We start from the raw sequence: 64287 nt of genomic DNA, 5'->3' as shown, positions 1-64287 counted from the left end.
CCACTCTGCACTCATCCTGCTCATCTTGGTTTCCCTTCATTGTTGATGACACGCTGTCCATGTGGGGAATGTCTCCCTCCCTGGCAGCATGCCCTAACCACAGCATCCACGACATGCTGGCTCCTGCCTTCCCCCTGCACTGAGTCACCTTCTGCTCCTCAAGCCATTTCTTCCCCTACCTGCATTTGCTCTTTGCCTTGCTCTAACACTTCCCTGCTACATAGCTGGGCATGTGCTGGGGCTTCAGCAGAGCTCCTGACAATGATTCCATTCTTCTTGTGGCACAGTGGTGACTCTTCATCCACAGCTGTGTGACTTGGCTCTGCCTTGGCACACAGCACTCAACACACAATTGCTGGAGAAGAAAGCTCCAAGGCAAGCTAAGGAATTGAACAGCACTGACCAACACCCCCCAGCTGTGTCTGGCAACCAGCTTGAGGTGAAGATGGTCTGCAGAAGCCAGGGATGCACAGGGAGGGTTGATGGAAACTAGCTCAGGAGCCCAACCTGGCAGACCTGAGGCCAAACTCTGCTGTGAATCACACCAGGGCATCACAGGAAGAACTGAGACGAAGACACAAAGCTGGCAGAGCAACAGCTGCTCACAGGTACACCCAGACAGAAATGCAAAGGTGGCTAAGAGTTCTCCACAACATGGAAGGCTCTTAGCTGCCAGCAGGAGCTGGGGGGACAAAGAGTCACCCCACAGACATGTGCAGAGCTCTGCTACGTGGCTGGGCCCAGCACCACATGCACTGGGTGCAGCTGGGTCCTGTGGCCACAGTGGACTGGACCAGGGCATGCAGGGTGTGTGGGGGAGATTTGTTCATCCCTGGTCCCCAGGGAAGTGTCATTTCCCCACTTCCTCCTCTTCTACCCTGTCTGCAGACTTGGACCTGTGCTGCCCAGAGGTTGTGGGAGCTGCTGGCTCCATGCTGGGAAGCCCAGGGCTGCTCTAGGACCTCTTTCTGCTCAAACAAGCACAAGCAGAAAGGACACCTCACAGACCGAGGTGAGACACCTCACAGAATGAGCCCTCAGCCTGTCTGGAGCAGAGAGCCTGCAAACACCCAAAGCTGAATTGCTGCTACCTGCAGGGCAGGCAGGAGCCAAGCACAGCCTCCTGGGCACCAGGCTGTGACCATCAGCCCCTGAAGAGTCACAAAAACAACCTCTGGTTGCTTCTTCCCACCAAACCCATCAGCTCCCACAGCCAGAGGCTGCCTTAGGGAAGAGGGAACCCTTCCCACCACATCCCTTGGGGCGCTGCAAGGACTTCACCTGGCATGGCCCAGGCCTTAATCTTTGTGGAGCTTTGAACCCAGCTGGGGTTGCAGCTCCTGGGGTGGGCAGAACCAGCTGCCAGGCTGGCTGCCAACGTGCTGCTGAAAACCTGAGCACCCTGCTGAGGCCCTGCTGCACTTGCAGGGAAACAGCTTGGCCACCAGAGCGATGTGACAGAGGGAAGCCAGGCTCCCAGTGCTAAATCCTGAGGACAGGAGGTGGAACATCTCATCCTGCTGCTGAGGGGGTCTGGAGCCAGGCCAAGGGGGAATGGTTTGAAGCTGAGGCAGAGCAAGGTTAGAGCTGAGGGAGAAATTCTTCAGTATGTGGGTGGGGAGACTCTGGCACAGGCTGCCCAGGGAGGCTGTGGCTGCCTCCTTGAGGGGGTGCTCAAGGTCAGATTGGATGAAGACTTGGGCAGCCAAGCATAGTTAAGAGGCTTCCCTGCCCACGGCAGGGGGTTGGAGTAGATGATCCCTGAGGTCCCTTCCAACCTGAGCCATTCTAGGAAAGCAGAGACATTTCCAGGTGCCCTCCCAGTGAGTGGGAAAGCAAGGCTGGCAGTGGGCAGCACACTGCAGGCCAGCCCTGGATGTATGGGTTGGGAAGGAGATGTGGTGGACAAAGCAGCACGTGTGATGTGCAAAGACCATGCCTCTGCCCAGCACCAGCAGAGAAGGCAGCCAGTGCTGCACCTCAGCCTCCAGGTCATCTCGAAACAAGAGGAACCTGATGGCTCTGCAGCATTTCTTCAAACTCAGTTCTCCTCCCCAGGCCTGGAGCCCTTAGAACAAGCAAAGGGAAGTTTCCTTCAAACTCTACCCAGTGCCTTGTACTGGAGAGTCTGCAGAAGTGTTGGCAGAGGTCCTCCTGCTGTCATCACTGCACAGGGGGAGTACCACGAGTAGAAGGCAGAATTTCTGTACAGCTGAATGCCCTGTCCTGGAACGCTGAGGCAGTTGGCACTTCCTGCTCTCACTTTCTTTTTTGCCTCCTGCATTCATCTCCAGGCCAGGGCAGGACCTGCCAGCTGCCAGTGCTCAGCTGTCGTCCCTGCTGGGTCTGGGCAGGCACATGCCAGGACAGCCAGGCAGCCCCAGGAGGCTGGCTGGCAGGAGTGGTCTTCCCCCCAGCACAATGCAGCCGGTGAGTCCTGCAGGTGCTCTGCTGATAGAGGCTCTGCTGCTATGAGCAGGATCTGGCAGGCAGGTCCAGAGGGATGAGCTCAGGGTCAGCCATAAGCCAGGCAGCTGGCAGACACAGGAGAAAGAGCAAGGTCCAGGACAGTACCACAGGCTGGTCCTTGAACTCTAAGCTGCAACCCTGGGGGATATCAAACAGCCTTTGCCTTGGGGGCAGGTGGTCATCCTCCAGCTTGTGGCACTGGCTGGGGGGGGGTGGGGGGGGGGGGTGGCAATTCTGGGCTGCTCTCTTGGCCCTTCTGCTTCCCAGACTGCAGCCAGGGATCACCAATGCAAACTGCAGCCCAAGGCTGCACCACAGAATGTTGGAAGGGACTTCTGGAGAGCATCAGAGCATCCAGTCCAGCCTGCTCCAGCAGCGCACCCACAGCGGCTTGCCCAGGGTCACAATGGCCGGGGGGGGGGCAGAAGCTCTCCGAAGAAGGAGACTCCCCAGCCTCCAGTTCTTGCCTGTCTGTCAGGGAAACAGGGCAATGCCTCCTTCCTCACTGTGCTCATTCCTCAGGTCAGACTCTTCTCATCATGTTTTCCTTCATGGGAAGATTTGAACACGTCAGTGTCTCCTGTAAACTCCTTAGAGGCACTGAAAGAGGCTGCCTGAAATGTTTGGATGAAGTACCAAAGTTGGACCTGGTGCTGGAAGGGAGGAGGAGAAATCCCTTGTTGTTTGAGTTACTGTTTTAAAAGACAAAGCAAAAGCCTCTCCCCCACCCAGGACTGCTGACTGCCTTTGTTCCTTTCAGTTGCAAAGCACTCAGAGCTCTCCCAAGACAGCAAACAGCTGCTGGGCCAGCAAGAGTCCCTCCAAGGTAGCTGCTGACAGCAGCCCGATGCTGATTCAGCACAAGCACAAGCTCTGCTAATCCTATGAACTGCTGTTTAGATCTGCCCACGAAAGAAAAAACAATGAGAGGCCTCTGAAATGAGGAATGGGCACAGTGAGGAAGCAGATACTGATCTGCAAGGGGCATCTTCCAGTGAGGGAAAAACTGGAGCAGGCTGCACAGAGAGGTGCTGGAGTCTCCTTCTCTGGAGAGCTTCCAACCCCGCCTGGACACTGTGGTCCCGAGCAACCTGCTGTAGGTGGCCCTGCTCCAGCAGCAGGCTTGGACTGGATGATCTCCAGAGGCCCCTTCCAAGCCCTGCCAACATTCTGTGATTCTGTGACAGCCTTGGGCTGCTGTTTGCATCGGTGATCCCTGGCCACCATGTGGGAAGCAGATGGGCCAGGAGAGCAGGCCAGCATCGCCATCCCCTCCAAGAGTGCCTCAAGCTCCAGGAACGCCACCTGCCCCCAAGGCACAGGCTGTTTTATATCCCTCAGGGCTACCCAGAGCAGCCAGAGTATGGCTGGCAAGAGATGGGACGTGCTCAAGCCACAGTGGTGTAAACACACACACACACACACACACCCCCACACATGGAAATCTGGGGTTCAGCCCCCAGCTCCAGCTCTGAGCAGTGCACCCCACGTTATTTGAGAACACAAACATCAATACCAGCGAGGGGAGAAAAGAGAGAGCTGGGAAAACCAAGTTTCCATGGAAATGCTGGAATGGAGAGATCCTTACTCTGCTTTACACCTGAGCCACGTGGACTTTCAAGAGCATACACAACAAAATCAAACCATGACATAGAGCAGGCAAATTCTTCCACCCCCCTCCTCCCTTTAGCTTAAGAACGGCAGAGAGAGTTGCTGAGGCTGACCTCCGGTCGGGGCTTACCACAAGGAGCTGAGTTTTTCCTCGGGGGCTTACCATAAGGAGCTGTGCTTCTCGTCGGAGCCAGGTAACTGTGCCAGACGCAAACGTTCCCCAGCGGCTGTCTTGAGCGGGGGGGGGAGGAAGAGAAAAAAAGAAAGAAAAAAGAAAATCAAAACCGAAAAGAAAGCAGAAACGCAGCAGAGCGCCAGAGAGCCGTGCCGGGGATCGCCCTGCCCTTAGAGAGCAAGCTTCGAGCAGCCGCCTCGGCAGAGCCAGCCGAGAGCGGGCTGTGTGTGCGAGGCACGGGAGGAGCGATGCCGACTGCCCGCCGCAGGCATCCGGCTCCTCATCCTCTCCCGGCCAGCAGGGCGAGCACAGCGCAGGGGGAGCACAGCGCAGGGGGCGCGCAGCGCAGGGGGAGCACAGCGCAGGGGGCGCACAGCGCAGGGGGAGCACAGCGCAGGGGGAGCGCAGCGCAGGGGGAGCGCAGCGCAGGGGGAGCACAGCGCAGGGGGAGCGCAGCGCAGGGGGAGCACAGCGCAGGGGGAGCGCAGCGCAGGGCGAGCACAGCGCAGGGGGAGCACAGCGCAGGGGGAGCGCAGCGCAGGGGGAGCGCAGCGCAGGGGGCGCACAGCGCAGGGGGAGCACAGCGCAGGGTGAGCACAGCGCAGGGTGAGCACAGCGCAGGGTGAGCACAGCGCAGGGGGCGCACAGCGCAGGGGGAGCACAGCGCAGGGGGAGCACAGCGCAGGGGGAGCACAGCGCAGGGGGAGCGCAGCGCAGGGGGAGCACAGCGCAGGGGGAGCACAGCGCAGGGGGCGCGCAGCGCAGGGGGCGCACAGCGCAGGGGGAGCACAGCGCAGGGGGCGCACAGCGCAGGGGGAGCACAGCGCAGGGGGAGCACAGCGCAGGGGGAGCGCAGCGCAGGGGGAGCACAGCGCAGGGGGAGCACAGCGCAGGAGGCGCACAGCGCAGGGGGAGCACAGCGCAGGGGGAGCACAGCGCAGGGGGCGCGCAGCGCAGGGGGCGCACAGCGCAGGGTGAGCACAGCGCAGGGGGCGCACAGCGCAGGGGGAGCACAGCGCAGGGGGAGCACAGCGCAGGGCAAGCACAGCGCAGGGGGAGCACAGCGCAGGGGGAGCACAGCGCAGGGCAAGCACAGCGCAGGGGGAGCACAGCGCAGGGGGAGCACAGCGCAGGGGGAGCACAGCGCAGGGCGAGCACAGCGCAGGGGGCGCACAGCGCAGGGGGAGCGCAGCGCAGGGGGAGCGCAGCGCAGGGGGAGCACAGCGCAGGGGGAGCACATCTCGGGGTCAGCACATCTCGGGGTCAGCACATCTCGGGGTGAGCACATCTTGGGGTCAGCACATCTCGGGGTCAGCACATCTCGGGGTCAGCACATCTCAGGGTGAGCACATTTCAGGGTGAGCACATCTCAGGGTGAGCACATCTCGGGGTGAGCACATTTCAGGGTGAGCACATCTCGGGGTGAGCACATCTCAGGGTGAGCACATCTCGGGGTGAGCACATCTTGGGGTCAGCACATCTCAGGGTGAGCACATCTCAGGGTGAGCACATCTCGGGGTGAGCACATCTTGGGGTCAGCACATCTCGGGGTGAGCACATCTCGGGGTCAGCACATCTCGGGGTCAGCACATCTCAGGGTGAGCACATTTCAGGGTGAGCACATCTCAGGGTGAGCACATCTCAGGGTCAGCACATCTCAGGGTGAGCACATCTCGGGGTGAGCACATTTCAGGGTGAGCACATCTCAGGGTGAGCACATCTTGGGGTGAGCACATTTCAGGGTGAGCACATCTCAGGGTGAGCACATCTCAGGGTCAGCACATCTCAGGGTGAGCACATCTCGGGGTGAGCACATTTCAGGGTGAGCACATCTCAGGGTGAGCACATCTTGGGGTGAGCACATTTCAGGGTGAGCACATCTCGGGGTGAGCACATCTCAGGGTGAGCACATCTCGGGGTGAGCACATCTCGGGGTGAGCACATCTTGGGGTCAGCACATCTCAGGGTGAGCACATCTCAGGGTGAGCACATCTCGGGGTGAGCACATCTTGGGGTCAGCACATCTCGGGGTGAGCACATCTCGGGGTCAGCACATCTCGGGGTCAGCACATCTCGGGGTCAGCACATCTCAGGGTGAGCACAGCACAAGGTCAGCACATCTCAGGGTGAGCAGCAGCTGTCTCCTCACCAGCCCCGGTGCAGGGGGTCAGGGGCAGGGTCGGGGCTGCCTGCCACTCGATGCAAGCTGATCCTCACCCCCGGCCCCATCAGTGTGGTCTGCCAGCACCCCCTGTGGCAGCGCACCGCTTCCAGCCAAGCGTTGGCAGGTTCCAGAGAGACGAGTCTGCTGGGGGCACAGGGATCCCAGCGTGGGGATGATGAAGGGGAAACATCAAATCCTCTACTGGGGAAGGGACCTCTCAGTTTCTAACCCTATTCCAGAGACCCATCCTTGATCAGAGGGGGCAATGGGGGTGCATTGTACTGCACAAGGCCAGACACAGGTGCTCCATCCAAGGGGTCCCCCTGGCCAATAGTTAAACCTTTATCCATAAGGGTCAAGGTTTGCATCCTATTGACAACAGCCTCCAAAAAAATAAAAGGCAGACAATGGAGATAAGAGGAAGTGGGACAGACTGAGCAGAGGTGAAAAATACGCCGTGAGGAAGCCTTTGCTTCCCCCCTGACGACCACCGGAGGGCGGAACGGGGGCGGGGAGGGGCAGGACGCCGATGTTAGTGGGTTCCTGGAAGTGATTCCCCCTATCTGTGCCTGGTCTCGGAACTCTAAAGGCTGTGTAGGTCTTTATCACATGAACACCTGCGTGACCTGCCACAGGGGGCAGGGGTTTGGAGGAAAGATCCCCCCTGTCCCCAGCGCTGTCAGAAAGCTGCCTGCTTCAGAACCCTCTGGAGTTGTGGGGTTCACTGCTGCAGACCAGGGACAGGGTGACAGCAAACCCTCAGCCACCAGGCTATGGGCTCCAAGGGCTGGGCCAGCGGGGGAGCAGAGGGGAAAAGCTTGCAGGTCCTATGTGGTAGCTTCAGGATGTGCCTGGAAAGTTTCCCACAGAACTTGAACAGGAAGTAACAGAATGTAAATAAATCACTGTTGGCTGTAAAAAGGGAAAGAATGGTGAGGTCTAAACAATCCTTTGGCAGATAACTGCCAGAAAACTTAGAGAGGCAAACTAACTTTCTCTCTTCTTCCTCTGCTCTGGCTGGGCTTCTCCTGGCCGCTCTCCATCATTCTCCTCCAGCCCTGGCTCACTGGAGAGGTCCCAGGTGACTGACACTGGCCAAGGTGGTCCCCATCCACAAGCAGGGTCGGATGGAGGAACCTGGAAACTCCAGGCCTGGCAGCCTGACCTCAGTGCCAGGGAAAGTGATGGAGCAGATTATCCTGGGGGCAATAACTGCACCTGAAGGATGGCCAAGGGCTCAGGCCCAGCCAGCATGGATTTAGGAAGGGCAGGTCCTGCCTCTCCAACCTGATCTCCTTCCATGCCCAGGTGACTGCCTGGGGGCTGTGGGGCAGGCTGTGGATGTGGTCTGCCTGAACCTCAGCAAGGCCTTTGACACCATCCCCCACAGGAAACTGCTGGCCAAGCTGTCAGCCCCTGGCTTGGACAGCAGCTCTCTGAGCTGGGTTAGGAACTGGCTGGAGGCTGAGCCCAGAGAGTGGTGGTGAATGGTGCCACAGCCAGCTGGCAGCCAGGCACCAGTGGTGTGCCCCAGGGATCAGTGCTGGGCCCCATGCTCTTTAACACCTTCATTGATGATCTGGATGAGGGGGTTGAGTCAGTCAGCAGCAAGTTTGCAGATGACACCAAGCTGGGAGCAGATGTTGGTCAGTTAGAGGCCAGAAGGGCTCTGCAGAGGGACCTTGACCGACTGGACAGCTGGGCAGAGGCCAACAGGATGGCATTCAACAAGTCCAAGTGCCAGGGGCTGCACTTTGGCCACGGCAACCCCATGCAGAGCTACAGGCTGGGGTCAGAGTGGCTGAGAGCTGCCAAACAGAGAGGGACCTGGGGGTGATGATTGACAGCTGCCTGAACATGAGCCAGCAGTGTGCCCAGGTGGCCAAGAGGGCCAAAGGCATCCTGGCCTGCATCAGGAACAGTGTGGCCAGCAGGAGCAGGGAGGTCATTGTGCCCTGTACTCTGCATTGGTTAGGCCACACCTTGAGTCCTGTGTCCAGTTCTGGGCCCCTCAGTTTAAGAAGGACATTGAGAGACTTGAAGGTGTCCAGAGAAGGGCAACAAGGCTGGGGAGAGGCCTTGAGCACAGCCCTGTGAGGAGAGGCTGAGGGAGCTGGGGTTGCTTAGCCTGGAGAAGAGAAGGATCAGAGGTGACCTCATTGCCCTCTACAACTACCTGAAAGGTGGTTGTAGCCAGGAAGGGGTTGGTCTCTTCTCCCAGGCAGGCAGCACCAGAACAAGAGGACACAGTCTCAAGCTGTGCCAGGGGAGGTTTAGGCTGGAGGTGAGGAGAAAGTTCTTCACTGAGCGAGTCGTTCGTCATTGGGATGTGCTGCCCAGGGAGGTGGTGGAGTCACCATCCCTGGAGGTGTTCAAGAGGGGACTGGATGTGGCACTTGGAGCCATGGTCTGGTCATGAGGTCTGTGGTGACAGGTTGGACTGGATGATCCTTGGGGTCTCTTTTAACCTTAGTTATCCTGTGAGACTGTGACATGTGATACTGTGATACTGGCTTTCCTGACCTTGGCTGCATTGCTTTGTTGTGGCCAGGCCCTCACAAGCTCTGCTCTTCCCTCTGCTCTGGCACGTCTCTCGCACACATTCGTTGCATGCCATTGCAGGTCGTAGTTTTGCTTGCGAACGCAGCCTGATGTGCTTCCAGCTGAGCCACTCTGGCAGTTTCACCTTTGTGCAGCCCACCACAATCCTGGCTGGTCTCAGGGGTCTCCCAATTCCTATCACCCGTGCTGTGGTGCCTGCTGCAGCTCTGAGCCTCCTGAGCCTGCACTCGGCAGCGCCCCAGCGTGGGGCAGCGGTGCCTGCAGGCAGGGGACAGCTGCACCTCTCCGTTTGTGGGGGCTAAAACAAAAACAAACAGCCGGGTTTGGTCTTCAGAGCTCCTCAGCCCTCAAGGAACAGCTTCACTCCGGTGTTGTTTGCCATGAAAAGTGTTGTGGCTCAGGCTCCTGATCAGCTGAGTGCTGCTGTCACACAGGAACCAAACAGATGGGAGCCTTCTGCCCTAAGCAGGGGCAGGCAGAAGCGACGCCGGTGGGCTGGAGCGGATTCACTGAGAGAGCAGATCCCAGGGATGATGCTGGAAGGCCTCAGCTACAGACTCCAGTGCTGAAGGAGGAACTGCTGGCAGGTTGCTCACCAGGTAAGTTGGTCTTCCCCAGCACCAGTCAGGATTGGTGCAATCAGGAGGAAGCTAGGTCTCACCAGTGTGATTTGGGGGGTGGATGCTCTAACACAGGCTGGTTCTGCAGCTGGCAAGCTGGTTAGGGAAAACAAGGGCAGTGAGGAAATCCCTGCACATCCCCAGCAGCAGGCACATGGTGGGTTAGGTAACAGTGAAAAGCAAAGCAGAGGAACACTTAATCCAGAGCAGAGCCAGGAGCTGCTCCCCATGGAGCACTGCCATAGAAGACACCTTCCTCCAGCTGCTGCAGGGCTGTGGGCTGCTGAGGACACCCAGGACACAACACACACAGCCTCACAGGATCAGAGGATGTGTCAGGGGTTGGAAGGGACCTCTGGACATCTTCCAGTCCAACCCCCTGCCAGAGCAGGAGCATAGACTCCAGCACAGGCCACACAGGATAATGCAGCTCAGCTGTGCCTGGAAAGGCAGAGCCCTGCTTTGCAAGTGTCCTCTGCCACTCTGGTAGGGGAACAGAGTGAGTCTGGCCAGAGGTGGCCCTGGGATGCTGGGGACAGAAGGGTTTGCAAGGTAGTGTATCAACACTTCATAGTACTGACAAAGAAGTTCACCTGCAGCACTGCCTCCAGCTCTGGGCCCCCAGCACAAGGACCTGGAGCTGCTGGAGAGGCTCCAGAGGAGGCCACCAAGATGAGCAGAGGCTGCAGAACCTCCCCTGTGGGGCCAGGCTGGGAGAGTTGGGGCTGTTCAGCCTGGAGAAGAGAAAGCTCCAGGGAGACCTCAGAGCAGCCTGCCAGGACCTGAAGGGCTCCAGGAGAGCTGGGGAGGGACTTGTGACAAGGGCTGAGAGTGCCAGGCTGAGGAACAATGGCTTTGAGCTGGGAGAGGGGAGACTGAGCCTGGAGATGAGGAAGGAATTGTTGAGAGTGAGGCTGGGGAGACTCTGGCACAGGCTGCCCAGGGAGGCTGTGGCTGCCTCCTGCCTGGAGGTGCTCAGGGCCAGGCTGGATGAGGCCTTGAGCAGCCTGTGCTGGTGGGAGGGGTCCCTGCCCATGGCAGGGGGCTGGAACTGGATGGTCTCTGAGGTCCCTTCCAACCCAACCCCTTCTATGAGTCTATGATTCCTGTAACCAGACCTGAGTGTAACATTGCTCAAACACCTACAGTAAATCTGCAGAGCCAGAGCCCTGGGTGGGCCATTCCCATGCAAATTTCTTCATGATGCTTTGCAATAGCAGCTGTGTTGGGTTTGCCCTTTGGGAGAAGCTCAGAGAGCAGCATTTGCAGCAGCCAAGGACTCAGGGCACAGTAATCTGCAGGAAATACATCCATGGCATAGGTCAAGAGAGCTGGGTTTCCCCTGGGTAAAGCTGAATACATTGCCAGAGCCAAAACCCTGATGGCATGGACAATGTGCAGTCAGCAGCCCAGGGAACAGAGGACCTGAGGCACTACTGATGAGCTGCAAAGCAATGTTGTGTTGACTCACAGCATCACAGGCTCACAGGAGGTCAGGGGTTGGAAGGGACCTCTGGAGATCATCCAGTCCAACCCCCCTGCCAGAGCAGGAGCAGAGAATCCAGCACAGGTCACACAGGAACACATCCAGATGGGGCTGGGAAGGCTCCAAGGAAGAAGACTCCACAACCTCTCTGGGCAGCCTGCTCCAGGGCTCTGGGACCCTCCCAGTGCAGAAGTTCCTCCTCATGTTGAGGTGGAACCTGCTGTGCTGCAGTTTCCATCCATTGCCCCTTGAGTCTGTCCTTGCAACGTCACTGCTGCAAAGCCCTGTGAGCAAACAACTGCCTGAGATCCCCCTCAGCAGCTGCTGAGTCTGCAGAGCTCCTAGCATCCCACAAGCCTCCTCTCCCAAGGACTCCTGCAGCTGGTGGTTAGGAGTGTGCAGCACCCATGGTGTGCTTAGATGGGTGCAGTTTGTGTCCTCAGGCACACCCTTGTCTGGTGGCAGTTCCTCAACTCCCTGCTGGGCAATTTCAGGCCACAAGGGTGCTGCAAACCAGAGCTTTGGCAAGCTCCACCAGCCCCTTCTAGCTCTTGGGAGGAGAGCACAAGACGACACCTGGCCAGCACAGCCCTGCCGGGCCGTGCAGCAGCTTACCCTCAGTGAGGCAGGTGGTCACCCTGCTGTGATAAAGGTTATGCCCACATGCAAAGTGGGGAGAAACCTTGGTTCTTCACCACCACAAGCCCCTTCTCCTGCTGCATTTCCCACTCTTGGGGGCACTGTCAGTTCCCAGAATAAGCCCAGGCCGCACAGGAGCAGCTCAGTTACTGGTAGGAAGGAACTAGAAATGCCCCAGATTCACCTTGCAGGCAGCTCTCAACCTGTTCAAAGGCTGCTTGGGCACGTTGCACACCAGCTGTGGGCTAACACCTACCAACTGAAGTGCCATGCTTGAGACATGCCAACCTCCTGAGGGTGCAGCACTGCTGGGTGTGTAGGACTCAGCCCCAAACCCCATCATGCTATTTCCTACCTGCTCCCTTCTCCAGCTTTCACTGCTGCTGTGCTCCACAGCTGGGGCTTGCCCTGCACTGCTAAGAGCTGACTTTGTACATCTGAGTAACAGTGGAAAGAATTAGAGCAGGGGAAAAACGTTTCAACAGCTTTGAAGAAAGACAAAAAGGATCCTAATGCATCCTTCATCAACATCTTAATCTACTGGCACTTACAAGAGGGATTCCAGATGGAGGAGGAAAGAATGGTTTGGGTTGGAAGGACCTCCAAAGCTCATCCAGCCCAACCCCCTGCAGGCAGCAGGGACATCCTCCACTGGAGCAGGCTGCCCAGAGCCCTGCCCAGCCTCACCTGGAATAGCTCCAGGCATGGAGCCTCAACCACCTCCCTGGGCAGCCTGCTGCAGTGTTCCAGCAGCCTCCTGGGGCAGAACTTGTTCCTCACATCCAATCTCAATCTGCTCTGCTCTCCTTTCAAACCATTGCCCCTGGGGCTGTCCCTGCAGGCCTTTGGGAGCAGTCCCTCTGCAGCCTTCTTGGAGCCCCTGCAGGTCCTGGCAGGCTGCTCTGAGGTCTCCCCAGAGTCTTCTTTTCTCCAGGCTGAAGACCCCCAGCTCCCTCAGTCTGTCCCCAGAGCAGAGGCTCTCCAGCCCTCTGAGCATCTTCATGGCTCTCCTCTGGACTCTCTCCATCAGCTCCAGGTGCTTGCTGCACCAGGGGCTCCAGAGCTGGGCCCAGCACTGCAGGTGAGGTCTCCCCAGAGCATGCAGTATCTAAGAATGAGGGAGGGACAGCCTGCACTCCTGACTTGAGATTCACAGAATAGTCAGGTACTGGCGGGCAGCTCTGAGGTCTGCCTGGAGCCATCTCTTCTCCAGGCTGAACAAAAGATCTATTAAATGTGGAAAGATAAATATTTCTTTTACTGCAAGGATCTCAGCAGGTTGCCAGCTCTTGTAGAAGGCATTCCTCAAACTCATTGGTGCAGCAATCTGCACTCTTGTGACTGGAAGTTAGCTCCAGGCTCCTAAATTCCTCCCCAGCTGACTGGGGAGGGGCTTTACAACACACTTCTAATCCAACTATAACCCTGAACCTTGAAGAGTTGCCTTCTTCTGAGAATCTCCCATCCTGCCTCCAGCTGTATCTTCAGAAAGCCTCTGGGGAGATGCTGGGGCAGCAGAGTCAGGCTCTGATGCTTTCTTAGTGAAACCACACTTCCCACTAAGTCACCTGAGACATGGAGCCCCTTGGGCCCTGCTTTAGCTTGGCCCAAACCATCTCATGCTATGGACCAGAGGATCACAGAATGGCTTAGGTTGGAAGGGACCTCAGAGATCATCTACCCCAAGCCCCTGCCATGGGCAGGACACCTCTCAACTACATTTGGCTGCCCAAGGCCTCATCCAGCCTGGCCTTCAACACCTGCAGGCAGGAGGCAGCCACAGCCTCCCTGGGCAGCCTGTGCCAGAGTCTCCCCAGCCTGGCACTTTCAAGAACTTCTTCCTCAGCTCCACTCTAACCCTGCTCTGCCTCAGCTCCAAACCCTTCCCCCTTGGCCTGGCTCCAGACCCCCTCAGCAAAAGTCTCTCTGCAGCTTCCTACAGGATCCCTTCAGGTCCTGGCAGGCAGCTCTGAGGTGCCCCTGGAGCCTTCTCCTCTGCAGGCTGCACAGCCCCAGCCCCCTCAGCCTGTGGTCACCATTGTAAGCCAATTTCCTCTGAATAAACAGGCTTTGAAGAAAAGCCAGGTATGGTCAGGATGAGCAGAAAAGGTCTTCACAGCCATTCAGCCACTGACATCACAGACTCACAGAACTGTCTGGTCAGAAAAGCCCTTTCAGGTCACCCAGTCCAACCCTTCTCTACCTCTGTCGAGTCTGGGGCTGACCCACGGCCCTCAGCACCACAGCACTGTGCCAAATGGCCATGTCACAGAGGCACAGAATCAACCAGGCTGGAGGAGATCTCCAAGATCACCAAGTCCAGCCCTGTCTAATCAAGCAGACCATGGCACTGAGTGCCTCAGCCAGGCTATGCTTAAACACCTCCAGGGGCTCCACCACCTCCCTGGGCAGCACATTCCAAAGGCCAATCTCTCTTGCTGGGAAGAATTTCTTTCTAAGACTAAGCCTAAACTTCCCCCTGGCACATCTTGAGACTGTGTCCTCTTGTTCTGGTGCTGGGTGCCTGGGAGAAGAGCCCAACCCCCACCTGGCTACCACCTCCCTTCAGGGAGTTGGAGAGAGCAATGAGGTCTCCCCTGCTGGGACTGCAGGTAGCAACAGGCAGAGGTCATCACCATCTCTGTGGGGATAAGAGCTCCTGCTCAGCTTGGTGCCCACCCTGCCTGCCCTGGGTGGAGGAGTGGATGTGGGAAAGGGGAAAGCACTGGGGGTGGTTGTGGGCTGCTGCTGGAGAGGAGAAGGGGCTGGAGGAGAGGAGAAAAGAGGGCACTGCCCAGCACAAGGGGATTGCACCACAGGGTGCAGATGAGTCACAGCTCCCTTGGGGATCTGCCTTGGCTCATATTAAAACCTACAGCACTGCCCACCATGGGCTCCCTGTTTTCAGTCTGAGAATATCAAACATAACCCAAATCTTCCCCTACTTCCAGGTTTTCTGCCTGTGGCTGTTGAGCACAGCAAACAGTCAGCAGAGGTCAGCCATCCTCCCCAGCAGAGCACCAGCCAGGCACTGTCTTCTTCCTGCTGTGGAAAAGCACCAGCAGCAAACACGCTCCCACCCTCGCCCACTCTGGCAGCCCAGAGCCTGCTTTTGCTTGCAGCCACGTCAAGAAACCCTCTGGCTCACAGCAGCACTGTCTGTGGGTGCTGTTCATGGCACCACAACACATGAACCTGGCAGCTTCACACCCAGTGTGGTGTGGGGCAGGGCAGAAATGCCTTTGGATGCCCTCAGTCCATCCTAATCACAATGCACCTGGCAGCTTGGCCCCCAGCAGAGAGACAGCTCCCTGCCAGCCAGCTGCTCCCTGGGGACCTGTGTCAGAGCAAAGCTGCTTGTGAAGAACCAGAGCCACAAAATGGCTTGGGTTGGAAGGGACCCCAGAGATCATCCAGCTCCAGCCCCCTGCCATGGGCAGGGACCCCTCCCACCAGCACAGGCTGCTCAGGGCCTCATCCTGCCTGGCCTTCAACACCTCCAGGCAGGAGGCAGCCACAGCCTCCCTGGGCAGCCTGTGCCAGAGTCTCCCCAGCCTCACTCTCAACAATTTCTTCCTCATCTTCTTCCTTTGAGGTCTGCCTGGAGCCTTCTCTTCTCCAGGCTGAACAGCCCCAACTCTCCCAGCCTGGCCCCACAGGGGAGGTTCTGCAGCCTCTGTCCATCTCTGTGGCCTCCTCTGGAGCCTCTCCAGCAGCTCCAGGTCCTTCTTGTGCTGGGGGCCCAGAGCTGGAGGCAGTGCTGCAGGTGGGGGCTGAGCAGAGCAGAGCAGAGGGGCAGAATCCCCTCCCTGTGCTGCTGCTCTCCCTGCTCCGGCTGCAGCTCAGCACTCAGCTGGCTCTGGGCTGCCAGGGACCACTGCTGGCTCAGCCCCTGACATTCTGTGATCCTATGGGAAAGTCCAAATGACAGAAAAACAGCTAAGGGAGAGGTTTCTTTGTTCATCAGTACCTGTGGGAACAGAAGGTACCAGCTCTGCTGTGTTCTATAGATGCCTTCCAAGCACATTATGGCAACTTTGAGATTGCTTTTAGTGAAAACAGAATTTCCTGTGGGTTAATGGTAGCTGAGAGGCCAAATAATGCAACCAAATGAAATTCAAGGTACTGGGAAGTACTGGAGGAGTCCAGGGCTGTTCCCTGAATACAAGGTTTGTCATCGTGTTTTATGCATCCCACAGAACCGTTTCAGTTCTGGGCTCCCCAGCTGCAGAAGGACAAAGAACTACAGGAGAGAGTCCAGCACAGGGCCAGGGAGCTGCTGAGGGCACTGGAACAGCTCTCAGCTGAGGAGAGGCTGAGAGAGCTGGGGCTGCTTAGCCTGGGCAAGAGGAGGCTGAGGGGGATCTGAGCAATGCTTACAGATACCTGAGGGCTGGGGGTCAGGGAGATGGGGCCAGGCTCTGCTCAGTGGTGCCCTGGGACAGGACAGGAGGCCATGGGCACAGACTTGAACAGAGGAAGCTCTGAACATGAGGAGCAACTTCTTGAGTGTGAGGCTGCTGAGCCCTGGAGCAGGCTGCCCAGAGAGGCTGTGGAGTCTGCTCTGGAGCCTTTCCAACCCCCCTGGATGTGTTCTGAGTGCCCTGCCCTGGCTGACCCTGCTCTGGCAGGGGCTGGGACTGGATGATCTTCAGAGATCCCTTCCAACCCCTCCTGTTCTGTTCCTGTGATTCTGTGAGCAAGGTACTACTGCAAGCTCTCAGAGGGCACCTGTGGGAAGGCTCCTGTGAGATAAGGCTGCAGAGGGAGCTGCCAAAGACTCGAGGAAGGAGCAGTGATGTCATGCACAGGCAAGCGTGGGACTGCTCGCAGGAGGTCAAGTCCCAAGTGCTCGTGGTGGTCCAGGAGCCGCATTTGTGTCTACTACCTCTGCTCTTTTGCAATCCTGGTTTGCAAAGAGGAGCAGAAATTTCCCCACCACTTCAGCAGAAACCATCCAAGCAGCCTCTCACTGCCCTTCCTGGGAAAGAGAAGTTTACCTTGCTGGAGCCAAAACTCACAGAATTATCACTGCTGGCAGAAGCAGCTCAGTTTCATCACTGAAGGGACTTCCTGGAGAAAGGACAGAGTGAGCTCACCCAGCTCAGCACACAGCAGCATTCCCAAGCTGGGCACAGCACCCACTGAGCAGAGGGGAACTGCTTGGTCATGAACAGCATTCCTGGCCAAATGCAGAGCTGCTTACCCACTCCCACATCCCAGAGCTGAAAGTTCTCATCCTCCTCTCTTGCTGGAGTGTCTGAGGGGCTGCAGAGCACACAGAGTGCAGGATGGCTTGTCTCAGCAAGTCTTCCCCAGAGCTCATGCACTGGGAGGCATTGAGCTTGCTGCTGCTTTCCTCCTTTTTTCTTTTCTTCACAGCATCACAGAGCATTAGAGGGTGGAAGGGACCTCCTGAGACCATCCAGTCCAACCCCCTGCCAGAGCAGCATCACCCAGGGCAGTCTGCACAGGAACACATCCAGGAGGGTTTTGAATGTGTCCAGAGCAGGAGACTCCACAACCTCTCTGGGCAGCCTGCTCCAGGGTTCCAGAACCCTCACAGCAAAGAAGTTTCTCCTCATGTTGAGCTGAAATCTTCTTTGTTCAAGCTTGAACCTGTTGTTCCTTGTCTTATTCCTGTGCACCACCCACAAGAGCTTGGCCCCCTCCACTTGCCCCCCAGCCCTCAGCTATTGATAGGCATTGATCAGATCCCTCTCAGCCTTCTCCTCTCCAGACTCAACAGCCCCAGGGCTCTCAGTCTCTCTTCACAGGGCAGAGGCTCAAGTCCCCTAAGCATCCTCCTGGCTCTCCCTTGGACTCTCTCCAGCAGGTCTCTGTCTCTCTTGACCTGGGGAGCCCAGCACTGGACCCAGGATTGCAGCTGTGGTCTTGGCAGGACAGAGCAGAGGGGCAGCAGAACCTCCCCAGCCCTGCTGGCCACACTTCTCTTGCTGCCCCCCAGGACCCCATTGTCTCTCTTGGCCCCCAGGGCACACTGCTGTCCCATGCAGAACTTGCTGCCCACCGGCACTCCAAGGTCTTTCTCCAAGGAGCTGCTTTCCTGCAGGGCAGCCTCTAACCTCATTATTGGAGAGTCTGCAGATGAAGAGCAAGATGAAAGAGCAGCTCAGGGACTGCTGCCTGGCAGTGTCACACTCCAATTAACATGAATTTACATCGAGGTATCAGTGTTTCTCACTCAGGCTGTTAAGGGGTTTCAAGAAGCCACTGAGCCTGGAGCAGAACCCCACCTGTAAACACCTTAGGGAGACCACAAGGAGCCTCTCTGAAATGCTGAGGAGCAGGAAATGGAGTGTGGCTCTAGCAGGTTGAAAACTTGAGGAAGAGAACTGTAGTATGCCACCTGATGAGACACCACTGGCACCAGGGCCATCTCCTGGGAAAAGCCTCTGGGAGGCTTCTGCCTTAAACTCAGCAGAGCAGGGAGCCCCAGGACTTCCAACAAGCACCTTCACCAGAGTGTCTTCCACATAGAGGAAGGCAATGCCATGACCAAGTGGGATGGAAAGCAAGATGAAAAGGGAAGAGCTGGTAGCCTCCTGTGCTCCCCAGACTGCTATGAGCATGGGGGCTGTGTGCTAGGGGGGTGGCAACAGCATCTGGTCCCACAGAAGTGTGCTTAGGTAGGACCTTAGCTTGGCTTCCTCCTGTGGATATGGTAATAGAGGTGACTCTTTATCATGGACACTGCAACAGCACCAGGGGTGCAAGCTGGGCCCCTGCAGGAGCAGCTGTAAAGAGGCAGAGTTTATCATCTCTGCAATTTATGATTATTGCTTTGGAGAAGCTGGACAGGAGCCAGCAATGGGCACTGGCAGCACAGAAGGCCAAGGGCAGCCTGGGCTGCAGCCAAAGCAGTGTGCTCAGAAATGGAGAGAGGGATCCTGCCCCTCTGCTCTGCTCTGCTCTGGGGAGACCCAGCACAAGAGAGACATGGAGCTGATGACAGGGTCCAGAGGAGGCCCTGAAGATGATCAGAGGGCTGCAGAACCTCTGCTGTGGGGACAGGCTGGGAGAGTTGGGGCTGTGCATCCTGGAGAAGAGAAGGCTCCAGGGAGACCTCAGGGCTGCATTTCAATATCTGCAGGGCAGCTGCAGGCAGCTGGGGAGGGACTGCTCAGAAGGGGCTGTGGGGACAGGCCAAGGGACAATGGTTTGACAGTGGAGCAGGGCAGAGGTAGGTTGGACATCAGGAGGAAGCTCTGCACAGGGAGGCTGGGGAGACACTGGCACAGGCTGCCCAGGGAGGTGCTTGAGGCTCCATCCCTGGAGCCATCCAAGCTCAGCCTGGCTGTGTCCCTGTGCAGCCTGCTCTGGCTGGAGCTGTCCCTGCTGCCTGCAGGGCTTGGACAAGATGCCCTTGTCTGGGGCTGGGGCTGTGTTGGGGGCTAGGGCTGTGCTGGGGCTGGGACTGTGCTGGGGGCTGGGGCTGTGTTGGGGCTGGGGCTGTGCTGGGGGCTGTGTTGGGTGCCGGGGCTGTGTTGGGTGCCGGGGCAGTGTTGGGGCTGGGGCTGTGTTGGGGCTGGGGCTGTGTTGGGTGCCGGGGCCGTGTTGGGGCTGGGGCTGTGCTGGGGGCTGGGGCTGTGTTGGGGCTGGGGCTGTGTTGGGTGCCGGGGCTGTGTTGGGGCTGGGGCTGTGCTGGGGGCTGGGGGCTGTGTTGGGTGCCGGGGCTGTGTTGGGGCTGGGGCTGTGCTGGGGGCTGGGGCTGTGTTGGGTGCCAGGGCTGTGTTGGGGCTGGGGCTGTGTTGGGTGCCAGGGCTGTGTTGGGGCTGGGGCCGTGTTGGGTGCCGGGGCCGTGTTGGGTGCCGGGGCTGTGCTGGGGGCTGGGGATGTGCTGGGGGCTGGGGGCTGTGTTGGGTGCCGGGGCCGTGTTGGGTGCCGGGGCCGTGTTGGGGCTGGGGCTGTGCTGGGGGCTGGGGGCCGTGTTGGGTGCCGGGGCCGTGTTGGGTACCGGGGCTGTGTTGGGTGCCGGGGCCGTGTTGGGTGCCGGGGCTGTGTTGGGGCTGGGGGCTGTGTTGGGTGCCGGGGCTGTGTTGGGTGCCGGGGCCGTGTTGGGGCTGGGGCTGTGCTGGGGGCTGGGGCTGTGCTGGGGGCTGGGGGCCGTGTTGGGTGCCGGGGCCGTGTTGGGTGCCGGGGCTGTGTTGGGACTGGGGCTGTGCTGGGGCCGTGTTGGGTGCCGGGGCCGTGTTGGGGCTGGGGCTGTGCTGGGGGCTGGGGGCTGTGTTGGGTGTCGGGGCCGTGTTGGGTGCCGGGGCTGTGTTGGGGCTGGGGTCTGTGCTGGAGGCTGTGTTGGGCGCCGGGGCTGTGTTGGGTGCCGGGGCCGTGTTGGGTGCCGGGGCCGTGTTGGGGCTGGGGCTGTGCTGGGGGCTGGGGCCGTGTTGGGTGCCGGGGCCATGTTGGGGCTGGGGCTGTGCTGGAGGCTGTGTTGGGTGCCGGGGCCGTGTTGGGTGCCAGGGCCGTGTTGGGTGCCGGGGCCGTGTTGGGGGCTAGGGGCCGTGTTGGGTGCCGGAGCTGTGTTGGGTACCGGGGCTGTGTTGGGTGCCGGGGCTGTGTTGGGTGCCGGGGCCGTGTTGGGTGCCGGAGCTGTGTTGGGTACCGGGGCTGTGTTGGGTGCCGGGGCCGTGTTGGGTGCCGGGGCCGTGCTGGGGGCTGGGGGCCGTGTTGGGTGCCGGGGCTGTGTTGGGGCTGGGGGCTGTGCTGGGGGCTGGGGCTGTGCTGGGGGCTGGGGGCCGTGTTGGGGGCCGGGGCCGTGTTGGGTGCCGGGGCCGTGTTGGGGCTGGGGCTGTGCTGGGGACTGGGGCTGTGCTGGGGCTGTGTTGGGTGCCGGGGCTGTGTTGGGTGCCGGGGCCGTGTTGGGTGCCGGGGCTGTGTTGGGGCTGGGACTGTGCTGGGGGCTGTGTTGGGTGCCGGGGCTGTGTTGGGTGCCGGGGCTGTGTTGGGGCTGGGACTGTGCTGGGGGCTGTGTTGGGTGCCGGGGCTGTGTTGGGTGCCGGGGCTGTGTTGGGGCTGGGGCTGTGTTGGGTGCCGGGGCTGTGTTGGGTGCCGGGGCTGTGTTGGGGCTGGGGGCTGGGCTGGGGGCTGTGTTGGGTGCCGGGGCTGTGTTGGGTGCCAGGGCCGTGCTGGGGCTGGGGGCTGTGCTGGGGGCCGTGTTGGGTGCCGGGGCTGTGTTGGGGCTGGGGGCTGTGTTGGGTGCCGGGGCCGTGTTGGGGCTGGGGGCTGTGTTGGGTGCTGGGGCCGTGTTGGGTGCCGGGGCCGTGTTGGGGCTGGGGCTGTGCTGGGGACTGGGGCTGTGCTGGGGCTGTGTTGGGTGCCGGGGCTGTGTTGGGTGCCGGGGCCGTGTTGGGTGCCGGGGCCGTGTTGGGGCTGGGGCTGTGCTGGGGGCTGGGGGCTGTGTTGGGTGTCGGGGCCGTGTTGGGTGCCGGGGCCGTGTTGGGTGCCGGGGCTGTGTTGGGGCTGGGGTCTGTGCTGGAGGCTGTGTTGGGCGCCGGGGCTGTGTTGGGTGCCGGGGCCGTGTTGGGTGCCGGGGCCGTGTTGGGGCTGGGGCTGTGCTGGGGGCTGGGGCCGTGTTGGGTGCCGGGGCCATGTTGGGGCTGGGGCTGTGCTGGAGGCTGTGTTGGGTGCCGGGGCCGTGTTGGGTGCCAGGGCCGTGTTGGGTGCCGGGGCCGTGTTGGGGGCTGGGGGCCGTGTTGGGTGCCGGAGCTGTGTTGGGTACCGGGGCTGTGTTGGGTGCCGGGGCTGTGTTGGGTGCCGGGGCCGTGTTGGGTGCCGGAGCTGTGTTGGGTACCGGGGCTGTGTTGGGTGCCGGGGCCGTGTTGGGTGCCGGGGCCGTGCTGGGGGCTGGGGGCCGTGTTGGGTGCCGGGGCTGTGTTGGGGCTGGGGGCTGTGCTGGGGGCTGGGGCTGTGCTGGGGGCTGGGGGCCGTGTTGGGGGCCGGGGCCGTGTTGGGTGCCGGGGCCGTGTTGGGGCTGGGGCTGTGCTGGGGACTGGGGCTGTGCTGGGGCTGTGTTGGGTGCCGGGGCCGTGTTGGGTGCCGGGGCTGTGTTGGGTGCCGGGGCCGTGTTGGGTGCCGGGGCCGTGTTGGGTGCCGGGGCTGTGTTGGGGCTGGGACTGTGCTGGGGGCTGTGTTGGGTGCCGGGGCTGTGTTGGGTGCCGGGGCTGTGTTGGGGCTGGGGCTGTGTTGGGTGCCGGGGCTGTGTTGGGTGCCGGGGCTGTGTTGGGGCTGGGGGCTGGGCTGGGGGCTGTGTTGGGTGCCGGGGCTGTGTTGGGTGCCAGGGCCGTGCTGGGGCTGGGGGCTGTGCTGGGGGCCGTGTTGGGTGCCGGGGCTGTGTTGGGGCTGGGGGCTGTGTTGGGTGCCGGGGCCGTGTTGGGGCTGGGGGCTGTGTTGGGTGCTGGGGCCGTGTTGGGTGCCGGGGCCGTGTTGGGGCTGGGGCTGTGCTGGGGACTGGGGCTGTGCTGGGGCTGTGTTGGGTGCCGGGGCTGTGTTGGGTGCCGGGGCCATGTTGGGTGCCGGGGCTGTGTTGGGGCTGGGGCTGTGCTGGGGGCTGGGGCCGTGTTGGGTGCCGGGGCTGTGTTGGGGCTGGGGCTGTGCTGGGGGCTGGGGGCTGTGTTGGGTGCCGGGGCTGTGTTGGGTGCCGGGGCCGTGTTGGGTGCCGGGGCCGTTTTGGGTGCCGGGGCCGTGTTGGGGCTGGGGGCCGTGTTGGGTGCCGGGGCCGTGTTGGGGCTGGGGGCTGTGTTGGGTGCCGGGGCCGTGTTGGGGCTGGGGGCTGTGTTGGGTGCCGGGGCCGTGTTGGGTGCCGGGGCTGTGTTGGGTGCCGGGGCCGTGTTGGGTGCCGGGGCTGTGTTGGGTGCCGGGGCCGTGTTGGGTGCCGGGGCCGTGTTGGGTGCCGGGGCCATGTTGGGTGCCGGGGCCGTGTTGGGTGCCGGGGCCGTGTTGGGTGCCGGGGCCGTGTTGGGGCTGGGGGCCGTGTTGGGTGCCGGGGCCGTGTTGGGTGCCGGGGCCGTGTTGGGTGCCGGGGCCGTGTTGGGGCTGGGGGCCGTGTTGGGTGCCGGGGCCGCGTTGGGGCTGGGGGCCGTGTTGGGTGCCGGGGCCGTGTTGGGTGCCGGGGCTGTGTTGGGGCTGGGGGCCGTGTTGGGTGCCGGGGCCGTGTTGGGTGCCGGGGCTGTGTTGGGGCTGGGGGCCGTGTTGGGTGCCGGGGCCGTGTTGGGGCTGGGGGCTGTGTTGGGTGCCGGGGCCGTGTTGGGGCTGGGGGCTGTGTTGGGTGCCGGGGCCGTGTTGGGTGCCGGGGCTGTGTTGGGTGCCGGGGCCGTGTTGGGTGCCGGGGCTGTGTTGGGTGCCGGGGCCGTGTTGGGGCTGGGGGCTGTGTTGGGGCTGGGGGCTGTGTTGGGGCTGGGGGCTGTGTTGGGTGCCGGGGCTGTGTTGGGTGCCAGGGCCGTGTTGGGTGCCGGGGCCGTGTTGGGTGCCGGGGCCGTGTTGGGTGCCGGGGCCATGTTGGGTGCCGGCAGGCGCAGGGAGCGCACCGAGCCACCCCGGGGCGGTGTGTCCGCAGCCGCCAGCCTGCCCCCCGAGCACGGCCAGGGCTTTTCCTGCTCGCTGCTCTCTGCCCAGAGCCCGCAGCACCCCCGCAGTGCCTCAGGGCGCAGCCGATTGCTCCCTTGGGGCTGTTCCCTCCCAAGTGAAGGGCAGGCTGCTCCGGCCTTGCCGAGAGAGCGGCGGCACACAGCAGGGCTGCTTGGTACCTCAAGGCAGCCCAAACCTTTTCCATGCAGCAGAAGGAGCCCGGCGCTCAGCTGTGCCCCTGAGCGGCGGCCACGGGCAGCTGAACCGCACTGAGCTGGAAAGAGAGCTTGGCGCTCCCCTTGAGCTGCCTGCCGCCCCACAGCAGCCTGTGAGGCTGTGAGCTCGCACCCTGCTTCCCGCTGGATGGGCTCTGCTGACGAGACACTTACCAGAAAGCCACAACTACAACATCCCAGCGAGAGGTGGCTTCACTAGAAGCCATCTCAGGGTTGCCATAAAGTGCTTGGAAGGCACCTCTAAAACACAGCAGAGCTGCTAACTTCTCTTCCCACAGGTACAGGTGGAGAGAGAAACCTCTCCTTCAGCTGCCTTTTTTTTCCCTCACCTGGACTTTCCCATAGGATCTTAGAATGGCAGGGGCTGAGCCAGCAACCAGGGAACCACAGAACCACAGAATGAGAGAATCACTGAGCCACAGAATGAGAGAGGCAGCAAATCAGTCCCAGAATCACTGAGTCACAGAATGAGAGAGTCAGAGAACCAGAGGATCACAGTCCCAGAATCACTGAGTCACAGAATGAGAGAGTCAGAGAATCAGAGGATCACAGTCCCAGAATCACTGAGTCACAGAATGAGAGAGTCAGAGAACCAGAGGATCACAGTCCCAGAATCACTGAGTCACAGAATGAGAGAGTCAGAGAATCAGAGGATCACAGTCCCAGAATCACTGAGTCACAGAATGAGAGAGGCAGAGAATCAGAGGATCACAGTCCCAGAATCACTGAGTCACAGAATGAGAGAGTCAGAGAATCAGAGGATCACAGTCCCAGAATCACTGAGTCACAGAATGAGAGAGTCAGAGAACCAGAGGATCACAGTCCCAGAATCACTGAGTCACAGAATGAGAGAGTCAGAGAATCAGAGGATCACAGTCCCAGAATCACTGAGTCACAGAATGAGAGAGTCAGAGAACCAGAGGATCACAGTCCCAGAATCACTGAGTCACAGAATGAGAGAGTCAGAGAATCAGAGGATCACAGTCCCAGAATCACTGAGTCACAGAATGAGAGAGGCAGAGAATCAGAGGATCACAGTCCCAGAATCACTGAGTCACAGAATGAGAGAGTCAGAGAATCAGAGGATCACAGTCCCAGAATCACTGAGTCACAGAATGAGAGAGGCAGAGAATCAGAGGATCACAGTCCCAGAATCACTGAGTCACAGAATGAGAGAGGCAGCAAATCACAGTCCCAGAATCACTGAGTCACAGAATGAGAGTCACAGAGTCTGAGAATCAGAGAATCACAGAGTCACCACCATAGAAATGGAGGATCAGAGGATCTCAGGATCACAGAACCACAGACTCACAGACTGTTAGGTGGTTGGAAGGGACCTCCAGAGACCGTCCAGCCCACCCCCCCTGCCACAGCAGGGTCACCCAGGGCAGGTCACCCAGGGACACATGGTCTAGTAGGCAGGAGGTGTTGGGTTGGACTTGATGATCTTTGAGGTCTCTTCCAACCTTATTCCTCCTGTTGCCCTTCCTGGTAGCTGCTGTGCTGAGCTCTGCGCTGCAGGTAATGTGTTCCAGCAGCGAGAAGCATTTCTTTGGTGGGTGTTCAAATCTCCTCTGTGGCTACATAATCAGGGTATCATTAGCATGAGAGTTTCATTATTAGTGAGGCCTGACTAATTAAGGCCACAAATAATTCCATACACGCGCTTGCACACAGACTGAATCTGCTGAAGTCACTGCAACATTCAGCGCCAGCTCTTTCAAGCGGATACTGTTGGGAGGGTTTCTGACAGGCCCTGGAGTGGGGTTTGTAGCCTCTCAGAGTAACTTCTTTGAACACAGAGCCGGAAAGAGGAGAAATGTGCGAGACCAGGGCTGGGAGCTGAGTATTTCTTCATTATTTTAGGGCTTTTTTCAGCTCCTACAAAGCAAGAGTCTCAGGACAGCCATGCCAGCCTGGGGCTCTGCAGTCAGATCCATCCCTGAGGCAGACCTCTCTTACTCAGAGAGGCTGCAGTCGGAATAATGAATCTTAACCACTGCAAACCAGCAGCTGAGGACAGCCAAGATGCCAGATTGGTTTGGTTGGAGGACACTGACCAGAGACTGTAAAAGCAGCAGGAGAACAAACATAGAACCATGGAACCAGAGAAGCATAGAACCACAGAACCATGGAATCATGGAACCAGAGAAGCATAGAACCATGGAACCATGGAACCAGAGAACCACAGAACCATGGAACCATGGAACCAGAGAACCACAGAACCATGGAACCATGGAACCAGAGAAGCATAGAACCACAGAACCATGGAACCATGGAACCAGAGAAGCATAGAACCATGGAACCATGGAACCAGAGAACCACAGAACTATGGAACCATGGAACCAGAGAAGCATAGAACCATGGAACCAGAGAACCACAGAACCACGGAACCATGGAACCAGAGAAGCATAGAACCACAGAACCATGGAACCATGGAACCAGAGAAGCATAGAACCACAGAACCATGGAACCATGGAACCAGAGAAGCATAGAACCATGGAACCATGGAACCAGAGAACCACAGAACCATGGAACCATGGAACCAGAGAAGCATAGAACCATGGAACCAGAGAACCACAGAACTATGGAACCATGGAACCAGAGAAGCATAGAACCATGGAACCATGGAACCAGAGAACCACGGAACCATGGAACCATGGAACCAGAGAACCACAGAACCATGGAACCATGGAACCAGAGAACCACGGAACCATGGAACCATGGAACCAGAGAACCACGGAACCATGGAACCAGAGAACCACGGAACCATGGAACCATGGAATCAGAGAAGCATAGAACCAGAGAAGCATAGAACCACAGAACCATGGAACCATGGAACCAGAGAAGCATAGAACCACAGAACCACGGAACCATGGAACCAGAGAAGCATAGAACCACAGAACCATGGAACCACAGAACCATGGAACCAGAGAAGCATAGAACACCAGAACTATGGAACCATGGAACCAGAGAACCATGGAACCAGAGAAGAATAGAACCTCCCCTGGCACAGCCTGAGACTGTGTCCTCTTGTTCTGGTGCTGACTGCCTGGGAGAAGAGACCAACCCCCACCTGGCTACAGCCTCCCTTCAGGGAGTTGCAGACAGCAAGAAGGTCTCCCCTGAGCCTCCTCTTCTGCAGGCTAAGCAACCCCAGCTCCCTCAGCCTCTCCTCACAGGGCTGTGCCCCAGACCTCTCCCCAGCTTTGTTGCCCTTCTCTGGACACCTTCAAGTGTCTCAATGTCCTTCTTAAATTGAGGAGCCCAGGACAGGACACAGGACTCAAGGTGTGGCCTAACCAGTGCTGAGTACAGGGGCTGAGGTTATAACTTAAGTAGCTCAAACACAAAAGGAAAGCAAGATAATGGCAACAAGAAAATGCAGAGGACATCATCTGATACAAGGGAGCAGAGCCCAACCCCCAGCTGACTGCAGCCTCCTCTCAGGGAGCTGTAGAGAGCAGTGAGGTCTCCCTCAGCCTCCTCTTCTCCACACTGAACACCCCCAGCTCCCTCAGCTGCTGTTCCCCAGCCCTCTTCTCCAGACCCTTCCCCAGCTTGGTTGCCTTTCCCTGGACCTGTTCCAGCTTCTCGATGTCCTTCTTGGAGTGAGGGCCCCAATCTGAACTCAGTGCTCATGCTGTGGCCTCACCATTGCTGAGTTCAGGAGGACAATCCCTGCCCTGCTCCTGCTGCCACCCCACTGCTGCTCCAGGCCAGGCTGCTGGTGGCCTTCTTGGCCACCTGGGCAGCCCCTGGCTGATGTTCAGCTGCTGTCACCCAGCACCCCCAGGGCTTTCTCTGCTGGGCAGTTTCCAGCCACTCTGCCCCAAGCCTGGAGCCTTCATGGGGTTGCTGTGACCCAAGTGCAAGCTGGAGTGAGGTTGCCCTGCCCAGCTGCAGGGAGCTTACCTTTTTTTCAGTACAAATCAGAATTTCTCTTGCTGCTTCACTTCCTTTGTCCAGCAGTCACTTTCCCCATGCAGATGGGCAAGGACAGACAGCAGGCTGGTGGAGTCCAGCCTGGAGCACAGGTTTCTGCGCTAGGTGCAGACCTAGAAGGCCATTTGTAATGTTACTGTTTTTCAGGAGGGAAGGTTTCTTTGTAGCTGGAAACTGAACAAAGGCCTCACAGAACTTTGCAGGTCCCAGTGGCTGAGCTGCCTTAGGCAAGGGCTGGTGCCTGTTCTCTCTGCCATGCTGCTGCTCAGCTTCTGCTCCAGAATTCCAAGCTGTGCTTTGTGAGCAAAGAACAAACAGCTGGGTGTGTGCAGCTGCAGAGTGGAAGGCCCCTCAGCGGGAAACATCTCTCAGAACTGAGTATTTACTTTTAATATTCATGTCTAATAATAAAACTGTCCAGACCTTTACATAGAAATGAAGATCAAATCAGTTCCCTTGGCCAGAACCCCATTCAAAGCCCCACTGGAATCACTGCAGCTCCAGACCCAGGCATGCTGCAACCAGCAATGGCTACAAAGCACACAGAGAGGGACCTGGGGGTGCTGGTCGACGGTAGGCTGAACATGAGCCTGCAGTGTGCCCAGGCAGCCAAGAGGGCCAATGGCATCCTGGCCTGCAGCAGGAACAGTGTGGCCAGCAGGAGCAGGGAGGTCATTGTGCCCTGTGCTCAGCACTGGTTAGGCTGCACCTTGAGTCCTGTGTCCAGTTCTGGGCTCCTCAGTTTAGGAAGGAGGTTGACTTGCTGGAAGGTGTCCAGAGAAGGACAACAAAGTTGGTGAGGGGCTTGGAACACAGCCCTGTGAGGAGAGGCTGAGGGAGCTGGGGTTGCTTAGCCTGGAGAGGAGGAGACTCAGGGGTGACCTTCTTGCTCTCTACAACTACCTGAAGGGGAGTTGTAGACAGGTGGGGGTTGGTCTCTTCTCCCAGGCAGCCAGCACCAGAACAAGAGGACACAGTCTCAGGCTGTGCCAGGGGAGGTTTAGGTTGGATGTTAGAGAGAAGTTCTATACAGAAAGAGTGATTGCCCATTGGGATGGGCTGCCTGGGGAGGTGGTGGAGTCACCATCCCTGGAGGTGTTCAGGGGGAGACTTGATGGGGTGCTTGGTGCCATGGGTTAGTTGCTTAGGTGGTGTTGGATTGGTTGATGGGTTGGACACGATGATCTTGAAGGTCTCTTCCAACTGGGTTTATTTTGTGTATTCTATGTATGTCTCATTAAGAAGGTGACCTCTGCTACTGCCAGAACCAGCCCAGGAAGGAAGGGAAGCAGCAGATCATGGGAAGGGAAGAAGCAGATCAGAGGAAGGGAAGACCAGATCAGGGGAAGGGAAGCAGATCAGGGGAAGGGAAGAAGCAGACGATGGGAGGGGAAGAAGCAGATCAGGGGAAGGGAAGAAGCAGATGATGGGAATGGAAGAAGCAGATGATGGGAAGGGAAGAAGTAGATCATGGAAGTAGTGGAAGTAGTAGAAGTAGTAGTAGAAGTAGATCATGCAGTGACCACAAGATAGTGAAGTTTTCAATCTGCAGGGAGATAGGGAGGAGCACCAACAGAACCTTCACCTTGGACTGCAGGAGGGCAAACTGCAGCCTCTTTAGGAAACTTATTTGCAAAGTTCCCTGGGTACCAACCCTCATGAACCAAGGGGTCCAGGAGGGTTGGAGCTGCTTCAAACAGGAGCTCTTGAAGGCACAGGAACTGGCGGTCCCCATGTGCCGAAAGATGAGCCGAGGGGAAGGCTCTGGGCCTGGATGAGCAAGCAGCTCCTGAAGGGATTAAGGGGACAAAAGAGGCTGTGTCACCTCTGGAAGGAGGGGAAGGCTTCTCCAGGTATGTGCAAGGAAGTGGTTAGATTATGTAGGAATCAAATTAGAGAGGCAAAGGCCCAGCTGGAACTGAAGCTGAGCACCTCTGTGAGAGACAATAAAAAGCATTGTTAGACATACATTAACCCTAAAAAGAAGGGCAAGAAGAACCTGCAGTCCTTATTGGAGCTGGAGGGGAACACAGTGACTGAAGACCAGGAAAAGGCTGAGGTCCTGAATGCCTTCTTTGCCTCAATGTTTAACAGCTCAGGACCAGTGGCCTCCTGAGCTGGGCAATGGGGTCGGGGAGCAGTGTGATGCCCTGGAAATCCATGAGGAAGTAGTTGGGGACCTGCTGAGCCACTTGGACACTCACAAGTCCATGGGGCCGGATGGGATCCATCCTAGGGTGCTGAGAGAGCTGGCAGATGAGCTGCCAAGCCGCTCTCCATCATTCTCCTCCAGTCCTGGCTCACTGGAGAGGTCCCAGGTGACTGAAACTGGCCAAGGTGGTCCCCATCCACAAGCAGGGTCAGATGGAGGAACCTGGAAACTCCAGGCCTGGCAGCCTGACCTCAGTGCCAGGGAAAGTGATGGAGCAGATTATCCTGGGGGCAATAACTGCACCTGAAGGATGGCCAAGGGCTCAGGTCCAGCCAACATGGATTTAGGAAGGGCAGATCCTGCCTCTCCAACCTGATCTCCTTCCATGCCCAGGTGACTGCCTGGTGGATGTGGGGCAGGCTGTGGATGTGGTCTGCCTGGACTTCAGCAAGGCCTTTGACACCATCCCCCACAGCAAACTGCTGGCCAAGCTGTCAGCCCCTGGCTTGGACAGCAGCTCTCTGAGCTGGGTTAGGAACTGGCTGGAGGCTGAGCCCAGAGAGTGGTGGTGAATGGTGCCACAGCCAGCTGGCAGCCAGGCACCAGTGGTGTGCCCCAGGGATCAGTGCTGGGCCCCATGCTCTTTAACGTCTTCACTGATGATCTGGATGAGGGGGTTGAGTCAGTCATCAGCAAGTTTGCAGATGACACTAAGCTGGGGGCAGAGGTTGGTCAGTTAGAGGCCAGAAGGGCTCTGCAGAGGGACCTCGGCCAACTGCACAGATGGGCAGAGGCCAACAGGATGGCATTCAACAAGGCCAAGTGCCAGGGGCTGCACTTTGGCCACAACAACCCCATGCAGAGCTACAGGCTGGGGTCAGAGTGGCTGAGAGCTGCCAAACAGAGAGGGACCTGGGGGTGCTGATTGACAGCTGCCTGAACATGAGCCAGCAGTGTGCCCAGGTGGCCAAGAGGGCCAATGGCATCCTGGCCTGCATCAGGAACAGTGTGGCCAGCAGGAGCAGGGAGGTCATTGTGCCCTGTACTCTGCATTGGTTAGGCCACACCTTGAGTCCTGTGTCCAGTTCTGGGCCCCTCAGTTTAAGAAGGACATTGAGAGACTTGAAGGTGTCCAGAGAAGGGCAACAAGGCTGGGGAGAGGCCTTGAGCACAGCCCTGTGAGGAGAGGCTGAGGGAGCTGGGGTTGCTTAGCCTGGAGAAGAGAAGGATCAGGGGTGACCTCATTGCCCTCTACAACTACCTGAAAGGTGGTTGTAGACAGGAAGGGGTTGGTCTCTTCTCCCAGGCAACCAGCACCAGAACAAGGGGACACAGTCTCAAGCTGTGCCAGGGGAGGTTTAGGCTGGAGGTGAGGAGAAAGTTCTTCACCGAGCGAGTCGTTCGTCATTGGGATGTGCTGCCCAGGGAGGTGGTGGAGTCGCTGTCCCTGGAGGTGTTCAAGGGGAGATTGGACGTGGCGCTTGGTGCCATGGTCTAGTTGTGAGGTCTGTTGGGACAGGTTGGACTTGATGATCCTTGGGGTCTCATCCAACCTTAGTTACTGTGATACTGTGATACTGTGAAGATCAGGGGAAGGGAAGAAGCAGATCAAGGGAAGGGAGGAAGTAGATGATGGGAAGGGAAGAAGTAGATCGTGGGAAGGGAAGAAGCAGGTCAGGGGAAGGGAAGAAGCAGGTCAGGGGAAGGGAAGAAGCAAATCAGGGGAAGGGAAGCAGGTTAGGGGAAGGGAAGTAGCAGATCAGGGGAAGGGAAGCAGGTCAGGGGAAGGGAAGTAGCAGATCAGGGGAAGGGAAGCAGGTTAGGGGAAGGGAAGAAGCAAATCAGGGGAAGGGAAGCAGGTCAGGGGAAGGGAAGCAGGTCAGGGGAAGGGAAGAAGCAGATCAGGGGAAGGGAAGAAGCAAATCAGGGGAAGGGAAGCAGGTTAGGGGAAGGGAAGTAGCAGATCAGGGGAAGGGAAGCAGGTCAGGGGAAGGGAAGTAGCAGATCAGGGGAAGGGAAGCAGGTTAGGGGAAGGGAAGAAGCAAATCAGGGGAAGGGAAGCAGGTCAGGGGAAGGGAAGCAGGTCAGGGGAAGGGAAGAAGCAGATCAGGGGAAGGGAAGCAGGTCAGGGGAAGGGAAGAAGCAAATCAGGGGAAGGAAAGCAGGTCAGGGGAAGGGAAGAAGCAAATCAGGGGAAGGGAAGCAGGTTAGGGGAAGGGAAGAAGCAGATCAGGGGAAGGGAAGCAGGTTAGGGGAAGGGAAGAAGCAGATCAGGGGAAGGGAAGCAGGTCAGGGGAAGGGAAGAAGCAAATCAGGGGAAGGGAAGCAGGTCAGGGGAAGGGAAGAAGCAGATCAGGGGAAGGGAAGCAGGTCAGGGGAAGGGAAGAAGCAGATCAGGGGAAGGGAAGCAGGTTAGGGGAAGGGAAGAAGCAGATCAGGGGAAGGGAAGCAGGTTAGGGGAAGGGAAGAAGCAGATCAGGGGAAGGGAAGCAGGTTAGGGGAAGGGAAGAAGCAGATCAGGGGAAGGGAAGCAGGTTAGGGGAAGGGAAGAAGCAAATCAGGGGAAGGGAAGCAGGTCAGGGGAAGGGAAGAAGCAGATCAGGGGAAGGGAAGCAGGTCAGGGGAAGGGAAGAAGCAAATCAGGGGAAGGGAAGCAGGTCAGGGGAAGGGAAGAAGCAGATCAGGGGAAGGGAAGCAGGTCAGGGGAAGGGAAGAAGCAGATCAGGGGAAGGGAAGCAGGTTAGGGGAAGGGAAGAAGCAGATCAGGGGAAGGGAAGCAGGTTAGGGGAAGGGAAGAAGCAGATCAGGGGAAGGGAAGCAGGTTAGGGGAAGGGAAGAAGCAGATCAGGGGAAGGGAAGCAGGTTAGGGGAAGGGAAGAAGCAAATCAGGGGAAGGGAAGCAGGTCAGGGGAAGGGAAGAAGCAGATCAGGGGAAGGGAAGCAGGTCAGGGGAAGGGAAGAAGCAAATCAGGGGAAGGGAAGCAGAGGAGCTACTGGAGAGCTGGGGAGGGATTTTTGACAAGGCCTTGTAGTGCTAGGATGAGAGGGAATGCATTGAAGCTTGAGGAGGGGAGGTTTAGACTGGAGATGAGAAAGAATCTCTTTCGATGAGGGTGGTGAGACACCTGCTGGTGCAACAGCCAAGGAATTCCCCCAGCTGCAGCAATGCCCGATGCAAACACAACTGCAGCAACATCTGCATGTGGAGCCCCCAGCCCTGCATATGCTCCATCAAGAGAACTCCTATTTAACAGCAAGAGTTCCCATTCCAGGCGTGGCCCAACCAAATCCTAACCCAGCACAGCTCTTCTGGGAGCTTTCACCGATGACTCAGCTTTCCGGACCAAAAACATCCTTCTAATTCTTTCCAAATCCTCTCTGTTTCACAATCTGCCTGCATCAAACTGCTCTCATCAAAAATAGCTGTGTGCTTTACTCCCCAGGACTGAGAAGGGCGTGAGGAAATCCTCAGCAGCGCCAAGGGTTCGTTTCCAGTGACTCACATCATGCTGTGAGCTGAGGGCAATTCTGGTCTCAGTGAAGTCAGAGAATCACAGAAACATTGAGGTTGGGAAAGACCTTTAAGATCATCCTGTTCAACCATGAGCCCAACACTGCCAAGTTCCCCAAACCAGTTACATGTACTCCAAGGTCTCCAGAGGGCCCTTCCAACCCCTAATATCCTCTGATTTATTTCCTGCCAGTGTGAGCTGTTCCTCTTCTTTAGTATTTGCTGAGACACTGAAGTAGCCTTGGGAAGATTTTCCAGTTGGTTGGTTGGATGGTTTTGGTTTTGGTTTTGGGGTGGTTGGTTTGGCTCCTGGGGGTTTTGGGGTGGTTGGTTTGGCTCCTGGGGGTTTTGGGGTGGTTGGTTTGGCTCCTGGGGGTTTTGGGGTGGTTGGTTTGGGTCCTGGGGGGTTTTGGGGTGGTTGGTTTGGCTCCTGGGGGTTTTGGGGTGGTTGGTTTGGCTCCTGGGGGGTTTTGGGGTGGTTGGTTTTGCTCCTGGGGGTTTTGGGGTGGTTGGTTTGGCTCCTGGGGGTTTTGGGGTGGTTGGTTGGTTGGTTTTTTTCATTTGTTTGTGGTTTAGAGTTTGGGGTTTGGTTGGGGGGGAGGTTGTGGTTTGTTTGGGGGGCTTGTTGTTTCCTTTCTTTTCTTTTCTCTTCTCATATTTTAAGATTCTGATTCTCTGTCCCCAGCAGAAGGACTCAGAGCTGCTGCAGTGAGGCCAGAGGAGGCCACAAGGATGAGCCAAGGGCTGGAGCAGCTCTGCTGGGAGCACAGGCTGAGGGAGCTGGGGCTGTGCAGCCTGCAGAGGAGAAGGCTCCAGGGGCACCTCAGAGCTGCTGCCAGGACCTGAAGGGATCCTGCAGGAAGCTGCAGAGAGACTTTTGCTGAGGGGGTCTGGAGCCAGGCCAAGGGGGAAGGGTTTGGAGTTGAGGCAGAGCAGGGTTAGAGTGGAGCTGAGGAAGAAGTTCTTGAGTGTGAGGCTGGGGAGACTCTGGCACAGGCTGCCCAGGGAGGCTGTGGCTGCCTCCTGCCTCAGGGTGTTGAAGGCCAGGCTGGGTGAGGCCTTGGGCAAACAAATGTAGTTGAGAGGTGTCCCTGCCCATGGCAGGGAGCTTGGAACTCCTTAAGGTCCCTTTCAACCCAACCTGCTCTATGAATCTATGGAGCCATTAAATCTGTTACCAAATGAAACACAGCAGGGTATTGGGAATCCAACAGACTGAAAGGAAGGGGAGAGGGGGCAAATTCTTTCCTAGAGAAGACAGCAAGAGTTTCCACAGGCTGCTATGGAGCTGAAACTGGGTTAGGTTTTTAATTGTTATTGTTTGCAGTTGCTCCTAATAAGAGCAAAACACAATGGGAGCCATTCCAGCAGGCCTTTAGATTGTCATTTGTTAAAGCAGCTGTGGAGAGGTGAGGCACAGCAGACCTTTGCTCACATTGCTCCTGAGGATGCTTGCAGGCTTTAATCTTTGCAATGCTACAAAGCAAGCCCTGGAAGGACCATAATTAAGCTTTTAATCTTTGCAATGCTGAAAGGGAAGCCTTGGGAGCACCATCATTAGGCTTCCCCCTAAGGATGAAGGCAGCAGTGGTGATTTCCAAGGAATGGCAAAGCAGGACTTGTTCCCAGCCAGTTGTGTGGGGAAGGATTCCAGAGTATTACCCAAAAAAAACAGAAAGTTATTTGAGTATTTTGAGCTTCAGAGATGCAGTTGGAGATGAGTGCAGGAATTTCATCTCCAGCTTTCAAGTTCCTTAGAAATCAGCTACAAAAGCCCCAGGTGGTAAGCATCTGCCACGCTCCTCCAGGGAGTGCTTCGTGCTTACCCTCTGATACAGCTGGACAAGTTTAGTTCTAGCAGGGAAGATAAAGTTCCCTTGAAGATCAGAAAGCTTCTAAATGCCAACACCAATGACACAGGAGGGGAGGGCAGTCTAAGGCTGCTAGCTGCAAATGACAGCTGACAGCTAGCAAGTAATTGGGTGCCCAAGCCAATTGGACAGAGCGTTGTTGCTGCCAACAGCCTGGCAAGGGATTGAAAGGCAATGACCTCACCCTTTGTGAGTGGCTGTGTGCCTCACATGGAGCAGACAACAAGCACCACACGCCCTGTGTGATCTGCTCTAGGTGGCCCTGCTCTGGCAGGGGGGTTGGACTGGATCAGCTTTCGAGGTCCATGCAGGGACTCTGTGATTTTGCTGAAGGGATGAGAGAGATTCATTTTTTGTTTTCATAGTTGGGTTGGAAGGGACCTCAGAGATCATCCAGCTCCAGCCCCCTGCCATGGGCAGGGACCCCTCCCATCAGCACAGGCTGCTCAGGGCCTCATCCAGCCTGGCCTGAAACACCTCCAGGCAGGAGGCAGCCACAGCCTCCCTGGGCAGCCTGTGCCAGAGTCTCCCCAGCCTCACTCTCAACAATTTCTTCCTCATCTCCAGGCTCAGTCTCCCCTCTCCCAGCTCAAAGCCATTGTTCCTCAGCCTGGCACTCCCAGCCCTTGTCACAAGTCCCTCCCCAGCTCTCCTGGAGCCCTTCAGGTCCTGGCAGGCTGCTCTGAGGTCTGCCTGGAGCCTTCTCTTCTCCAGGCTGCACAGCCCCAACTCTCCCAGCCTGGCCCCACAGGGAAGGTTCTGCAGCCTCTGTTCATCTTGGTGGCCTCCTCTGGAGCCTCTCCAGCAGCTCCAGGTCCTTCTTGTGCTGGGGGCCCAGAGCTGGAGGCAGTGCTGCAGGTGGGGGCTGAGCAGAGCAGAGCAGAGGGGCAGAATCCCCTCCCTGTGCTGCTGCTCTCCCTGCTCTGGCTGCAGCTCAGCACTCAGCTGGCTCTGGGCTGCCAGGGACCAGTGCTGGCTCCTGGGGACTCTGTCACCACCTGATACCCCCAAGGCCTTCTCCTCAAGGCTGCCCTTGAGCCACCCCTCACCCAGCCTGGATTTGTGTTTGATACTGACCCAACCCAGGGGCAGGACCTTGCCCTTGGCCTTGCTGAGGTTCATGATGTTGGCTTGGGCTCAGCTCTGCAGCCTTTCCAAGTCCCTCTGGAGTCTTTACTCTCAGCACAGTCATCTTCAGGTGCTGTCCTTAATGAAATGTAGAGATGAAGTTGTGAAAACAGGGGAAAAAAAGAGGCTTATGTGAGTGCTTTCAGACCCTTGAGAGAGAGAGGAAGCCCAGCCCTGCAAAGGTCACAGCCATCCAGCTGCCTCAGACCACAGTTACACCACTATTTGCACAACCCCAAGTTTATATCTAGGACTCTGCAATTCAATTTTCCTGCCAGCCTCTCCATGAGCTGTGTTTTAAGGTAGCTCTATCCAAACCCCTTTGGGGTTTGACTCTGAGGCCTGACTCAGCCTCTTGCAATGGACTGAAAAAGGATTTCTCCTTTCAAAAATACACAAATGCTATTCTTGCTCTCTGTTAAGGGCCTGCAGTGAAGGAAGACCTGGGCCCAGTGCTGCTTTGGGCAGTGACATGGGCAGTGGAACTGAGACACCCTCAGTGAGTTTGCAGGAGACACCAAACTGTGTGGTGTGGTTGACAGGCTGGAGGGGAGGAATCCATCCACAGGGTCCTGAACAGGCTGCAGAGCTGGGCCCAGGACAACCTCAGGAAGTTCAATAAGGCCAAGGGCAAGGTCCTGCAGCTGGGGCAGGGCAATCCCAGGCACAAACACAGCAGTGGTCCCTGGCAGCCCAGAGCCAGCTGAGTGCTGAGCTGCAGCCAGAGCAGGGAGAGCAGCAGCACAGGGAGGGGATTCTGCCCCTCTGCTCTGCTCTGCTCAGCCCCCACCTGCAGCACTGCCTCCAGCTCTGGGCCCCCAGCACAAGAAGGACCTGGAGCTGCTGGAGAGGCTCCAGAGGAGGCCACCAAGAAGAGCAGAGGCTGCAGAACCTCCCCTGTGGGGCCAGGCTGGGAGAGTTGGGGCTGTTCAGCCTGGAGAAGAGAAGGCTCCAGGGAGACCTCAGAGCAGCCTGCCAGGACCTGAAGGGCTCCAGGAGAGCTGGGGAGGGACTTGTGACAAGGGCTGGGAGTGCCAGGCTGAGGAACAATGGCTTTGAGCTGGGAGAGGGGAGACTGAGCCTGGAGATGAGGAAGGAATTGTTGAGAGTGAGGCTGGGGAGACTCTGGCACAGGCTGCCCAGGGAGGCTGTGGCTGCCTCCTGCCTGGAGGTGTTTCAGGCCAGGCTGGATGAGGCCTTGAGCAGCTTGTGCTGGTGGGAGGGGTCCCTGCCCATGGCAGGGGGCTGGATGTGGATGAGCTTTGAGGTCCATTCCAACCCAACCCACTCCACAAATCCCTCGAGTAAGGAATAAATGCTGTCCCTCCCCCATTCTTTTATGAGTTGTATTACAGGGGGTCTTGGCTAATTAGATAGAACAAGATCTAATCTTATAAAGCACTTGGCAAACACATCCATCAATCCACATGAACTTAGGCTGAAACAGAAAATCCTCCTCCTGAAGAGCAAACTAATGCAGCCCAAAATTATGACACAATTCCCACATTGCTTGGAGGAGAGCTCACCTGTGCAGGGCTGCAGAACCTCCTCAGCACACTGAGAGTTTGTGCAGCAGCAAAGGAATGCAGAGGCTTAAGAAACAAACAAACAAAAGCAGCACTGGGGAAATAAGGAGTAAGTTGGACATCAGGAGGAAGTTCTGCACAGGGAGGGTGGTGAGACAGTGTCCAGTGGTGAGACAGTGTCCAGTTCTGGGCCCCTCAGTTTAAGAAGGACATTGATACACTTGAAGGTGTCCAGAGAAGGGCAACAAAGCTGGGGAGGGGCCTGGAGCACAGCCCTGGGAGGAGAGGCTGAGGGAGCTGGGGTTGCTTAGCCTGCAGAAGAGGAGGCTCAGGGGAGACCTCATTGCTCTCTACAACTACCTGAAGGGAGGTTGTAGCCAGGTGGGGGTTGGTCTCTTCTCCCAGGCAGCCAGCAGCAGAACAAGAGGACACAGTCTCAAGCTGTGCCAGGGGAAGTTTAGGCTGCAGGTGAGGAGAAAGTTCTTCACTGAGAGAGTTGGCCATTGGGATGTGCTGCCCAGGGAGGTGGTGGAGTCACCGTCCCTGGATGTTCAAGAGGGGATTGGATGTGGCACTTGGTGCCATGGTCTAGTTGTGAGGTCTGTGGTGCCAGGTTGGACTGGATGATCTTTGAGGTCTCTTCCACCCTTGGTGATACTGTGGCACTGGCACAGACTGCCCAGGGAGGTGCTTGAGGCTCCATCCCTGGAGCCATCCAAGCTCAGCCTGGCTGTGTCCCTGTGCAGCCTGCTCTGGCTGGAGCTGTCCCTGCTGCCTGCAGGGCTTGGACAAGATGCCCTTGGAGGCTTCCTTCCAATCCTTAAACAGTGCTGGAAGTGTTCAGTCACCGCTGTTCCACTGTACCAGCAGCAGCACCTCTCTGTCTTGCTTTTAAATCAAATGATTGGCTGGAAAGATTCAAGGGGGTAGGGGGCTGGGGCTGTGCTTTGTACCTCTAAAGTAGCCCAAACCTTTTCAATGTAAGAAAATAAACCCAGCACTCAGCTGTCACACTGGGGGGTGTCCAAGGGCAGCTGAACTGCAATGAACTGGAGAGAGAATTTGATGTTCCCCTTTGAGCTCCTTTCCAACCCAATGCAGTCAGTGAGTCTGTGTGAAGCTGTGAGCTCACACTCTGCATCCCAATGGAAGGCTGCATGGACTGTGGTTATGGAACCAGCAATGGAAGGCTGCATGGACTCTGGTTGTGGAACCAGCAATGGAAGGCTGCATGGACTCTGGTTATGGAACCAGCAATGGAAGGCTGCATGGACTGTGGTTATGGAACCAGCAATGGAAGGCTGCATGGACTGTGGTTATGGAACCAGCAATGGAAGGCTGCATGGACTCTGGTTGTGGAACCAGCAATGGAAGGCTGCATGGACTGTGGTTATGGAACCAGCAATGGAAGGCTGCATGGACTCTGGTTATGGAACCAGCAATGGAAGGCTGCATGGACTGTGGTTATGGAACCAGCAATGGAAGGCTGCATGGACTCTGGTTATGGAACCAGCAATGGAAGGCTGCATGGACTCTGGTTCTGGAACCAGCAATGGAAGGCTGCATGGACTGTGGTTATGGAACCAGCAATGGAAGGCTGCATGGACTCTGGTTCTGGAACCAGCAATGGAAGGCTGCATGGACTGTGGTTATGGAACCAGCAATGGAAGGCTGCATGGACTCTGGCTATGGAACCAGCAATGGAAGGCTGCATGGACTGTGGTTATGGAACCAGCAATGGAAGGCTGCATGGACTGTGGTTATGGAACCAGCAATGGAAGGCTGCATGGACTCTGGCTATGGAACCAGCAATGGAAGGCTGCATGGACTCTGGTTCTGGAACCAGCAATGGAAGGCTGCATGGACTCTGGTTATGGAACCAGCAATGGAAGGCTGCATGGACTCTGGTTATGGAACCAGCAATGGAAGGCTGCATGGACTCTGGCTATGGAACCAGCACCTCTCTGTCTTGCTTTTAAACCAAATGGTTGGCTTGAGGGATTCCAGGGGCACGGGGGGGAGGAATGGGGCTGGGGGTGCTTTGTACTTCATTTTCACAAATGAATGAACTGCTAAACCAACACATTTTCCATGCAGGAAGAAAAGTCCAGCACTTAACTGTGACACTGTGGGGTGTCCAAGGGCAGCCTGGAACTGAGGTGGAAAGGCAACTCAATGCTGCCACAAGCCCCTTGTGCATCCCATCACAGAAGTAAAGAAAGAGTGATGATGTTCTTGTGACTGGCTGCTGACTCCAAGCTGTTCAGCCACAGCTCCAAAGCAAGGTTCTGGACAGCATCAGGATGGACAATGGGCTTGGATGGCTTAGATGCTCCCATGGTGGAAGCTGAAGTGCCCCAGAGCAATCCAGTGGCACAGTGGAATGGTTAAGTTGTCCAGCTTCCAAGGGCTGAAGTACTTTCCATGAGGCCAGCCCTCACTGACCCCTTTCCTCCAGAATGAGATGAGGCAGCAAAATAAAGCTTCGTTGAGCTTCTCCCCAGGGCTGGTAACACGCTCTCTGAAGTCACACATACACCATGGTAGTACCTGCATGGCAAAAGACTTTGGCCTCAAGATTCACACTTGGCTCTCTCCACCAGGAGAATGCTCAGAAGCTCATTAGTGCAGCACTTGGAGCAGATGTACCAGAGGACACTTCAAAGATTGCTAATTCCTAGAGCCATTTGGAATTAGCAAGCACTGTTTCTTCCCCTAATCAAAGCAAGAGAAACCAGGCTGCTGGGCACTCAGTGGCCTACTTCTCCCTTCCCTTCTGTTGTAGGTTATCAGCATGTTTTCCTCTGGGACAGCTTGGAAGTGTTCATAGACTGGGAGCTCAGTAAGCCATCCCACAAGGAAATCAGAGAATCCTAGAATGCTTTGGTTTGGAAAGGACCTTCAAGATCACAACACATGAACCAGGGAGCTTCACTACCCAGTGTGGTGTGGGGCAGGGCAGAAATGCCTTTGGATGCCCTCAGTCCATCCAAATCACAATGCACCTGGCAGCTTGGCCCCCAGCAGAGAGACAGCTCCCTGCCAGCCAGCTGCTCCCTGGGGACCTGTGTCAGAGCAAAGCTGCTTGTGAAGAACCAGAGCCACAGAATGGCTTGGGTTGGAAGGGACCCCAGAGATCATCCAGCTCCAGCCCCCTGCCATGGGCAGGGACCCCTCCCACCAGCACAGGCTGCTCAGGGCCTCATCCAGCCTGGCCTTCAACACCTCCAGGCAGGAGGCAGCCACAGCCTCCCTGGGCAGCCTGTGCCAGAGTCTCCCCAGCCTCACTCTCAACAATTCCTTCCTCATCTCCAGGCTCAGTCTCCCCTCTCCCAGCTCAAAGCCATTGTTCCTCAGCCTGGCACTGCCAGCCCTTGTCACAAGTCCCTCCCCAGCTCTCCTGGAGCCCTTCAGGTCCTGGCAGGCTGCTCTGAGGTCTCCCTGGAGCCTTCTCTTTTCCAGGCTGAACAACCCCAACTCTCCCAGCCTGGCCCCACAGGGGAGGCTCTGCAGCCTCGTTCATCTTGGTGGCCTCCTCTGGAGCCTCTCCAGCAGCTCCAGGTCCTTCTTGTGCTGGGGGCCCAGAGCTGGAGGCAGTGCTGCAGGTGGGGGCTGAGCAGAGCAGAGCAGAGGGGCAGAATCCCCTCCCTGTGCTGCTGCTCTCCCTGCTCTGGCTGCAGCTCAGCACACAGCTGCCTTGTCAGCAGTCCCTCCCCAGCTCTCCTGGAGCCCTTCAGGTACTGGACAGCTGAAGTTATCTTCCATTTTTAGAACTCAGCAGCAGCTGGACATTTTTCCCACCTGCTAGCTGGTGTCACAGGTCATTGAGGAGCTAAATCTGAACCTCTGCATGGCATGTAGCTCCATGCTGTATAGAAGCTGGGGCAGAGCAGTACCACAGGCTTCTGAAGCCATGAGCAAACTTTCTTGTTCCACTAAAAAAGGCCAAGGGAGGGCGGGGGGGGAAGGTTGTCTCACATAATATGCAGGAAATTGGATCTTCAGGGGAGTTTCCCTTTCATACAGGGAAGAAATAGGACTCAAAGAAAAGGCCTTGGGGGTGCTGGGGGAGGAGAAGCTCAGCAGGAGCCAGCAGGGAGCACTTGCAGCCCAGAGAGCCAAGCAGAGCCTGGGCTGCAGCAAGAGAAGTGTGGCCAGCAGGGCCAGGGAGGGGATTCTGCCCCTCTGCTCCACTCTGCTGAGACCACAGCTGCAGCTCTGGGGCCAGCTCTGGAGCCTCTGTGCCAGGAAGGATCTGGAGGTGCTGGAAGGTGTCCAGAGAAGGGCCACAAGGAAGAGCAGAGGGCTGGAGCTGCTCTGCTCTGGAGACAGCCTGAGAGAGTTGGGGTTGTGCAGGCTGGAGAGGAGAAGGCTCCCAGGAGACCTTCTGGTGGCCTTCCAGGATCTGCAGGGGGCTGCAAGCAAGCTGGGGAGGGACTTTTGAGGGTGTCAGGGAGGGATAGGACTGGGGAGGATGGAGCAGAACTAGAAGTGGGGAGATGGAGGTTGGATGTGAGGAAGAAGTTGTTGCCCATGAGGGTGGTGAGAGCCTGGCACAGGCTGCCCAGGGAGGTGGTGGAAGCCTCCTGCCTGGAGGTGTTTGCAGCCAGGCTGGAGGTGGCTGTGAGCAACCTGCTGTGGTGTGAGGTGTCCCTGCCCATGGCAGGGGGTTGAATGATCCTTGAGGTCCCTTCCAGCCCTTTCAGTTCTGTGATTCTATGAACCTGGGCAGCAGAAGCAGGGCTGATGTGCTGCAGTTAGCTTATCTCTCCCTGTAGTTGCAGGAACTTTTCCTAGGCCAGCACTGACCTTCATTCCAAAGTGAGCTGCTGAACTCAAGCCTTTAAGCCATTGCCTCATCCTCTCACACCAGCTTTTTTCCCAATAATGTTAGCAGTTTTGATCATTAATTTCATAAGGAGGTCAGGATGACTTTTACTGTCAGGAGCTGGCTACAAACCCATGAAGTAGCTTTCTCAAGTTCATCCCACAGGCCAGAAATCATAGATTCACAGGATGGTTTGTAAGGGACCTCAGAGCTCATCCAGCTCCAGCCTCCTGCCATGGGCAGGGACCCCTCCCACCAGCCTGGCCTTCAACACCTCCAGGCAGGAGGCAGCCACAGCCTCCCTGGGCAGCCTGTGCCAGAGTCTCCCCAGCCTCACTCTCAACAATTCCTTCCTCATCTCCAGGCTCACTCTCCCTTCTCCCAGCTCAAAGCCATTGTTCCTCAGCCTGGCACTCCCAGCCCTTGTCACAAGTCCCTCCCCAGCTCTCCTGGAGCCCTTCAGGTCCTGGCAGGCTGCTCTGAGGTCTCCCTGGAGCCTTCTCTTCCCCAGGCTGAACAGCCCCAACTCTCCCAGCCTGGCCCTGGTCAGTTTATAATCCTGTTGCTCCCTGAATTAAGCCTTCCCTACCCCAACTTCAGTCCTTGCTGGCACTTCCTGTGGTCATTAAGTCAGGAAAGCCTTTGGCACACCTGTGGAACCCCAATTTTTTGCAAGCATCAAGAAAGTCTTCCACATTTCTTTGGCACCTTGCTGTGCCAAGTGTGGGCTGCAGACACAGGGTGGTAGAGCTTCAGCATACATTGGTGAAGGATTTTATATTGCTGATGCAAATTCCATCACTACAGCACAAAACCAATTCTGTGAAGGCCCAGGGTATGGAAACAGCTCTGAACATCAACCTCTGAGCCTGGTTTAGTGCTTTGTGCAGAAAAACTAAGTGAGGAAGGAAAGCAATGACTCTGGTGCAGATGATTCATGGTGTTTTGAGCTTGTAGAGCTTCTTTTCCCAGGAGATGCAGCACAAGGGAGACAAATGATTACCACTGGTGGTGCTGGCAAGAGAAGGTGGGCTGATGTGACTGGCTGAGTGGCAGAGAAGGAACCCATCCAGCAGTGCTGCTGCAGTGTCAGCTGGCCAAACTACCCTCAACCTTGGCTGAAGATTCTAAAGCCCACCATTGTGATAGTTTCAACAGGAGCTCCTTCCCTTTGAACACTTAAAGTGTTCAGCTTAAAGGGACATTTTAATACTGAAGCCAATCATAGAGTCATGGAATGGCTCAGCTTGGAAGAGACCTCAGAGATCACCTGCTACAACCCCCTTGCCATGGGCAGGGACACCTCTCAGCTAGATTTGGTTGCTCAAGGCCTCATCCAGCCTGGCCTTCAACACCCCCAGGCAGGAGGCAGCCACAGCCTCCCTGGGCAGCCTGTGCCAGAGTCTCCCCACCTCCCTACTGAGGAACTTCTTCCTCTGCTCCAGTCTAACCCTGCTCTCCCTCAGCTTCAAACCAGACCCCCTGTCCCTAGACACCCTCATGTGAAGTCCCTCTGCAGCCCATCAGGTCCCCAACCCTCCCAAGTCTGGGTCAGTGCCAGGCTCAGCTGAGTGCAAGGTGAAGCACTGGGGGCTCCCCACCAAAGCCAAAGTGGTAGCCCCAGATCTCCTGCTGGCCAGCACCTTCACAAGGGAGACCACAGCATTCAGGGTGGTACTGCCCTGAGGGTGCCCAGCACTCCCAGTGTGAGTTGGTACCAGAGCTCTTCCCAAGGCCAACACAAGCACAAGATGAAGCATTGTGAGTTTCCAGCCCCAAGCTCCTGGGGCTCTGAGCTGGTGGCCAGGGCTTCCACAGGAGGGACCACAGCATTCAGGGTGGCCCTGTCCTCCTGACACCTACCCTTTAAGTATTGATCAGCATTGATGAGATGCCCCTCAGGCTGCTCTTCTCCAGGCTAGCCAGCCCCAGCTCTCAGCCTCCTCATCGTTGATGGGCTGCATCAAGCATTTGCACCCAGAGGGGAGGCTGCAGGATGGTTCCTGTCCCCCCAGCCTCTCGGTATGAGATTGAACACAGCCAAGTGCCAGGTGCTGCACATTGGCCACAGCAACCCCAGGCAGTGCTACAGGCTGGGGGCAGAGTGGCTGAGAGCAGCCAGGCAGAGAGAGACCTGGGGGTGCTGGTTGACAGTAGGCTGAACAGGAGCCTGCAGTGTGCCCAGGCAGCCAGGAGGGCCAATGGCATCCTGGCCTGCATCAGGAACAGTGTGGCCAGCAGGAGCAGGGAGGTCATTCTGCCCCTGGACACTGCACTGGTTAGGCCACACCTTGAGTCCTGTGTCCAGTTCTGGGCCCCTCAGTTTAGGAAGGAGGTTGACTTGCTGGAAGGTGTCCAGAGAAGGGCAACAAAGTTGGTGAGGGGTTTGGAACACAGCCCTGTGAGGAAAGGCTGAGGGAGCTGGGGTTGTTTGGCCTGGAGAGAAGGGACTCAGGGGAAACCTTCTTGCTCTCTACAACTACCTGAAGGGAGGTTGTAGCCAGGTGGGGGTTGGTCTCTTCTCCCAGGCAGCCAGCAGCAGAACAAGAGGACACAGTCTCCGGCTGCACCAGGGGAGGTTTAGGCTGGAGGTTAGGAAGAAGTTCTACACAGAGAGAGTGATTGCCCATTGGGATGGGCTGCCTGGGGAGGTGATGGAGTCACCATCATTGGAGGTGTTCAGGAGGAGACTTGATGGGGTGCTTGGTGCCGTGGGTTAGTTGTTTGGGTGGTGTTGGATTGGTTGCTGGGTTGGACACAACGATCTTGAAGGTCTCTTCCAACCTGGTTTATTCTATGTATTCTATGTAGTGCTTTGCTGTACCCTCCCCAACAGCTCCCTGTCCCTCTTGAACTGGACACAGTACTCCAGATGTGGCCTCACAGAGCAGAGTGGGAGGATAACAGGACAGACAGGCCTCAGACAGCAGTGTCTGCCTCACTCAGGCTGTCAGTCAAGCAGGAGGTGCAGACAGGCAAGATCCTGCACCTCACCTGTGCCTGCTGCAAGCCTGCAGACACTAAGCAGCAGCAGCCTGGTGCCCAGAAATAAGCTGGGCCCTGTTAGAGGGCAGCCTCCCCTCTGGGGGGGAATGCTTGGGGCAGCCCATCATTCAGGACAGCCAGCATGGCCTCACTAGGGGCAGGTCCTGCCTGCCTGACCTTGTGGCCTTCTATGATAGAGTGACTATGGCAGTGGATAAGGGAGGACCTATGGATGTGTGTGGTGGGTTGAAAATCACCCCCCAGCATGAAACTGCCAGAGCAGCCCAGCTGGAAGCAAATGAAGCACAACTGCAATCTGCAAGGAAATGCAAGGAACATGTACAAAACACTCAATATCTGCAGGTATTTACAACTGGTGAACAGCACCAGAACCCCCCTGGCCACAGGGAGATGAGAAAGAGCCACAACAAAGAGCACAGCCAAGCTCAGCAAAGCCAGGCAGAAGCCAGTTAGTGTCTCCCAGAGCAAGGAAGCCAAAGAGAGAGTGAGTTGACCTAACTCTTATGGCAGATATCTGTCCAGTGGATTGGTCAGAGGTTAGCATCAGTTTCCTTTCTACACCCAACAGAATTTATTCACATTCCACTACTTTCTGTTCAAGATCTGTGGAAAATTTTCAAGGCATAGCCTGAAACTACCACAGTGTGATCTGTCTGGGCTGCTGCAAGGCCTTTGACACTGTCCCCACCACATCCTGCTGGCCAGCTTGGAGAGATGTGGATTTGCTGGGTGGATGTTCAGTGGGTCAGGAACTGGCTGGGTGGCCACATCCAGAGGGTGGTGCTCAGTGGCTCCAAGTCCAGCTGGAGAGCAGTGGCAGTGGTGTCCCCCAGGGGTCTGTACTGGGACCTGTGCTGTTCAGTATTCCTCTCAGTGCTATAGAGGGAGGGATCCAGGCACCAGCAGCAGGGTGCAGATGGCACCAAGCTGTGTGGTGGTGTTGATACACCAGAGGGACAGGATGGCATGCAGAGGGACCTGGGCAGGCTGGAGAGGTGGTGCCCAGGTGAACCTCCTGAGGTTCAACAAGAGCTCTGCACCTAGGCTGGAACAATCCTCACTGGCAGTACAGGCTGGGGGAGGAGGGGATAGAAAGCAGCCCTGAGGAGAAGGGCTTGAGGGTGCTGGGGGGGGAGAAGCTGAACAGGAGCAGGCAGGGTGAGCTTACAGCACAGAAGGCAAATCCCAGCCTGGGCTGCATCCAAAGCAGCACTGCCAGAGACCCAGAGAGGTGATTCTGCCTCTTTGCTCTGCTCTGCTGAGACCTCTCCTGCAGTGCTGTGTGCAGCTCTGGAGCCCTCAGCACAGGAAGGGCCTGGAGCTGATGGAGAGGGCCCAGAGGAGAGCCATGAAAATGCTCAAGGAGTTAGAGCAGCTCTGCTCTGGGGACAGGCTGAGGGAGCTGGGGGTGTTCAGCCTGGAGAAGAGAAGGCTCCAGGCAGACCTTAGAGCTGCATTTCAATACCTGCAGGGGCTCCAAGAAGGCTGCAGAGGGACTGCTCCCAAAGGCCTGCAGGGACAGCCCCAGGGGCAATGGTTTGAAATGAGAGCAGAGCAGATTGAGATTGGATGTGAGGAACAAGTTCTGCCCCAGGAGGCTGCTGGAACACTGCAGCAGGCTGCCCAGGGAGGTGGTTGAGGCTCCATGCCTGGAGCTATTCCAGGTGAGGCTGGGCAGGGCTCTGGGCAGCCTGCTCCAGTGCAGGATGTCCCTGCTGAGTGCAGGGGGTTGGGCTGGATGCCCTTTGGAGGTCCCTTTCGTCCCGGACCACTCTATGATTCCATGACCGCCGCGACCCCCGAGCCCGTCCCGGCGGCTCGGGCTCCGCGCTCGGTCCCTTGCTGACCTCTGCTGTCGGGCGGCAGGACCGAGCGAGCCGCAGGGAGCCGCCGCGCACTGCTCCATCAGCGCCGCTCCTGGGAGGCTTTTCCCGGTGCCGAGAGCGCCGAGGGAAAGCCAACTGCCGGCGGCAGCCGGGCAGGAGCACAGCCGGGCAGGAGCACAGCCGGGCAGGAGCACAGCCGGGCAGGAGCACAGCCGCGCAGGAGCACAGCCGGGCAGGAGCACAGCCGGGCAGGCTGCAGCGAGCCCGCACCCTGCCGCAGGCAGCCCCCGGCGGCCAGCACGCACCCCCGGCCGGCAAGGACAGCGCGGTGTGCATGGACAGCGTGACCTCAAGGGAGCTTCTCCTCCCGCTCTGCCCTGCCCTGCTGAGGCCACACCTGGAGCATTGTGTCCAGTCCTGGGCTCCCCCATTCAAGAGGGACAGGGATCTCGTGGAAAGAGTCCAATGGAGGGCCCCAAAGAGGGACCTGGAGCATCTACCTGACAAGGCAAGGCTGAGAGACCTGGGGCTGGTTAGCCTGGAGAAGAGCAGCCTGAGAGGGGAGTCTGATCGATGCTGATCAATAGCTAAAGGGTGAGTGTCAGGAAGATGAAGCCAGACTCTGCTCAGTGGTGCCCAGGGACAGGACAAGAGGCAACAGACACAAACTGGAACCCAGGAGGAAAAAATTCTCCACTTTGAGGGTGGCAGAGCACTGGAGCAGGCTGCCCAGAGAGCTTGTGGAGGCTCCTTCTCGGGAGGCATTCAGCCTGGATGTGCTGCTGGGTGGTTTACTCTGCATGATCCTGCTTTAAGCAGGAGGGTTGGACTGGATGATCCTCAGAGGTCACTTCCAACTCTTAGCATTCTGTGAGCTCTGCTGTCTTGCTGCAGCCAGGAAGGTGTAAGGACACAGGACACAGACTGCAGGCAGAGGTAACATCTTTTATAGGACCTCTTTAGCAAGTGCAGACTTCCAGGTATGTACAACGATGTGTGTTCCCTCCCCACCATGCTGTGCCCCAGGCTGTCTCCTGCCCTGCAGAGCCTCCCCACCCTCCCTGCCATGCTGTGCCCCAGGCTGTCTCCTGCCCTGCAGAGCCTCCCCACCAGCCCTGCCATGCTGTGCCCCAGGCTGTCTCCTGCCCTGCAGAGCCTCCCCACCCTCCCTGCCATGCTGTGCCCCAGGCTGTCTCCTGCCCTGCAGGGCCTCCCCACCCTCCCTGTCATGCTGTGCCCCAGGCTGTCTCCTGCCCTGCAGGGCCTCCCCACCCTCCCTGCCATGCTGTGCCCCAGGCTGTCTCCTGCCTTGCAGAGCCTCCCCACCAGCCCTGCCATGCTGTGCCCCAGGCTGTCTCCTGCCCTGCAGGGCCTCCCCACCAGCCCTGCCATGCTGTGCCCCAGGCTGTCTCCTGCCCTGCAGAGCCTCCCCACCCTCCCTGCCATGCTGTGCCCCAGGCTGTCTCCTGCCTTGCAGAGCCTCCCCACCAGCCCTGCCATGCTGTGCCCCAGGCTGTCTCCTGCCCTGCAGGGCCTCCCCACCCTCCCTGCCATGCTGTGCCCCAGGCTGTCTCCTGCCCTGCAGAGCCTCCCTACCCTCCCTGCCATGCTGTGCCCCAGGCTGTCTCCTGCCCTGCAGGGCCTCCCCACCCTCCCTGCCATGCTGTGCCCCAGGCTGTCTCCCTGCCCTGCAGGGCCTCCCCACCAGCCCTGCCATGCTGTGCCCCAGGCTGTCTCCTGCCCTGCAGGGCCTCCCCACCCTCCCTGCCATGCTGTGCCCCAGGCTGTCTCCCTGCCCTGCAGGGCCTCCCCACCAGCCCTGCCTGCAGAGTGGCCAAGCCAGCAGGCTCTGCCCAGCAGGTAGCTCGGGTGGCAGCTCTCCAGTGCTGAGCAGGAGGTGCCCAGTGCTCTCCCCAAGAGAATTCCCGTGTTTTGTGGAACTTCTGCCATGAGGCAGAACTATTGATTATTGGTGGTGATTGCTTACCTTGTCAGGCTCCTCTGTGGCATGAGTGAGTGTAACTTCCTTTAGCCCCTGCACCAGTCAACAGGTTAATTAGCAGCCCTCACCCAGACTTGCAACTGAGAAAGTTAGATACTTTCCCTGTTTCTGATTCCCACCCAGAGACCTGGAGCAGGCTGCCAGAGGGGCTCTGGACACATTCAAACCCTGCCTGGATGAGTTCCTGTGTGGACTCCCCTGGGTGATGCTGCTGTGGCAGGGGGTTGGACTGGATGGTCTCTGGAGGTCCCTTCCAACCTCTAATGTTCTGTCATTCTGATTTATGTGCTGGAAGGCTCCAATCAGGGTTCAGTGCCACCTGAGCCAAGGAGCAACTCAGCTCCACAGCAGGTGAGCAGCAGTTAACTGAGCCTGACTAGCCACAGGCCTGTGCTCACTGCCTGGGGATGCCCAGCCCCCCTGGGCCTGGCCTGGGGGGAAACCAAGAAAGGTGTTTGTGATGTGCTGCCTGTCCCTTGGACTGGGCAGGGCCCTGTTGCAGTGCCTGGAGCTGCTGGGAGCCTCCATGCTCCCCCTTGACAGGCTGCAGAGCTGGGCCCAGGACAACCTCAGGAGGTTCAACAAGAGCAAGGGCAAGGTCCTGCAGCTGGGGCAGGGCAATCCCAGGCACTGACACAGGCTGGGCAGGGACTGGCTGCAGAGCAGCCCTGCAGAAAAGGCCTTGGGGGTGCTGGGGGAGGAGAAGCTCAGCAGGAGCCAGCAGGGAGCACTTGCAGCCCAGAGAGCCAAGCAGAGCCTGGGCTGCAGCAAGAGAAGTGTGGCCAGCAGGGCCAGGGAGGGGATTCTGCCCCTCTGCTCCACTCTGCTGAGACCACAGCTGCAGCTCTGGGGCCAGCTCTGGAGCCTCTGTGCCAGGAAGGATCTGGAGGTGCTGGAAGGTGTCCAGAGCAGGGCCACGAGGAGGAGCAGAGGGCTGGAGCTGCTCTGCTCTGGAGACAGCCTGAGAGAGTTGGGGTTGTGCAGGCTGGAGAGGAGAAGGCTCCCAGGAGAACTTCTGGTGGCCTTCCAGGATCTGCAGGGGGCTGCAAGAAAGCTGGGGAGGGACTTTGGAGGGTGTCAGGGAGGGATAGGACTGGGGAGGATGGAGCACAACTAGAAGTGGGGAGATTCAGATTGGCTGTGAGGAAGAAGTTGTTCCCCATGAGGGTGGTGAGAGCCTGGCACAGGCTGCCCAGGGAGGTGGTGGAAGCCTCCTGCCTGGAGGTGTTTGCAGCCAGGCTGGAGGTGGCTGTGAGCAACCTGCTGTGGTGTGAGGTGTCCCTGGCCATGGCAGGGGTTGGGACTGGCTGAGCCTTGAGGTCCCTTCCAACGCTGACAATTCAATGGTTCTGTGCTCACAAGCATCCCTGCTCTAAGGCCAGGCAGGGAGGAGAAGCAGCTGAGGCAACAGGGGTTGTTTAGCCCAGAAAAATGGAGGTTGCAGTGAGGTGGGGTTGGTCTCTTCTCCCTAAGCATCAAGTGATAAAACAAGAGGAAATGCCCTCAAGGTGCCCCAGGAGAGGTTTAGGTTGGACATTAGAAGAAACTGCTTCACTGGAAGGGTTCTCAAAGCCTGGCACAGGCTGCTCAGAGGGTGGCTGAATCCCCACCCCTGGAGGTTTCAGAGAGGCAGCGCTGTGGTGCTGAGCGCTGTGGTGCTGAGCGCTGTGGTGCTGAGCGCTGTGGTGCTGAGCGCTGTGGTGCTGAGCGCTGTGGTGCTGAGCGCTGTGGCGCTGAGCGCTGTGGCGCTGAGCGCCGCGGGGCGGCAGTCAGGGAAGGGTTGGGCTGCGAGGAAAGGCTCCGCCACTAGAGGGCGCTGCTCACAGCAGGCGGAGCAGGCTACAGCCACAATTAGCCAGGTGGAAAAGACCCCCGAGATCCAGCCCAACCCATCACCCAACACCTTCTGACCAGCTAAACCCTGGCACCAAGCGCCTCACACAGTCTTATCTGAAACACCTCCAGGGATGGGGACTCCACCACCTCCCAGGGCAGCACATCCCATAGCCAATCTATCTTCCTAGGAAGAATTTGTTCCTAACCTCCAGCCTAAACCTCCCCTGGCACAGCTTGAGACTGTGTCCTCTTGTTCTGGTGCTGGTTGCCTGGGAGAAGAGACCAACCCCCACCTGGCTACAGCCTCCCTGCAGGGAGTTGTAGAGAGCAAGAAGGTCTCCCCTGAGCCTCCTCTTCTGCAGGCTAAACACCCCCAGCTCCCTCAGCCTCCCCTCCTAGTGCACAGCAGTCCTGCAGAGCTCAATTCGAGCCAAGGCCAAGTCCGTGGGCAGATCCCTGTGCTTCTCCCAGACTGCCTCTTTTTATCCTCAGTTCCCAGCCCCGAGCAACCCTCCTCCTTTCCCCTTTGGTACTCGGAACGTCCAGGCTGCCTGTGGCCACCCGCTCCATGCGTGCCCCTACAGGCACATCCCTCTGCCCGCATCAGACAGCACACCTTCATTCACACCTCTCTGGGCACACAAGTTCCTATTTATTGGCCTGTCTGGCTTGAGTGCTATACCCTACAAGTTCCAAAGCTGTGGTGGTGTCCAGCTGCTCCTGGTTACTGCTTTCTTCAAAGGTCACTTGTTAGCTTAGGGAAAGAAAAATGGGGAAGCTCCAGAGGCGAGATGCAGAGAGCCTGTGAGGCGCAGGCCCCAGGGATGTGGTCACACTGCTGACACAGCCCCAGGCCTCTCCCCATGCGGTGCTACGTGCAAGGCTACCTCCTGGCCCTCCCTGGCTGATCTCCAGTCTCGTCCAGCAGCATCTCCGCTCGCAAAGCCACATTCTATCCCCGCCCCAACAGCTTGAGGAGCGTAAAGGCCTTTGCCAGCCGAGCCCCTTCTCTGGCGCCAGACTCAAGCCCGGCCCGCACCCCATGACAGCGCCGGCGGTGCCGCACTCGCCGGCGGTGCCGCACTCGCCGGCGGTGCCGCACTCGCCGGCGGTGCCGCACTCGCCGGCGGTGCCGCACTCGCCGGCGGTGCCGCACTCGCCGGCGGTGCCGCACTCGCCGGCGGTGCCGCACTCGCCGGCGGTGCCGCACTCGCCGGCGGTGCCGCACTCGCCGGCGGTGCCGCACTCGCCGGCGGTGCCGCACTCGCCGGCGGTGCCGCACTCGCCGGCGGTGCCGCACTCGCCGGCGGTGCCGCACTCGCCGGCGGTGCCGCACTCGCCGGCGGTGCCGCACTCGCCGGCGGTGCCGCACTCGCCGGCGGTGCCGCACTCGCCGGCGTCCCCCCCGCGCCGCCTTGGCGCTGCACTAAGCGCCCGGGCGCCCTTTGAGCGGGCGGTGACGCGGCACGCCGGCGGTGACGCGGCACGTCGCGGGGCGTGCTCATCCCGCGCTGCCGGAGCCCCGCCCCGGAAGTGCCCAGGAAGAGCGGCGGGGAGGGGCGCGCCTCCGAGTGCCTCAGCATAACCCTTCCGGGCGGGGGCGGCCGCTGCCGGGCGGTTCCCGCGGCCGAGGCGCGGCGGGATGAAGTGAGTCGCGACGGTAAGGAGCGGTGCGGTGGGCAGTCGACGGCGGGGCTGAGCCGGGCCGGGCCTTAACAGCTGTCTCTCCCCCTTCAGGACGGCGCGGGAGCAGCGGGGCCTCGCCCTTCTCAGACGGGCCGGGGCTATGCGAGGGCCGCGCTGCCGCCTGCCCTAGGCCCGGGCCGCGGTGGCGGCGGGCCCGGCGGGGGAGCGGCGAGCGGCTGCGGGGCCCGATGCGGGAGTACAAAGTGGTGGTGCTGGGCAGCGGGGGGGTGGGGAAGTCCGCCCTGACGGTGCAGTTCGTCACCGGGACCTTCATCGAGAAGTACGACCCCACCATCGAGGACTTCTACCGCAAGGAGATCGAGGTGGACTCGTCCCCTTCGGTGCTGGAGATCCTCGACACGGCGGGTACCGAGCAGTTCGCTTCCATGCGCGATCTCTACATCAAAAACGGCCAGGGCTTCATCCTCGTCTACAGCCTGGTCAACCAGCAATCCTTCCAGGTAACCTCGCCCCGGCCCTGGGCGGGGGCGGCAGCTCGGTGGAGCGGGGAGGTGGCTGGCCCCGACGTCCCCTCTCCGAACGCAGCCCTTCCTGGCCTGGGGAAGGCCCTGGGCTGAGGAGGAAGTTTCAGGGTTAGCTCTGTGTGTGTGTGTATAAGCTCTTTATCTGTGAAGGGGCAAAACCTGAAATACCCTGCTGGAGGAGGCATTTACCAGCCTTGCTTCCTGATGGAAAGCTGCTTGCTCTGCAGGTACTTATCAGGGTGCCACCATTGTTAAATCCCACGCAGTGGTGGAGAACAATGACCCACTCCCACTTCCCCAGCAGAAAGCTCTTGGCAATCCCCTTCCGTGAAGAAAGTAGTGGATATGAAAATGGAGACTTCCCCTTCCCTCCTTCTTAAAAGGCTTGTTTCTAGGGCTGCCCTCAAGGAGATTCTTACTCTTCTGCAGTTCTGCCTTGTTGAGTGAACTGCTCTTTTCCACCCCCTCCCCCCCAGCAAGCATATTCCTGTCCAGCATGAGCTCCCTGCTTTCACAGCACAGGTGGTGTGCCAGGGAGGACAAGCAAGCCACGTGGGGTAATTCAGGGCTCTGGATTTCACTTCTGCTACTAAAACTCTCCTGGAAACAAACCCACAAAAAAGTGGCAGTGTCTCAGTCAGTAACTCCTCTGAGCTGCCTCTGCTGTATTTGTGGGGAAGGAGTGGCTTCAGCAGCGCTGCCTGCAGCTCAGGAGTTTGCAGCTAATGCCTTGGCTTCAGTTGCTGAGCTGGGTGTCTTCCAGCTGCTTGGCAAAACCTTGCACACCCCCAGTGGAGCAGTGTGCTGGCTTCTGCTGAGGCCTAAACATGAGCTTAGCAGAGGCCTTGAGCTAGCTCCAGGACAAGCAGAAGACACACCCTCTTTGGAGAGCAGCAGCAGTGCCACTGGGATGCTTCTCCCCTTGCTTTTGGCTTGTTTTGGGAGGTAGTGCTCCAGCCTCTGAACAGTAAATTCTTTTTGCCTGCCTTTGGCATGTTTGCTCTGAAGGCCATAGGGTGAACCACTCTCTGCAGCTCTTCAGCTCAGCAGTGACTTCAAACACTCCATTTGTTTTGTCTCAGGACCCTGCAAGGCTTTGTAGGGCTTACTACTGCTGATAGGAACTGAAAGCGCTCAGGGGGCAGAGGCTGGCTCAGGCTTCCCAGTGTAAACTCCCCCTTGTTAGCTCAGCCTTGAGTAAACACATCTCTAGGTAACAAAATCTCTCTACAGCACCTAATTTGGTTACTTACAGGTGATGAAACCTGCTCCCAGTGGATTATCCTAAGCATTCCAAGGGTGAGAAGGCTTCATTTAAATTGCTGGCTGTAAACTGACCACAGCTCCCTAAACGATGGGGTCCTGGGGTGCTGCTGCTAATGCTGCAGCTGGCCTGCAGGCACCGTGTCCAGGCAGCTAAAACCAGCTTTCCAAGCAGCTCTGCTGTCTCCTCCTCCTCTAGCTGAACCCAGAAGTCCTCTCCTGGAGGGCAGCAGCTGCTTTCTGTCTGTGTGGATGCACACCTCCCGCACGGTGTGTGCCGAACGCCCTCGGGCACGGGCAGCAAGCTTCCTCTCCACTTCTCGGTCTGCCTGAGTGTGAGTGGAGGAAGCCTTCCGCTGGCTTTGGAATGTTGCATGTGAGAGCCCCTGAGGTGTGTTTCTGTGGTGCTGCTTAGCAGTGGCAGGGTTGGTCTCCATGCACTGACCAGCTGGGTTGTCTGGCAGGACATCAAGCCCATGCGGGACCAGATCGTGCGGGTGAAGAGATACGAGAAGGTTCCTCTGATCCTGGTGGGGAACAAGGTGGACCTGGAGTCAGAGAGGGAGGTCCTGTCTGCAGAGGGCAGAGCCCTGGCTCAGGAGTGGGGCTGCCCCTTCATGGAGACATCAGCCAAGAGCAAAACCATGGTGGATGAACTGTTTGCTGAGATTGTCAGACAAATGAACTATGCTTCCCTGCCTGAGAAACAAGATCAGTGTTGTACAACCTGCATCCTCCAGTGAGAGAAGGAAGACCTCAGTCATGGCCATACAGAGCAGGTTGGTGAACAGTCATAGCAGACTGAGGGGCACAAGCATGCTGGCTGGGATACAGGGTGACAGGGAGCCTCAAATTCAGCAGCCTCACCTGGAGGCAGTCTGAGGGAGGGGGCAGCCTGGGGATCTGGGTGAGCCAAGTGCACTTCTTGTGTTACTTCAGCAGGGTTGGCCAGGGAGCATCAATTTTACAGTGAGACAGCAAGCTCTGCAGGGCACAGCTATGTGCCCTGGGGGCCAAGAAGGCCAAGGGGGTCCTGGGGGCATTCAGAGGAGTGTGGCCAGCAGAGCCAGGGAGCTTCTCCTCCCCCTCTGCTCTGCCCTGCTGAGACCTCCCCTGGAGTATTGCATCCAGCTCTGGGCTGCCCAGCTCAGGAGGGACAGGGATCTGCTGGGGAGAGTCCAAGGGAGGCTCCAGGGATGCTGAAGGGACTGCAGCAGTGCCTGGGGAGGAGAGGCTGAGAGCCCTGGGGCTGTTCAGGCTGGAGAGGAGAAGGCTGAGAGGGATCTGATCAATGTCTATCAATAGCTGAGGGTTGGGGGTCAGGAAGGAAAGGACAGGGCCAGGCTCTGCTCAGTTGCACCCTGAGATAGGCCAAGGGGCAGGGGATGGAAACTGCAGCACAGGAGGTTCCAGCTCACCATGAGGAGGAACTTCTGCACTGTGAGGCTCCCAGAGCCCTGGAGCAGGCTGCCCAGAGAGGTTGTGGAGTCTCCTTCCCTGGAGCCTTCCCAGCCCCATCTGGATGTGTTCTGTGTGACCTGTGCTGGATTCTCTGCTCCTGCTCTGGCAGGGGGTTGGGCTGGAAGCTCTCCAGAGGTCCCTTCCCCTGACATCCTGTGAGCTGTGATCCTGTGATGATCTCATCTGCAGCTATCTTGACTGGCAGTGCTGTATTGTCCTTACAAGAGTTTGTGGCCCTGCAGTGAGTGTCTCTGTTGGTTGTAGTTGGTATCTGGATCCTTCCCATGCAGCTGGCACTACCTTGGTGTTCAGTGGGGCCCCAGTTTCCCAAGGTGCTGCTGAGAGGTCTGGGCCTGTTTGGAAAGAAAGGAAGGCAAACAATTCAGTGGTGCAGAAACTGAATGTGCTTGGGGTACATTTCTGCCTCATCAGAGGAGTTAAGTGCAGGAGAAGCAGCCTGAGCCCTGAGGAGTGGCATGAAGCCCACACACACTAGTCAAGGGTGTGTGCAAAGTGATCTCCTTTCCCAAGGCCAGAGCAGAGAGCACACTGCAGAGTGGCTTCCCAGAGCAGGACTCTCTTCTTTCCCCATGACTCATGAGAGGTGTGGCAGGAGTGTGGTGCCCAGAGGGGCCTCTCTAAAGCTTCCCCCCTGCAGGGTATGGCTCTGAGGTTGGCTTTTCCCTGCAGAGGGAGCTGCCCTTGGCCCTTCACACACGTGATGAGCTTCTGCAGTGCTGCTGTCACCTGGCTGTGCAAATGAAGCTGTGCTTCCCCTGCACCTCTCATTCCTCTGCAAGGTGGTTTTGGGCTTCCCCCTGCTCTTGTTTCTCCTCACAGGCCTTGCAGGTCTGGTTTCACCACCAGCCTGAGTCCTTGTTGCTGCAAACAGCCCTTCCAGCTCGCTGGGGTGCCCAGCTGGTCCGTTGGACCTGCCCTGGCAAGCCACCTCTGAAATTCAGGGAGAGGAGCTGCTCCTCTGGAGAGCTGACAGAGCTTGGGCTCTGCCTGCCACCTTAGCAGCTCAGGCTTGAGCCAAAGGAGCTGTGTGTCTGAGTGCCCAAGAGGGAAAAGAGCTTATCACTGGCAGCTCTGGCCTTTAATCTTGAGGGCAAGGTCAGAGAGTGAAGGCTCCAAGCTTGTCTGTGAGATGGTTATCAGGTGCTTTGTGAGTGTGCTCCTGACCCTAGCCCTGAGATCCTAAAGGTGATACAGGATGGGTTTGTCTCCAGTCCTGTGAGCTGCCCAGAGGCTGCACTCACCCTGTGAGAGGGGAGCTGCAAGGGGAGCAGATGCCTTGGACTGCAGCAGAGGAAGATTCAGATCTTGCCTTGCACACTAATCCCTGATACCTGCAGGGCTCCCAGGGTGAATCAAAGCAATCACTGCTGGGTTACCTGACTGCTTGCACAGTTCATTAGTACCTGCACTGCATTCAGCTCTGGAGCCCTCAGCACAGGAAGGACATGGACCTCATGGAGAGGGTCCAGAGGAGAGCCAGAAGATGATCAGGGGGCTGGGGAACCTCTGCTGTGGGGACAGGCTGAGGGAGCTGGGGGTGCTCAGCCTGGAGAAGAGAAAGCTTCAGGGAGACCTCAGAGCAGTCTGCCAGGACCTGCAGGGGCTCCAAGAAGGCTGCAGAGGGACTGCTCCCAAAGGCCTGCAGGGACAGCCCCAGGGGCAATGGTTTGAAATGAGAGCAGAGCAGATTGAGATTGGATGTGAGGAACAAGTTCTGCCCCAGGAGGCTGCTGGAACACTGCAGCAGGCTGCCCAGGGAGGTGGTTGAGGCTCCATCCCTGGAGCTGTACCAGGTGAGGCTGGGCAGGGCTCTGGGCAGCCTGCTCCAGTGGAGGATGTCCCTGCTGCCTGCAGGGGGTTGGAGCTCTGGAGCTCCCTTCCAACCCAAACCATTCTATAATTCTATGATCTTGAGACACTTGCAGTAGGACAAAGCTTCAGCTGGCTGTGGGGCAGCTTCACAAGTCAGAGTATCTGAGCTTAAACCACCATGGGCAGGGTTGCAGCAGTGCCCTGGGTTACCAATAGCTCATCTTGTGCAGGCTGCTGTCCTCAGCCCTGGCCACACCAGCTCCTTGCTCCATGAGCTGTGTGCTTCCAGAACTGGTTACCTGTGAGGGAGCCCTGCTGGTAAGCTGGCTGGGATTCCAAGGAGCCCTGCCCCTGGTTCAGTGTCACCTTGAAGGTGGAAGTTAGGGTGACACTGACCAGGGGCAGGGTTCCCTTGATCCTAACTTCTGCCCAGATTCAGTGGGCTCCCTAGGCAAGGCCTCCCCTTGGTCCAGAAGCACCATCTGGGTTGTGTCCTTGGGACCTCTTGAGAGGACCCTCAGCTTCTGAAGGTTCCTGGAGGGGAGATTTCCTGCCCTGCACTCTGCCCAGCTCATGAGTGTCACAGCAGCATTCCTTGCTTCCAGGAGACTCTGCTTCTGACCCTGCAGCCTTGCCACCTGTGCCAAGCAAGCCTTTCCTTCCCAAGCAGCTTCCTCTTCAGCAGAGCTTAATGTCTGGAGCTTCCATGCCTCACCAGGCTCTTCCCAGCCTTCAGGCTTCCTGCCTTTCATTGCAGCCTCACACTTCTGGGACATTGCCTTCTTCCTGGCTCCCACTCTGCCCTTGCTCCTTGAGGAGGTGTAGGATCTCATTAAGTCCATGATAAGCCTTTGCTGCCTGCTAATTTGTGTCTGATGTGCTCCAGTGTGGGAGAGCTGCTGATGTGTCTGCTGATAGCTGCAGTCAGCTCTGATGCTGCTGCTCTGTGATCCAGGGAACAATTGCTGCTTCTCAGGCTGCTCTGGCAGTGACCCCTCCCAGCTGCAGTGAAACTGAGGAAGTGGAGCTGGCTGGCTGAGCAGCCATGTGCAGGAAGTGAGCTTCGGTTGCAGCTCTGTCCTGTGAGCACTGACTTCTGTTGCCTGTGCCCAGGGGGAGTCTTAGCTCACTCTGGGCTGAGCCAGAGCTATGGAGAGTTTGTGTCTGCACAGCTCTGACAGAGAGGCCAAGGGGAGGTGGATTGTATCCACCTGGATTTATCTACAGCTGTTTCAGTGGCAGTTTAACTACCACTCACCTCCTCTTGGTGCTTAGAAACAGGATTGCTTCAGTTGGAAAAGGCCTCCAAGAGCACCCAGTCCAACCATCAGCCCAGCCCCACCATGGCCCCAGTGCCATGGCCACAGGGTTCAGGAACCCCTCCAGGCATGGGGACTCCACCACCTCCCTGGGCAGCCTCTGCCAGGCCCTGACCACTCTGGCACCAAAGACATTTTCCCTCCTCTCCAACCTACCCCTCCCCTGGCACAATTTCAGGCCAGTTCCTCTCCTATCACTTGATCCTAGGGAGCAGAGCCCAACCCCCAGCTCACTGCAGCCTCCTCTCAGGGAGCTGCAGAGAGCAATGAGGTCTCCCTCAGCCTCCTCTTCTCCACACTCAACACCCCCAGCTCCCTCAGCTGCTGCTCCCCAGCCCTGTTCTGCAGACCCTTCCCCAGCTGGGTTGCCCTTCTCTGGGTGTCTCTCTTCACAGGTCTGTGAAGCATGATGCAGTGTAGGTGTTTCTGTGTCCTGCTGCAGGAGCACTGGCTCCAGGTCCTGCTCCAGTCAGCCCCCTTGGGTGGAAGGAGGGATGGAGCACACCAATCCCACTGGGCTAACCTGTGGCTCCTCTTACTAATGTGCAGTGTCCCTGCTTGCCCTCCTGCCCCCTCCTGCTTCTGCAGGGCTCTTCTGTCACCTCACTGCATCCAGAGGAGAGGCTGCCAGCAGCTGTTCCTTGTTCCAGGGTTTCTCTTGAAGTTGTCAGTCTGACAGTGCTAAACCTGTAAGCCCTGGCAGCTGCTGCTGTGCTGTAGAAGCACTAATCATAGAGTCATGGAATGGCTTGGGCTGGGAGGGAGCTCCAGAGCTCAGCCAGCCCAACCCCCTGCAGGCAGCAGGGACATCCTGCACTGGAGCAGGCTGCCCAGAGCCCTGTCCAGCCTCCCCTGGAATAGCTCCAGGCATGGAGCCTCAACCACCTCCCTGGGCAGCCTGCTGCAGTGTTCCAGCAGCCTCCTGGGGCAGAACTTGTTCCTCACATCCCATCTCCATCTGCTCAAATTTAAAACCAGATGTGGAACACCTGAATGCTGGGGGGGAAGCTTGGTGTTGATGAGTGGTTTCTGCCCCCTCCATCCTCCACTCATTGATTCTAGCAAGTGCTGAAGGAGTGGTCCTCTTCTGGAGGGTTAAAACCTGACAGTGCTCTGGTCTGTGTGGCTGTGCACCACAGGCTGATCCTGCTGGGTGGTGAGACCTCCCCTTTTCTCCTGCCAGCATGCAGAAGAAGCTGGAGAGTGCTGTAGAAAGGCCATAGGAGAGTGAAGCCAGGCAGGGTGCTGTGTGGTGCTCACTGCAGTAGCTAAGCACAAATTCAGGCTGGGTGAGGAGTGGCTTGAGAACAGTCTGGAGGAGAAGGCCTTGGGGGTGTCAGGTGGTGACAGAGCCCCAGGAGCCAGCAGTGGTCCCTGGCAGCCCAGAGCCAGCTGAGTGCTGAGCTGCAGCCAGAGCAGGGAGAGCAGCAGCACAGGGAGGGGATTCTGCCCCTCTGCTCTGCTCTGCTCAGCCCCCACCTGCAGCACTGCCTCCAGCTCTGGGCCCCCAGCACAAGAAGGACCTGGAGCTGCTGGAGAGGCTCCAGAGGAGGCCACAGAGATGAACAGAGGCTGCAGAACCTCCCCTGTGGGGCCAGGCTGGGAGAGCTGGGGCTGTGCAGCCTGGAGAAGAGAAGGCTCCAGGCAGACCTCAGAGCAGCCTGCCAGGACCTGAAGGGCTCCAGGAGAGCTGGGGAGGGAATTGTGACAAGGGCTGGGAGTGCCAGGCTGAGGAACAATGGCTTTGAGCTGGGAGAGGGGAGACTGAGCCTGGAGATGAGGAAGGAATTGTTGAGAGTGAGGCTGGGGAGACTCTGGCACAGGCTGCCCAGGGAGGCTGTGGCTGCCTCCTGCCTGGAGGTGTTTCAGGCCAGGCTGGATGAGGCCCTGAGCAGCCTGTGCTGGTGGAGGTGCCCAAGGCAGGGGGTTGGAGTAGAAGATCTTCAGGGTCCCTTCCAACCCAAACCATTCTAGGACTGAATGCTGAGCACTCAGCTCTCCAACCTGCATTACTTGGCTCCTCTGCCTGTTCCCAGAGCCTGTGCACAATGCCTTTGCTTCAGGCTGCTGGGGGCTGTGCTGCCTCTTCTCCACTGATGCCAGCCCTGTGCTGTGATTCTGTGGGGAACTGAGATTTCCTGCTTCTTTTTGCTGTCTAGAAACAATTCAGTGTCCCACACAGGCAGCTGCTACAAAGTTTATAGCAGGCTGGGGGAGACCTTACCACCAGGGACAGGCCACAGAGGGTGGCTGCCAGGAGGATGGAGACTCTGTGTACAAGGAGTGCCATGGAACAGACAAGGGGGATGGGGACAAGGTACTGCTGGGCACATTCCCTTTGGACTGCAGGAGGAAATGTTTGCCATGAGCACAGTCAGGCCCTGGAATCAGCTCCCAAGGGCAGCAGTGGAGTGCCCTGCACTGGGCAGCTTGAGACTCAGCTTGCCAGGGTGCTGAGCCAGCTCCTGGCAACTGCACTGTCACCTGGAGAGGCTGGAGCAGAGCATCCTTGGGGGCCCTTCCAGGCTGGCAGTATGTAACTTGCTGGCCTCTTGTATTAGGCTGACCTTGAGCCAGATGCTGCTAACCAAGAAGGCCAAGGGCAGCCTGGGGTGGATCAGAAGGGCTGTGGGCAGTAGGTCAGAGAGGTTCTCCTGCCCCTCTGCTCTGCCCTGCTGAGGCCACAGCTGGAACATTGTGTCTGGGTCTGGGCCCCTCAGCTCAAGAAGGAGCTCAGGGAACTGCTGGAGAGAGCCCAGCCCAGAGGCACAGAGCTGCTGCAGGCAGTGCAACATCTCCCTGGGAGGCCAGGCTGAGGCAGCTGGGGCTGGGAGCTGGGAGCAGAGGAGCCTGAGGGTGACCTCATGGCTGGGGATCAAGATGTGCAGGGCTGGAGCCAGGCTCTGCTCAGGGATGGCCAAGCACAGCACAAGGGGCACTGGGGGCAAGCTGGAGCAGAGGAGGTGCCAGGGGAGCAGGAGGGAAACCTCTGTCCCTGTGAGGCTGCTGAGCCCTGGAGCAGGCTGCCCAGAGAGGCTGTGGAGTCTCCTGGATGTGTTCCTGGGTGACTGCTCTGGCAGGAGGTTTGGAACTGATCTCTGGAGGCCCCTTCCACCCCCTCATACTCTGTGATTGGCAGAGTTGGAGCGAGCTCCAGAGTGCTGCTGTGGAAATCAGTGCTTTGGAGCTCAGTGTTGCAAAGCAGCTGCCCCTGGCTGTGTGTTGAAGCTGGCTCTCACCTCTCCTTCTGTTTCCCTTGCAGATATAAAACTCAGAGGAAACTTGCACAGATGCTGCTTTGGAGAACCTTCAGCCCAGGTTGCAGAGCTGAGCCTTGGTAAACCTGTCTGTGTTACAGCACATTTGCCATCCATCTGAAGTGCAGAGTAAGGTTGGTGGCCTGCAGGATCCACACACCTTAACCAGAATGCTTAGCATGTTTACCACAAGTCTCAAAACCTCCTTCTCTCCCAGCCCTTCCCCAGCTCTCTGAGTTCCTCCTCTGGCTGATATGCAAAGTTCCTTTCCTCTTTGGTTTTGTTCTTCTCTTGCTTTATTTCCCTTTTTTTTATAGCTATTTTAATTGATTTCTTCAATCCATTTTTGAACTTGTATTTATTGAATACTCAAACTCAGTATTACCTTCCTCAATGCCTTCTACAAGAGAGAAGAGGAGCAGGAGTTGTGATGGGGACTGAATTGAGCCTTAAAGCAATGGTTGCTTCTGTCTATTACCTCGCAGCAGTGCTTAGTGCTCTTCGCCAGGGCCTTCTCCTCCCACCTAGTCGGTCACCAGCTGGGACTTTGTGTTTACATGTGACAGTGTCATGCCAAGGGAGCTGCAGGCTCCTGCCCTCTCTGGCTGCAGGAGCCCCTTCCTGGGCTGGGGGTGCTTGTAACCGGCCCCAGCCTGCCCCCGAGGGGCTCTCCAGTCCCCGCCGCCGGGGGGCGCTCCTCAGCTCGCGTCCTGACAGCTGTAGCATGGAACGGCGGCAGCACACTTCTGTTGGTCCTGCTGCTGGCTCCCCAGACTGCTGCTTGTTTACAACCTAGCTCCTTTCTGCCTTGGAAAAGGGATCATTGACCCTTCAGAGCCAGCTGGCTCCCTCAGCTCGAGCTTTGCCTGCCACGTGGAGACGTCCAGCAGACCTCTGCCCATGGAAATCTGATGCAAATAAGCTCACTTTACCTTAGCCTTTTTCCTAGCTCCTAATCTTTGTCTTTCTGAACAATGTTTTAAAGCAATATTTGTTAAGGTTGGTTGGTTGTTGTTTTTTATCTGGCACTGTCACCAATGGCTTTTAGTTGTTGCTGTGGTGGTTTCCTGTCAGCCTGGCTGGGCGGTGGCTTGGTTTTACTGCCCCAATAAACACCTTGGAATCTTTAGAGACAAGCTGGTGGTAAGGAGGAGGGGCAGGAGGGAGGGGAAAGCAGCAGGTTTCAGTGCTCCTAACTGCAAGTGTGCTTCTGAACAAGCCATTGCCTTCCCTTGTTGTTTACCTGAGCAACACTTGTTTGTTTGTTTGTTTCCTCTGAATACTTGAAAAAACCAATCAGTTGTGACAGTAACACAGGTAGGAGAGGGGCAAATGGCAGAGGGGGAGTGCACAGGCAGCAGAGGAAGCCTCTCTGTTGTGTGCTGCCCACTCTTGGCTAGCCTGAGAGCTTTCTTCCCCTAGCAGTGGCTTCCAGCCATGGAGTTGGGGTTGGTTTGGCAGAGATTTAACAGCTGCAGCTCCCCTGCTGCACCAAAGTCCTAGGTCTGTGAGGAGCCCAGCTCTAGCCATTTGAACATGCTTCTAGAAGCAGACACTGGGTAGGGTTCTGGCTTGGATTTACACCTGGTTCATGATGAGCTTCTCTTTTACCCTGTAATAGCTTAACTAACTTGGAGAAAAGCTCCAGTGTGAGCAGTGGTGGATGGAGGTACAGAGCTACATGTATGGGAGGTTAAAGCAGTGTCAGCCCACTCCCCAGCTGCATTGTGGATGATGGCATTGCAACCAATAAAAGCTCTCAGTACAGTATCTCACCATTAATGTGTGTTCTTGGGCACAGAGCAAG

General features: G+C 57.9%; 2 protein-coding genes across 2 annotated transcripts; one reads left to right on the top strand and one right to left on the bottom strand.

Annotated features, from left to right (window-relative positions):
- Positions 1-4535: 4535 nt before the first annotated feature.
- On the bottom strand, positions 4536-5543 carry LOC128898082 (keratin-associated protein 16-1-like). The gene has a single exon (XM_054169485.1). The coding sequence runs from the start codon at positions 5541-5543 to the stop codon at positions 4536-4538; it is 1008 nt and encodes a 335-aa protein (XP_054025460.1).
- A 47191-nt stretch (positions 5544-52734) lies between these two features.
- RAP2C (RAP2C, member of RAS oncogene family) lies at positions 52735-63153 on the top strand. The gene is made up of 4 exons (XM_054169688.1): positions 52735-52836; positions 52914-53323; positions 55075-55389; positions 62486-63153. Exons 2-3 carry the CDS (start codon positions 53051-53053, stop codon positions 55351-55353), a joined length of 552 nt encoding a protein of 183 aa, XP_054025663.1. The 5' UTR covers positions 52735-52836; positions 52914-53050; the 3' UTR covers positions 55354-55389; positions 62486-63153.
- Positions 63154-64287: the final 1134 nt, after the last annotated feature.

Source organism: Dryobates pubescens, chromosome 18 (genome assembly GCF_014839835.1).
Source record: "Dryobates pubescens isolate bDryPub1 chromosome 18, bDryPub1.pri, whole genome shotgun sequence".
Taxonomy (NCBI): Eukaryota; Metazoa; Chordata; class Aves; order Piciformes; family Picidae; genus Dryobates; species Dryobates pubescens.
This window is presented reverse-complemented; position numbering and strand designations above follow the sequence as displayed.

What these genes read in the sequence shown, in the direction of transcription:
- LOC128898082 (XM_054169485.1), bottom strand. Translation starts at nt 5,543, where the DNA reads ATGTGCTCACCCCGAGATGTGCTGACCCCGAGATGTGCTGACCCCGAG.
- RAP2C (XM_054169688.1), top strand. Translation starts at nt 53,051, where the DNA reads ATGCGGGAGTACAAAGTGGTGGTGCTGGGCAGCGGGGGGGTGGGGAAG. An exon ending in TCAACCAGCAATCCTTCCAG is followed by an intron (nt 53,324 to 55,074) that starts GTAACCTCGCCC and finishes GTTGTCTGGCAG; the next exon opens with GACATCAAGCCCATGCGGGA.